The 72,089-nt window shown below is 43.2% G+C and overlaps 3 protein-coding genes across 5 annotated transcripts; all 3 read right to left on the bottom strand.

Annotated features, from left to right (window-relative positions):
• Positions 1 to 3,257: 3,257 nt before the first annotated feature.
• LOC119648531 (E3 ubiquitin-protein ligase XIAP-like) lies at positions 3,258 to 4,620 on the bottom strand. Its single transcript, XM_038050298.1, has one exon. The coding sequence runs from the start codon at positions 4,419 to 4,421 to the stop codon at positions 3,258 to 3,260; it is 1,164 nt and encodes a 387-aa protein (XP_037906226.1). The 5' UTR covers positions 4,422 to 4,620.
• Positions 4,621 to 38,907: 34,287 nt separating this feature from the next.
• LOC119649011 (death-associated inhibitor of apoptosis 1-like) lies at positions 38,908 to 50,968 on the bottom strand. Of its 2 annotated transcripts, none has more exons than XM_038050962.1 (2): positions 50,826 to 50,968; positions 38,908 to 39,970 (listed from the first exon to the last, which is right to left on the bottom strand). In XM_038050962.1, the coding sequence occupies exon 2, from the start codon at positions 39,959 to 39,961 to the stop codon at positions 38,993 to 38,995; it is 969 nt and encodes a 322-aa protein (XP_037906890.1). In that variant the 5' UTR covers positions 39,962 to 39,970; positions 50,826 to 50,968; the 3' UTR covers positions 38,908 to 38,992. The 2 variants fall into 2 exon arrangements, with proteins under 2 accessions (XP_037906890.1, XP_037906889.1); XM_038050961.1 differs by having other exon boundaries at positions 50,830 to 50,968.
• A 3,110-nt stretch (positions 50,969 to 54,078) lies between these two features.
• On the bottom strand, positions 54,079 to 70,812 carry LOC119650016 (E3 ubiquitin-protein ligase XIAP-like). 2 transcript variants are annotated; one of them, XM_038052485.1, is made up of 2 exons: positions 70,679 to 70,812; positions 54,079 to 54,711 (listed from the first exon to the last, which is right to left on the bottom strand). In XM_038052485.1, exon 2 carries the CDS (start codon positions 54,700 to 54,702, stop codon positions 54,142 to 54,144), a length of 561 nt encoding a protein of 186 aa, XP_037908413.1. In that variant the 5' UTR covers positions 54,703 to 54,711; positions 70,679 to 70,812; the 3' UTR covers positions 54,079 to 54,141. The 2 variants fall into 2 exon arrangements, with proteins under 2 accessions (XP_037908413.1, XP_037908414.1); XM_038052486.1 differs by having other exon boundaries at positions 70,675 to 70,804.
• Positions 70,813 to 72,089: the final 1,277 nt, after the last annotated feature.

Genomic DNA, 72,089 nt, shown 5'->3' with positions numbered 1-72,089 from the left:
CGGGCTACGTACAAATGGGATAGTTCTACACTCAAATATACTCAGACAAAAAGCAAACAAAACCTTTCATACCTGAAGCGCCCACCCTCCGGTTTCCCGACTTATTTTATTCATCAAATATGGTCATGTGGGGTATCAAATGAAAAGTCTCGATTAGACCTTTCCGAAGCCGGTTTAAGTTTTGACATTTGTTGGAAAGGTCGGGATATTTTGGTTGTGCAGTTTCTGAGAATGGGTCCGTTGCAGAAATGATCACTTTTGATCCCCCGCACTCCCGACTTTTCCAACAAATGTCAAAACTAAAACCGGTTTCGGAATTTATGACAGAGGGACGGAAAGATGTTTGTTGTTTGTTGTTGTTTGTTTTTTTTTTGCACAACACGCAATGGTTATCAAAAAATAATAGCATCGATTAATACCTATTGTAGCGTAGTTTTGAAAGTTTTTTCGGAAAAACGAATTAACAAGTCGGGAAACTGGAAGCTCGGCGCTTCAAGTATGAAAGGTTTTGTTTGCTTATTCTGTGCAGAACTATCCCATTTGTACTTAGCCCGTTATGTATAGGCATTGAGCATATCAGACTACTCACTTTAGTGTGATATTAATATTAAGTTGCAGTAAATTTTCACGATAAAGTAAACTTTGAGCTATTGTGACTTTGTTAGTGATAGTATGATTGTAATCAAATCTGGGGACAATATGCTTCATATTATATTCTATACTACTATTAATTTTTATAACTCTAGGATAAACTTAAGAAGGGTTTTTACTCGATTTCCCCAAAAACATGGTAATATAATATTAACAGATATTGATATGGAGACACCATATAAAGGCAGCTTCATGATTTTTTTTCAGAGTTTTTGGTTGGGTAGGTTCTGAGAATGGGTCCGTTAAAGAAATCATCATTGCTCCCCCCTCCCACTTCCCATCTTTCTAACAAATGTCAATACTAAGACCAGCATCGAAAATTACTGATCGAGACCTTTCATTCGATACCCAACACGACTATATTCGATGGAAAAATTGTACAGCCCCCTTTTGCACGTGCCCTTAATGCCAACGTAAAAGAATATCACTCATTGTATGTTTGGGCGTTCACAGTTCCCACCTTCTCACCTTCTTATAGCCGTTTCTGAGAAAAGTGCGTGTGGCAGACAGACAAAACCTTAAAATGGCGCACTCAAGGGCCCGCCAAACAGAAAGCGGGCTGTTCGCGCGAACTGTCCATGGCACAGTCCGTCGCGGACAGGTGATGTCAAACAGCACGCGGACTGTTTACAGTACACTAGTTTTATGCGAAAAGTGATTGAATGTACACCGCTGCGAAATTTGTTTCCAAGATAATACTCTACTTTTTTAGTATCCATTTTTCCTGTCCGTGGCGAACTCTGTAATTTTTCACAACGTGTAAGCAGTCCGCCGCGGACAAAACTAGTCCGCCGCAGTAAACCGTTTGTGGTTTGACTAGGATCATGCAATATTTCATAATACAAAGTTCGTGACGAATAATCCGCCCTGTTCGCGCGGTCAGTCCGCTTTCTGTTTTGCGAGCCCTTGAGTGCGCCATTTTAAGGTTTGTTTTTTTAATAAAAGTGCTTTTTAAGGTTTTGTGCGAAACAAAGAAAACAAAACAAAAAATTAGAATCAAGTCCATGTCTGTCTGTCTCGTAGAAGGTATCCTTCTCCGACTCTGCAGTCTCCTCTGTAGGGGCGTGAACATTAATGAGGCTTACATTTCTAAATGAGGATTATATTTCTAAATTTGCCTGCAAGCGCAGAGCGCATACCCGCTCGCTTATGTTTTCAAAGTCGATAACAGCAGGTTTCATTTTTTGGCTGACTTGGAAACCTACCCCCAACATATAGCTTACTGGGTGGACACTATATGGTGTATTGACTCTTCTCCAGGAAAGCGATCCCTATCCAACGCAGCTCCTGCAACACTGTTACATCAGCCCTATATTGGGACAGGGTATCGGCTAACTGCTTGGCAGCTCCATCTTTGTACAGGGAGCGCACGTTCCATGAGAAAGTGGCAAATCGTTATTTCATTGTCGTTGCCTGTTTCGTCGTTGTGTAGTCAATCCAGTCCGAAGCTCCGTTTGTGGCTTCGAAACAAATAGTTTTCTGTTTAGGGTTGTCATCCCTACCCAACCCCTAAACTGGAGGACCAGTTGGTACAATTTGTCCCATTTTTAGGCCCAGGAGACTCGCTTTCATCCTTCTCTGTCTGCAGCTTTTTGTTAATAAAGGGCTCCCAGCAATCACCACGTAGAGGTGGAGATAGGGTTTGGTGGTTGTTGGTTCACCAGGCGTGTCCCAGGTTTTATGTTCCATCATGGGTACCAATCCCCGTTTCACCCTGGAACCTATACTACCTTTTGCCCACCTGTTCTGTGTTGCAGGAAGGCATTAGATACCTAACTTGCATGTATGTACATACATATTGTCTCATCTTGTTCACTAAAACGTGATCAGGCATATGATAGGGCCAAATGGCGAGGCCAATTACGACGAGCCGACCCCGCTTTTGAACGGGACAAAGGAGAAGGTCACTAAAACGTGATAACCTCATACGAAAAATTGATCTGGCGTTGTAATCATCTTTTTTGTTTAGGTGTCGAATCCATGAATATTTAAGTTATGTACTTCATTCCATAATTAAATTTGTACACATTTTGTTCATACCACATTTCACATTAATTCTTTTTACGCAAAGACTTAAAATGATCGCTCGACGTGTACTGTACGAACCTGTCCTGTAAATACGAGTATACCTACCTACGTACATACGTACAATACTCATTTACTATATTGACAGAACAGTACATCGCATCAACACGCCACTCAATGTCGCCTCACCAATTGAGTCGACTCGAATCTCGCTGAGTCGGATGTGTAGCGTGCTTATTATGCCGTTGAGATTGTGCTGATGTGCTGTCGCATCAATTGAGGCAATTCGGTGCCATCTCTTTTGAGTGGACTCACCTCTATTGTGATGAATCGACTCACTTACATCAATGGACTGACTAGCACAATTGAGTCGACTCACTCATGAATTATCCATCTCTAATGTGAGTTTTTTTTCCTTAGAACCATAAAAGAAGGATTGCACCACTTAAAATATTTATTTTGTACCACAACTTTCTGAATGTATACAGGATAATAAATTAATAACTATGAATTAAAATAAATTAAAAACAGGATAATAAATTAACTGAACTTAAAGTATGCAGTTCGCCACGTTCGCGAATTTATTTGAAAGGAGCGGAATGTGATACTGCAGGTTCTAAAACGTTAGGGGGGTTAGTAAGCAAAATACAGGTGGCGAAAGTTATCTCGCTGTTCTCTGTCCTTATCCTCTTCACTGCTGCATGCTTTTGGAAAGTCGCAACATATGTGCAATCTGGAGAGTTTTCGAGGTGTTTCATCCAAGGGTTGTCTCCATGTGTCCGATTGGACTTATATAGCCCACAGCTGTAACATTGCACATTATCCCCTTGTCCTGTGTAGAAGAAACCAGCCATGGCGAGTTCAGCTCTTATTCTCCTTAAATTCCTAGGTGCCGACTCAAAGGATGTTAGATTTCTGAGTAAGTCTTGATTGGTTAAATCCATCAATTTGTGCTTTTGTAGAATCTCAACGTATTTGCAATGTGGAGCATTTGCAACGTGCTTTCGCCAGGAATCATCGAGTGCACTCCATCCGGAAATGGTTATACCGCAAGTATGGCACAATACTTGGTCTTCGATTCCAGTGTATCGGAAACCAGCCATGGCGTACCTTCGAGCTGCTTTCTTCAGCATTGTCGGCGCTTCGTTATATGATTCGAGATCCATAGGCAAATTTTGTTGGTGCATAGCATCCATAATTCCGTGCTTTTGGACAACACGCATGTACTCACAATCTGGATTGAGTTTAATATGTTCCCTCCAAGGGTTAGTGACTTCTGTTATTTCGGATAGTATTGAGTTACAGCTACAGCAATACACTTGATCGGAGCAGCCTGTGTAGAAAAATCCTGCTACTGCATATTGTCCCGATTTTCTCCTTAAAACATTGGGAGATTTCTCATAAGATGCAACTTTCGCTAACAAGTCTTGACTACCTGAGTTGTTAATTAATGCATATTTTTGCACTAGTTGAACATATTCACAATCTGGTTTTGAATTTAAGTGCCACTTCCAAGGATCCATATCCGGGCCGAAATTTTCGAAAATCTCTTTACAACTGCAACATTTTATTTGGTCTCCCCGTCCGGTGTAGTGAAACCCCAACGCAATTAATCTTGGTGCGATCGCCTTCAATGATTCCGGGGCCTTGTTGTAGGATTTGACAACAAGTGATAGAGACTCAGTAAGATTAGATATCTTTTCCACGTGGGTCGGTGTAGATTGACCAGGTTTGCACTTTGTCATTATTTTCAAGTAAAGACAATCCCGAGATGCGCTCTGATGAGAATCCCATGGGTCGATGTTGTCATCGGAAACGTTCACTGTTGTTTCACAAGTCTCACAATGCACTTCATTATTGTTTCCAGTATATAGAAATCCAGCGGCCACAAACCATTCCGACCTACGTTTTATGTGGTTCGGTGCATTTTTAAAACTTCCAAGAGCGTGGACCACACCTTTCGAGCTGATTGCCATAATTTCGCCCTTAAACTTGTCGATCTGATATTTGAACAAAACTGTTGCACCGTCAATCGCTACCATTCTTTTTATAGTTATTCGGAATATAGGACCTACCGCAGATCGCACCACTCACTCGTATAACAATATCAGTAGGTTATCTATAGATAAAGTATTCTGGAATTCCCCGAATATTATAGAACTGAATTGAATCTTTTCCATCATTGCTGATATTGAGTTTGTGCGCAAAAGGCGAAGTCAGCTTTTAGTCCCCAATTGCCCGTTTTTAAGGGTTAATGAGGCGCTTGAAATCTGCTCACTCGGAAAGCACATTACCCATTCGATTCGACTTTGAGTACTACTATGGATGCTCCTCAGAGTCACAATCGATTCTTCCCCCAGTTCCTCCAGCTTCAATTGCTTTTTCAATGCTGGGCCAATTTTTCCTCTGGATGTTACTTCGTCGAGATCTTTACATTGTATATATTGAAATAAGGATCTTTGCAAACTATAAACGGTTGCCCCGATCGTGGAAAAACTGTGAAAGAGGCGAATAAATCGGAGTATCCGCAGCTGGGCGCCTAAAGTGTACAGATTACGTGTTTATCTTATGAAGGAACTTTCTACATATTTTTCCACTAAAAAAGTCACAAAAAGACTCCTGACAATATATTTGTCACAAACAAACCAATAAAACAAGTCGGGAAACCGGAAGCTGGACGTTTCAGGTATGAAAGGTTTTGTGTATTTGTTTGTTCGTAGTACGTAATATATGCATATATTATGTGAGAATATCCACTTTCGGATGTTATTGACAATCCTAATCTTGAATTTGCAAAGAGGCGACAACTTTGACGTATTATAACTCTGTTAGTAATAGTACGATTTCCACCAAACTCGGTGAAATCATGCTCTATGTTATACCCTATATTGTTGCGAAATTGCTGCTATCATGAACTTAAGGCGAGTTTTGCAGCTAATTACTAAAAATTATACTAATATACTATTATTAACTTTAATTGTACAGATATCAGTATGGAAGGTATTTCGGAGCCCAGGCACCATATAGCAGTAGCCTCCTGATTTTTTTTCAGATTTTTCAGTTTGGTAGTTTCTGAGAATGGCCCCCTTAAAGGAATGATCACTTTAAAATGCCCGCACTCCCCACCTTTCCCATAAATGTCAAAACTAAGACTGGCTTTGGAAAATACTAACCAAGACCTTCAATTTGATTCCCCACATGACTATATTTGATGAAAAAAAAAGGTACACTCCCCTTTTGCATGTAGGAGGACCCCCCCTCCCCTTAAATTCGGCGTAAAAGGATGTAACTCGCTGTATGCGTGAGCGTTCACAGTTCCCAGCTTTCTACCAAATTTGGTGTCAATCGTTGTTACCGTCCCCCAGAAAAATGCGTGTGACGGACAGGCAAGCACACAGGCAGACAGACAAAAGGGGGGGTCTACCTCAATCGTAGACCTAACTTTTGTCAGTCCTGCACTGGCACATGGTATGTCTTGGTGCGTCAGCAAGCACTACACCCACAGCGATCACCAGGCAATCTTCTTTGGGCTATGGGTGGAGTCACCGGATAGAAGACCATTATGCCCGAAACCGAGAAAGATGTCAGGCTGGTCCGCTAAAGCTCTGGATGAGCAGACCTTCATGGAGGTTTGGTTAGACCAACCAAATAACGCAGGCACCTCTACGGAAAGAGCTGCCCATGTGGCCCAATGCATCGCCAAAGCGTGTGAGGAGGAGCGAGGAGGTGCTCATTCCCCAATAGAAGACAAAACTTATGGTGGAATACTGAACTAGCCAGCCTTCGATCAGCCTGTCACCGAGCCAGAAGAGCGGCTCAGAGACCGGTAGGCAAATTCGACCAAGGGCAAAAAGAGTGCGCCTATAAGGAAGCCCGCAAAACCCTTAAGCTCGCCATCCAACGGAGCAAGAGGGAATGCTTTAAGTAGCTCTGTTTAGAAGCGGACGTAAACCCGTGGAGGAGCGCCTATAGAATCGTGATGGGGCGATTCAGAGTCCGATATTCTCCGCAGATCACGTGCCTTTCACTCTTGTTAAAAATTATCTAGGGGTTATTCCCACAGCAAGAGGGGGCATAGACAGCTTCCAGCGACCTCTGAACGACACGGCAATACAGGCCAGCCACCAGTGATGAGCTGCTGGAGACCTGCGCCAGGATAGGAGATAACAAAGCTCCGGGTCTGGATGGCGTGCGGAATAAGACCCTTAAGTTTGCCATGAAATCTAGACCGGACATGTTCGCTGAGTTGTTCGAAGCGTGCAAGTCCGAGAGGATATTTCCGGCATCATGGAAACGACAGAAGTTACTGCCTAAGGCTGGCAAACCTCCAGGTGAGGCAACCTCCTACAGACCTATTTGTCTTTTGAACACTGTGGACACAGGGAGGTCTCTCTGATTGGCAGTATGGGTTCTGTAAAGCCAGATCAACCATTGATGCCATCAAAATGATTATTGGGTTGGCCGAAGATGCAATGCACGGAAAGGGCAGTACTAGCAAATATTGCATAGTAGTGACCCTGGATGTGAGAAATGCATTCAATTCGGTCAATTGGAACCTAACACGGGAATCTCTGGCGAAGATTGGTATTCCCGCTTATCTTGTAGCTATTGTCAACAGCTGTTTACATGAATGGAGGCTTGGGAATGACACCGATAATGGACCCCAGGAGTACGTTGTCTCCACGGGTGTCCCACAGGGCTTCATACTGGGCCCACTGCTGTGGAAAATCATGTACAACGATGTTCTTAATCTTCCCCTTCCGGAGGAAGCCATGGTGGTGGGCTACGCTGATGACATAGCGCTGGTTGTTGTCGCAAAGCATCTCGAAGATGCTGAGCTATACTCAAGTGAGGCAATCATTGCTGTTTGCTAGAGAGTTCTGCTCTGCCACTTGCGGAGGAAAAAACGGAAGTGGTCCTCATCACCAAGCGCCGTAAAAGAAATTTTGCCCGTATTCAAATTGGGAATCATATCATCACTTCTAAGCCTGCGATCAAATACTTGGAAGTGATGATAGACGGGAAGCTTAGCTATAAACAGCAAGTGCAGTATGTCTATAACAAAGCATCCATTGCGGGTATGGCCCTGGCAAGAATGATGCCGAACGTGGGAGGGCCACGGCATGCTTCCAGGTTGCTTATAGCTAGGGTCGTGTGTTCGCTCCTGCTCTATGCAGCTCCAGTTTGGGGGAAGGCATTGCAGGTTACATTTGACGGTAACAAACTGAGCTCAATCTACAGAAGAACAGCCCTAAGGAAGTGCTCGGCATTCAGGACTGTCTCAGATGATGCAACATTCGTCATCTCTGGAATGGTGCCCATTGACATCTTGGCAGATGAGATGACGAATATATATAATGCGAAGTCGATCTCTCCTTTATCGCAGACGAAGAACGCTGAAAGGGAGAGATCTCTAAATAGTAGGCAAGAGCATTTGGAACGCTCGGGAAAGGGTCGGTGGACACACAGGCTCATCCCTGCCATCAAGGAGTGGTTGGAGAGACGACACGGTGAGATTAATTATAATCTTACTCAGTTTCTCACGGGGCATGAAGGATATCGCCAGTACCTCTTGAGGTTTAAACTAGATACCTCACCCGATTGTCCAAACTGCGATGGAGTCCCAGAGGACCCAAAGCATGCATTCTTTCACTGTTCAAGGTTTGTGGAGAAAAGGAGGAACCTAGAGCAGACTCTAGGAGAGGTGCTCGTACCAGGGAATCTGGTGCGAAGAATGCTAGCATGTCAGGAAGACTGGGAGGCGATCAACTCCATGGTCATATCTATCCAGAGCAAACTGCGGAAGGCAGAGGAGACCAGAAAAGCGCGGTTACTACGTAGAGACGAAAGGGGACCAAGCTAAAATGAGCTGACTCCGCCCCATGATGCAGCTTGAAATTTGAAAATACGGTAAGGAATATTTTCAATTTTTAGCTAGGTTCAAATAAGTAAAGGTAATTTCTCACGAAACAAAAGCACAAAACCTGTCACACCTGAAGCGTCTAACTTTTGGTTCCGCGACTCGTTTTAAGTAAATTTGGATCAAGGCTACCGTCGGGGTACTTGCAATTAGCCGGCTTGTGGCCCATGTCGCAGGTTCGTTGGGCATTTTTTGCTGATGTGCGCTTTCAATTCGTTCTTTTCTAAGATTACAAGTAAGGAAATATATCGCAATCGCCTAGCCCAGGTTCATGGACGGGGAGTTATGAAACTGTGGCAATGCACCTGAGGCGCGAACCGGGGACACCATTGTGAATTTGCCTTCGCAGCTGTATTAATGACCGGAGCAAAATCGATAGGTGCCCTGGTAGCGACTGAAAGAAATGTCAAAAGAAGAAAAGTAGTTGGGCTCACGTCCGCCGACCCGAGGAAATAAGTCGAGATACCGAAAGCCGGGCGCTTCGGGTTTAAAGGTTTTGTGTTCATCTTATATGAAAAACTCGCACGATTTTCCTTTCGTACATAGCTAAGAACACAAAATATTCCACCATATTTTGCCAAATCCCAGGATACACATATGTACATTCAAATCAACGACATAAATACTGTGTTCCCCCTAAACAAACACTGTCTATTACCGCATGACGATGCATGCATATATATGTGCATATCTAAATTGATGAAATTGCGAAAGCCTCACCTTCTATAACTTTATTAATAATAGTCGGATTGTCTTCAAACTTTTTAAGATTATGTCCAATATTATCATCTACGCTGACGTCAAATTTTGTACTCCTGAGATGAACTTAAGAGGGCCTTTCCGGTAAATTTCGAAGATATGGTAATATTCTTTATTTGTGCAGATATCGGAATGGAATGTATTTTGAGGCCTAGATTTCATATAGTTGCATTACTGTGATTTTTTTCAGATTATTCGGTTGGGAAGGTTCTGAGAACGAGACCTCTTTCACTTTTTAGGATTCACATTTTTCGCATTGTCTCCCTTATGTTGCAGCCAATATCGGAAAAAAGGTCAGTTTCGATAAGTACTAATTAAGCTCTTTTATTTGATGATAATGTTCTGTAAAAAGAAAATTTACACCCTCCTTTCGCATTTATGGCGAGCCACCCTTAAAATTCAACACAAAATGGCGCCACTCGCTGCATGTAAAAGTGTGTTTACACAAAACCTTAAAAAGGCAAAACATATGATGTGGAAAAAATAAGAAAGTCAAAAAAATAAACTGTCGCCCGCCTACTGCACTACCACGAAATCAGTGGTGTTGATGCATGATGCAGCCCAATCGTCCTGCAGACTGTGGGTAGGAGTAAGGATCAGGAAGAGCAAGTAGATAGTATCCTCAGGGTTTGATAGAAATCCAGGAAGGGGGACATAGCATATATGCATAAGCCGTCAGAGGCAAGCGATCATGGTTTACACGAAGAGAGCCAGTTACTCAATGAACAGGGGTATTTTCTGGCTTTCTGCACAAAATTGGAAAACGACAGTCATCTCGCTGAATGTAGGTTGGTTGATGATGCCACATGCTATTCTTGTGCAGAATATGGGAGCTTCTTTATCGGGGTGGGTAAGTTTTTGCAGGTATCCAAACTGACATGTTGCACATATGGAATTCTTAATATGAAAAAGATCGATAGGAGAGATGTTAGCTGAAGGTCCCTGCTGAAACTTCATAGCTTTAGAGTGATATAATATATCAAACCGGTTCCAAGTTCCTAGAAACGTTGGAGTGGTTTTCACCTTTCTATCCAAAAAATAATCCGAATTCTGCTCTATGACTGGAACTGGTATTATTAAAAACCAAATCAACGGCGGGAACACACGCTTTGTTTCTACTTGTATTTAAATGGAATTCATAAATTTGAAATTGGTGTTTATCAGCTGATCAAACCAACCATCAAAGCCAGCTTATCTTATCCTACTATCACCATCCTTAGAAACCTACGGCTAAACTAATTTTGCTTTATAGATTGATAAAGTTTATTTTGTTTGGAGAGAGCAAATGTGGTTATTTCCCCCAAACAGTTTGGGCAAGGAAAATTATACGCAGATAAAAATCTGATAGATATTTTCTGCGTAATATGACTTGGTCAACTGGTCAATTAACGATAAAAGAAAGTAGTAGTAAACTCATACTTCATGATATGTAATGATTTATATGTGATAATAATTAATGGGTAAATGCAATTCACACAAGAAATATATTTGTTCATATGTTACATATGTTTACATGTTACATGCATGTACAATATATATTTCAATATATACAAAAGGGTAAAAGGGGCACAATAGTTCTTCAAGGACGCGGTGCGACTTTCCCTTAACAGAATAATAATAATAATATATACAATAATATCTAAAATATCCTTAATCTACGGTGGTCAAAGGGTAGTCTAGGTCCCAAGGCGAAACGTGTATTGGTACCCACGATGAAGCATAAAACCTGGGAAACGCCTGCTGAACCAACACCAACAACTCTACTACCAAACCCTATCTCCACCTCCAAGTGGTAACCGCTGGGAGCTCTTTCTTAACGAAAAGCTGCAGACGGAGAAGGATGAAGGCGAGTCTCTCGCGCCTAAAAACGGGACAAATTGTACTACTGACAACCCTACACGGAGAACAACTTGTTACGAAGCCACAACAGGAACTTCGGACTGGACCCATTACACAACGAAGAACCCGGCAACGACAAAGGAATAAAGATTTGCGCATTTTCTCATGGAATGTGCGCTAACTGTACAGAGATGAAGCTGCTGAGCAGCTAGCCGATACCCTGTCCCAATATAGGGCGTTACAGGAGATGCGTGGGACGCTACACCATATATTATAGTGGCCATCCAGTACACCATGTGCTCTGAGTAGGTTTCTTAGTCAGCCAAAGAACGGAGCCTGCTCTTATCGGCTTTGAAAACATAAGCGAACGGCTATGCACTCTGCGTTTGCGAGGCAAGTTTAGAAATATAAGCCTCATTAACGTTCACGCCCCTACAGAGGAGACTGCAGAGTCGGAGAAGGATACCTTCTACGAGGCAGTAGAATGAACCCTTGAAGCCTGCCCCAGATATGATATCAAAATTATACTTGGGGATTTTAACAGCCAAGTAGAGAAGGAGCCCATATTCAGATGATACGTTGGCTCCCATAGCTTACATCAAAAAACAAATGATAACGGACTGCGGATTATTCAATTAGCAGTGTCACACGAAATTGTTGTTGGAAGTACCTGGTTTGCGCGGAAAGCGGTTCACAAATATACGTCGGCCTCTCTAGACGGGACCACTTTCAACCAAATTGACCACGTGTTGATCGAACGCCGCCACCTCTCAGCCTTGATCAATGTTAGAACATATAGGGAGGCCAATATAGACTCGGATCACTATCTCGTTGGCATGGTGCTCCGAGCTCGAATAACAACACCATCCAGAATCCTCTCTGACAATCAGGTGAGAGTTAACATTGAAGCCATCCACAACACAACCCTCCGCGACACTTATATGAGGGAAATGGATGCCGCAATAACCGCAGTCAACAGAGGACCTGGAGATGAAGCATCAACAAATGATCTTCACAATCACCTGAAGAACGTTATCATGGATACGGCCACAAACATATTTGGCCCCAGCCCAAAAGGAGTCCGAACGGCTGGTTTGACGATGAATGTAAGCTTCTAACGGAACGGAAGAACGCCGCATACTGAGTAATGTTACATTCTCAAAGAACGCGGGCACGCCCGGAGACTTATCACGAATATCGGCGAGCGGAGAAGCGACTTCACAGATGGAAAAAGGAAGCCTGGGAGAACTAGCAGGTCTGTGAACTTGAAAAGTACAGGGATCAACCGCACCAGGCGCGCAAGTTTTACCAACAAGTCTGCTGGAGCCTTATACACCTCGATGCTCATCCTACCGAGACAAAAAGGGAAATCTGATTTCCGACAGAATGGGAATATTAGAGCAATAGGTTGAGTACTTTGATGAACTACTGAAGAACCAGAACATCGGCGAGTTGGAGGTGCCGCTAACCGAAGACAACGAACAAATACTGCCACCACCAAGTATGGAAGAAACAGTCCGTGCAATTCATCGACTTAAAAATCATAAGTCACCAGGAGCCGATGGAATTGAAGCCGAATTGGTTAAATATGGAGGCTACCAATTACACCAAGTGGTTCATCAACTTGTGCTCAAGGTGTGGGGCAGCGAATCAATGCCTGACGATTGGCAAAGAGGCATTATCTGTCTCATACATAAAAAGGGAGATATCACGCAGTGCAGCAATTATAGAGATATCACGTTGCTGAGTACCATCTATAAGATATTCTCCGCTATGTTGCTAGGTCGGATAGCCCCATATGCTCAGAACACATCATACCAAAGAGGCTTCACTCCAGATAATTCAGCAACAGATCAGATTTTCTCTCTGCGGCAAGCGGTGGAAAAACCGTTGGAATATGAACATCAATTGCAGCATCTTTTCATCGACTTTAAAGCCGCCTATAACATAGCCAGGTTAAAACTGTACACGGCCATGAGAGAATTCGGTATACCAACGAAATAAGACTAACTAGGCTGACCCTGACCAATGTGCGAGGCCAGATAAAAACAGCAGGATCACTCTCAAGACCATTCGACATCAATAACGGTCTACGACAAGGGGATGCTCTGTCATGCGTCCTCCTTAACCTGACCCTCGAGAAAGTGATCCGTGATGCCGTGGTAAATGCAAGAAGTACGATCCTCTTTAAGTCCACCCAACTACTGGCCTATGCTGATGATATCGATATCATGGGAAGAACCACCCGACACGTACAAATTGCCTTCATCTGCATCGAGCAGGCGGCCCGAGATCTTGGGCTGCATATCAATGAAGGCAAGACATGTATATGGTGGCAGTATATGGTGGCAATGTCAGCACCAACAACCAACCAACCAACAACATCAATCTACACTGGTCAAACGGGAAGAATAAAGATAGGAGAATACAACTTTGAGACCGTTAATAATTTCTCCTACCTAGGGTTGAAAATCACAACCGATAACAGCTGCGTTGATGAAATCCACGCACGGTTGTTGGTAGCCAACAGAGCCCACTTCAGCTTACAAAAACTGTTCCGGTTGAAACGTCTCACCATAGGGTCAAAGCTCTTACTGCACAAGACAATGATCTTGCTAGTCCTCATGTATTCCTCGGTTCTTAACAAGGAAAATTGCGAACTCGCAATTGCGTTTGTTGTTGATAAAATCCGGCTGAATAGGTTACGGTGGGCGGGTCACTTAATCCGTATGGATGAGGATGATCCAGCCCGGAAAGTCTATAAGGGCAATATCTATGGTAGAAAAAGAAGTCGAGGCACACCCTGCTGAGATGGAGCGATGGTGTAAGTCAGGACAGCCAGACAGCTTTTAGGGATATCAAATTAGTGAACCTTAGCGCAAAACCGGGATGTCTGGAGTTGCTTATTAGGGCTGGCCTAGACCGGAAATTGGTTGTTGCGTCGTTAATGATGATGATGATCTGAAAAAATTCCGCTGGTTCCTCGCGTACGTTGCATTCTGGACACGTCTGGAATGACTTTCACTATATCGTCGTAACCGACTGCATATGACAGAAAGTTTCTGCTTTAGTTTATCCAGAATTTCAACTACGGGTGTCTCACTGGGGATGGCATAGTTTCTGTAAACCCTCTGCACTTTATTTCTCAGAGCCAGAGCTGATTTGAATCAGCCTAGCAATGTCCTGACTTAGTGAGTCTCGCCGACGTTCCAGACGAATTTTCCAAGGTGGATCTCTTCGAAAGCGAATCTTCTGACCATACGATCTGACAGCCGCGACTGCACCACAATACACAAGTGATTGTAGTTGCAGCAGGAACATATCAGCACACAGTTGAGATGCAATCTCACCATTGATTTGAGATAGAATTCTCGGAGTTGCTGGAAGTGTATAGAGCATTATTATTATTAATATTATGTTATTTACATAGCATGCTGGTCCCAAGCCCAGAGAAAGGAGCAGGGCTTGAGGTTATGTACATAGCACAAAGTACTTAATAGAACCAAAATAAGAGATAAATAAAATATATTTGCGGTTATTCCGAAATGCAAAATCCTACTTGATTCCTATTGGTGATAGGTCCCGCGATATGCTGCCAAAAGAATGCGTGATCGAGTTGAGTCATAAGCCTCGCGAAAATTCTAGGCCGTTCACCTCAGTCGACGTAGCAGGGAGGACCCCTCTGCTGTCGACAAATGGGCAAAAGTTCTTGACACATAGATAGATAGTAAGATAGATAGTAAGTAAATTAGTCGGAGCAAATCAAATACGTATCTCCATGCTAAACATTGGTACTTCACTGGAGAGACAGAAGACAACTATACTCTAACAAAATGACTACATTTAACCACCGCCACTGATTGCAAAACCGTTCCCTATGGGACTATCGCACCTCAACATCGCCGTCTTACGAACCATGCCGCCGATAAAATCGCAAGAGGAACACACTGGGCGGTCGCGCATTGAAGGGCCACCAAGTCAGGTACACGGCTCATCAACCAAGATACTTAACTTTGGAATGATGATGTTCAAATGAAGGTCTGTGAAAAAAAACGTCTCCAGCATAAGTTTCTTGACGGCGATTGGAAATTTTACATGAATGCCAACCTGAAAACCAAAAAAAAACGATCGCTGTTACCTGAGCGTTCCATTACAAAGGACCTTATGATAAATTGGACATCCCTGATCGCATCGTTATTGAGTAGGGTAGAACACGATCTGACTGGCAAGAAAACAATACAGTTTCAATTTGGAAAAAGAAAAGAAGTCCAACAAAGTGTTCAAATTATGGTCCTATCCGGTTGATCCCTTACCATCCAGATTTGTGAATGCATTCTTGACAACTCCATTTGTGACATCGTCCAAATAACCGTGAATCAAACGGGGTTGGTAAAAAATTGTGGTACCATGGGTTAATTTACGGAACGAGTAGTACAAGCAAATATTACGTTCTGGTGACCTTCGACGTGAAGAATGCATTCCATTCGGCCATTTGGAACCTTATATCAACTTTTCTGGCAAAGATTGGTGCCCACCTATCTAGCTTCTTTTGTTGATAGCGACTTGCGAGAACAGACGCTCTAGTATGACACGGATGATGAAGCCAAAGAGTCTTCTCTGGTGTCCCACTTTGCCCACTACTGAGGAAGATCTTGTACAACAGTGATCTTAATCTCTGACTTCCGAAAATGGCCACGTGTTATGTGGCGCGAACAATATAGCACTGGTTATAGTGGCAAAGCATCGCGAAGATGCTGAGTTGCACTCAAACAGAGCCATCAGTGCTTTTAAGACTCAGGATAAATTTTAAGCAGAAAATAGAGTATAATTGCGAAAAGGTATCCACCGCTAGTATGGTTCTGGCTAGAATGAGGCCGAATGTAGAAAGTCCGCGGAATACTTGGAGGCTGCTCGTAGTCAGAGAGATGAGTTCCGTCTTGCTATATGAAATCCCAGTTTGAAGAACAGCGCTGTTTTATGTATCAGACATAAATTGAATACGGTTTACAGAAACAGATGTTCTCTGCCTTCAGGACCGTCTCAGAGGTCGCATCGTCATTTCGAGAATAATGACGATTGACAACTTTGCGGAAAAGGTAAGGAACGTATATAACGTCAGATCCATCTCTCCTATATCGCAGGTGAAAAAAACCGAGAGAGAGAAATTCGTAAGTAGATGGCAAGAGCAATGGACCACTTAGAAAAGGGTCGTTGGACACGCAGTTTGTTCCTTACCATAGGAATGTGGCTGGAGAGGAAGTATGAGGAGATGAATTATAATTTCATCCAGTTTCTTATTGCCCATGGGAATACCGTCATTACCTACATATATAGGTTAAAGCTGGACACGGAGTGCACGTGTTCTGCTAATGTTCGAGGTTTGTGACAAAAAGAAGGAACTTAAAGGAAACTTCAGGTGCAATGCTATCACCGAAAATTTGTGTCCGGAAAATTGTAGCATGCATTGATGCGATCAATTCCATGAACGCAGAAATCTAGGGGTTCGCTTCGAGATCTCGTAGTGAACGGACGTGTTGCGGAGCAATTCAAGTGTTCTAGGAACGGAAAATTAAAAAGTGACAAAAGTGACGGAAGTGTTAAGTGGAGTGCTCTGTAGAGCAATTAAACAAAGGAAGTATCGTTCTGTTAACAATATACAGTGGATCTCAATATTATTGAGACACCGTATATTAAAGTATAATTTACATGCGATTGTTTTTTTCTGCTTTCTTTTAGTGAACCGAATTCCTGACATCCACGCAGGACGGACTTGGGGACAAAATGTCCGCCAAGAGGGCAAAGACAGGGGGCCCCTCTAACGAAGAGGGGGGCCCGAGCCCCGGAGACGAGAATCGAGCAAATCTGCTCGAGATAATAAAAATGCTGAAGGAGGAGATCGCGGAGCTCCGGGCAGAGCTCAGAGCAGAACGTGAAAAACGGCAGGAGAAGGAAAACCTGCAAGCCGGACAGCCCACTGAAGTGGACGACATCGTGGGATGTGCGTCTGCTTTCGCCGGAGATGTCTCGGGAGAGCCGACCAACTTAGAAGCCAGCAACATCGTAGCCGGCAACATTGAAGCCACCAACGTTGGAGCCAACAAAACCGTAACGAGCAACATCACCGTTGCAACATCGGAGGACGAAGACCCATTCAACTTCGTCACAAGACGTAAGTCAAAAAGGAGTAAGGTTAGTGCCAAAAGTGTTAAGATTAGTGAAAGCACTCCCCAGGCAAATATTATCCCAACCCCCGCTCAGAAACCAAAGAAGCAGAAGATACCGGTGATTACCGGATATTCATTAAATGTTCCTGTTCTGCTAAAGTCCCTTAAGGCAAAAGGGATAAAAGCAACGTTCAAGAACACGAGGGCGGATAAGACCCTCATTTTCGCCGAATCCATCGAGGATCACAGCAAAATCTTCGCTCTCATCAAAGAGCAAGGCTTAAACGCCACAACTAGCACCCCTCAATCCCTGAGGACGCAGTCCCTCATTATTCGAGGATTACATCGGGAAACCGATGCTGTAGAAATTCTGGCGGAGCTCAAAGCTGAGCATCCGCAGCTTAAAATCCGGTCTGTAGCCAACTTCCTGACAAATCAGGACAAAGCTCTACATAAGGAGAATCCTTCTCTCCCAATGAAGTCTCAATCGGGACTTTTTATAGTGATCTTCGAGCCCTCTCAAGAGCTCAACGACGCCTTCAAGGTGAAATACATTACTTCCTACTTATACAAAAATAAAATAAATTTAACTCAATTTTTCTATTGATTAATAAATAAAATCTCATAGTTCCTAAATTTCTATAGACATAGAAAATTCCTAACAGCATCGGAAGAGAAGCAAGCAAAGTATAAAACAGCAAATAAATACCAGCCTGAAGTCGCTCAGGCTGATACCCCCACCATCGGAAGTAAGGAAGGTTACCTTAGAAAAAATAAGACCGTTGGGACAGATTCAATGTTTCAATTGTCAAAATTTTGGGCACGTTGCTCAAAATTGTACAATTGTACATCGGTGCGTTAAATGCACCACAAAACATCCGCGTGGCGACTGCCCACGCCCCTCAACGGAGGTGCCGCAATGCTGCAACTGCGGCAAAGTCGGACATCCCGCCAGCTTCCGCGGTTGCCCAGCATATAAAGATATGCTGGCCCGAAAAGAAGCTGCCAAAGTCCGCAAATCTAAAGAAGCACAGCAGACCAAACAGGCAGTAGCACAACTGTCGCAAAGTTTGGCCAAACCAGGCATATCTTACGCTGAAGCCATGAAACAATCACTGCCCCGCGTAGCCCCTGCACCTCCACCTCCAACAAAGTCTCTCCCAAACCAGCCGGCTGCATTCCGTGAATTGGTTGGAGCGCTCACCTCAGCCAGCACGAATGAACAACGGCAATTCGCTGCCATTAAACTTATTCTTAATTTATGGAGTTAAGTATCGTTACTTTTAACTCCGCGTCCCTTGTATCTCACGCCAAACGTGCCACTGCCCAGGTGTTGATCGACTCTCTGAAAGCACACATTTATTGCGTTTCGGAGACCCATCTTAAAAGCAGGCATAACGTGAACTTCACCGGATATAATACCATCCGGGACGATAACAACACCGGCTCGGCCCTAGTAATCAAAAAAGATTATGAATTCGAGGAAGTCGCCATAGACAACCTGCTAACCCGTTCCGCGGCGGCGGCTTTCATTAAAACGGCTGGCAATAAACGGATTCTCATTGTCTCCGTTTATATTAGGTGCCAATCTAGAAATAAGGAACTGGGCCATGACTTAAAAGTCTTGAGCGATCTCCAGTTGAAATCTAATTACCTTGTCTTTGGAGGCGACTTCAACTCCAGGCACACTCACTGGGGCGACACGGCCATTAACTGTAATGGGAAAACCCTGCTCAAATGGATCCACGACCCTTTCTCGCCTACCAATCTCGTGATGATCTTGCCGAATTCTCCGTCAAGGCCCAGTAGTCAATCTATATTAAACTACTTCCTTCTGTCTATGGAAATGAAGCAAAGCTTTCAGGTAATATCATGTGATACCTTACCAGGCATGTCCGACCATTTCGCGGTCAATCTCAAACTGTCCTCACCTTTTTCTCTGAAAAAGAGAGTAATGACCACAATTAGGTCTTTCGCCCACACTGACTGGGATAAATTCAGGGCTGAGTTAGCACCAAAACTCAACTTGAAAAAGCTCTCAAATAATCGCAATCTGTCGGACAAAGAAATCGACGAGGCTATTAACTTGGCGTCTGACGTTATTGACACTGCTACACGCAGAAACTCTAAGCTGATAAAAGTCGATGAGTTTGAATTCAATTCTCTTCCACATGAGATAATGCTCCACTTGAAAGTTAGGCAGATTTGGAGGCGTAATCTTAAGCGCAAATTTCACGAGTACGGGAATAAAATAAATGCGGAATATAAGGCATTACTCTCCCGGATTAACTGTCTCAGTACGCTAATCCGTGGTATGGTGGCGACCTTCCGTAGCAAAGAATTGACCCGCAAACTTGCAGACATTAAGCCTGGAGCTAATATGTTCCAAAATATCAACAGGCTAACCGGGAAATACAAAGCCCGCAACTTTGTTCTAACCCAAAACAAAGTGCGAGTCTGCAGTGATGCTGAGAAAGCAAAAACACTTGGGGAATTCTTCGAGCGACAGCTCAACGCAACACCTCCGAACAACAGAACGGCTCTCACTAAGACTGTTGATTCAACAGTCAGAGATTTCACTTCTAGGAACTGCTACAGAATCACGTCTTTTTCTGCCCAGAACCCTTCCAACAAGCCTACTGATTCGAGCAAATTTCTGAGTTTATCACAACTCACTGCTATTACCCATAACCTTAACGGTAAAAAGTCAGCAGGCCCAGATGGAATTACGAATTTTGTCTTAAAAAATCTTCCAGTAGCATCCATTAAGTTCCTGCTTGCGGTTTTTAATAACTGCATTAATAGTGGCTACTTCCCATCCACCTGGAAAATAGCCAAAATTATAGCCATTCGCAAAGGAGGTGTCTCTTGTGAACCTGGTAACTTCAGACCCGTTTCACTTCTATCTAACCTGGGGAAGCTTTTTGAGAGAGCATGGACCGTAGGGCTGGTCCAACACTGCAATCTTAACAACATTATTCCAGACCATCAGCTCGGTTTCCGTGCTAAACACGGAACACAGCACGCCCTGAGCTACCTCCACGATACTGTGGCCAGCAGACTTAACGTCAATAACAAACCCACGGTAGCTTGCGCTCTGGATTTAGAAAAGGCCTTTGATTCGCCTGGATAAACGGGCTAATCTATAAACTGATCAAATACGAATTCCCAATCCCGACTATCAGACTTGCCATCAGTTTCTTCGAGGATAGACATTTTTACGTCAGTGTCGGAGATGAGATTTCCGATCTCTTGCCGGTTACTTCTGGGGTGCCGCAGGGATCCATTTCTGGTCCTACTTTATGCAATATTTTCACTGCTGATGTTCCCTCCCCTGAGGTCGGTACAGAGCTTATTCAGTATGCCGACGACACACTCGTCTACTCCTCTAATTTTCGCCCAGACAAGGCAGTTAGCGATATAGAGGATTACTTGGTTGACCTCTGCTACTACTACCAGAGCTGGGGTATTAAAATTAACTCAACCAAGACACAAGTCTGTATCTCCAGGAGGAAATCTACATACTCGGGATCTAGATCTATCCACAGGAAGGCTAAACGCCTGAAACTGGAAATCGGGAATACAATAGTAAGAGGGTCGAAATCGATCAAATATCTAGGAATCAATTTCAACGAATTCCTAAGATTTAACGACCATGTTAAACTCGCCATTGGAAAAGCAAATGGTGCATTGCGCAAGATCTACTTTCTTCTTCGCAAAAAAGTGGGTCTAAGCACCAAAACTAAGCTGATCCTATATAAGACTCTCATCAGGCCCATCATATGCTACGGAGCCCCTTCGTGGATCACTTGCTCTTCGAAAGCCATGGATAAATGCATGTCTTTCGAACGCCGTATATTAAGACATTGCACTGGATTGTCTTACAATTGGAAGACTAAGAAGTGCGGCAGGAACGCCATAGTATACCGGCGAGCAAATATAGACCCCATTAGAGAATATATTCTCAACATTACGGAGCGGTTTTTCAATAAACTTGAAAACCATCCAAACCCAAAAATTAGAAGACTGCATGAGCAGGGCAAAACAATCCCACTAGCGACTTTCCTTAGGCCGTGCCAGATACTGAACCCTGACCTAAAATCATTAATCCTGTCCCTCTTCGATACACCTTGCCTGGTAGGAGTGCAAAGAGGCTAAGCACTATATGAATATTAAGTGCTATTGTATATAGTAGAATTAAGTATTTATGTAAGTAAATGTAAGTAGTAATAAGGTAGATGTAAGTAAGTAAAACAAAACCTTCTCGCGTCATTAGTGCGGGCGCAGTTTTGAAAATAGGTTAAGTAATGTTTTAATTAAATACAAAGCCAAGGAACGTTGCAAATTACAGTTTGTTTTTACACAATAAAGTTAATTACAGAGAAGGTCGGGTAGGCCAAACAATGTATAGCCACCCATTGTAATAATTCTAAGCTAGCTAAGCTAATTCTAAGCTACTTTTAAGCAAAATGTATCAGATGTAAGACACTAATTAGAAATAAATAAAATGAAAAATGAAAAGAAATCTAGGATAAACTGCGAAAAGCGGTAGCAGTCAAGGAGGTGTGAATACGAATGCCGCGAATAGAAAATGGGAACCTAGCCAAAGTGACGTAACACCTAATGGTTATTCCACGGGCAAGGAAGGGAGGGAGGATGGTTTTATTGGAGAAAAATCTCATGCTTCAGCTTGTCAAAGTTAAAGAGGTTTTTTAAAGATTTCGACGTTCTTAAAATAAAAAAAAGTCGGTAAATCTGAAACAAGACGCTTCAGGATAAAAGGTTTTATGTTTTCCAATGTGAGAAATGATGAGTGTATGACAGTTCCGTGTATACATAGTTATAAATTCAGTCGCATTCAATTCAAGAGCTCTTTACTCAAATAATTTGATCTGGAAAGCACGGTATTGGCAATAGTCAAACTCATATGCTTCACAATAGGAGTTCAATATTATTAGCAAATGTGAAGAAGTTAATCTACAGCAGACATAAACAAGTCGCGATACCGGAAACTGGGCGCTGCAGGTATAAAGGTTCTGTGTTCATCTTATGTGAGAAACTCTCTAGGCACGATTTTCTATTCGTACATAGCTAAGAATACAAAATGTTCCGTCATATTTACCAAACTCCATGAAATACAGCTCATCCTAAATGAACAAACATATATGTGTGCGCATCTAAATTGATCTAACGCATCTTCACGCTTTGCTTCGAACACAAAAGCATAGATATATATGCTATGTATGCAAATTGAAAACCACTGGTAACTAGGTACACACATATTATTATATATTGGTAAACACCCACACGCTTTATGAGCACAAACATATACATGCACATGCCTGCCTCGAGTAATTAACAGATATGCAAATAAAAAAGCCCTGTCATTTGATAATCTTCATGACCATATTCTGTGAAAAATTAATTTGCACCTCCTTTCGCATGTATGGCGAGTCCCCCATTTAAACTCAACATGAAATGGCGCCACTCTCTGCATGTAAAGGGACATACAGCCTACATGTTTTCACCAAATCCCGTGACAGTCGGTGCAGCTGTTTCCGAGTAAATCGGGTGTGACAGACAGATGGAAAGACGAACATGGAATCGATTTAAATGAGGTTTTGTTTCAGTATCTCATTTGCATAGCTTAGGATGCAATAAATTCGCGCGAAATTGATAAGTTTGAACTACTATAAATTTAAGTCTAATAGCCAAGGTTCCATAAAACCTATTATGGGTATGCGCGATATTGTCGTCTTTGTCGGTGCAAAATTTCGTTCTCCTAGAATGGACTTAAGGGGGTTTTCAAGTCCAATTGCTCATAGTTGGTAATATGCTATTAGTAAGTTTATTTGAGCAGATATCGGAATGGGGCATATTTTGAGACTAAGATTTCATATAAGCGGCATCCCGTTTTTCAGATTTTCGGGTTGGGTAGTTTCCGAAAATGAGTCCCAGTTTGAACATTCTGACTCCTTACTCACGAAATTCATAATTCGCCCAAATATCAGTTTCGGTAATAATGCAAACCTTTCATTTGATGCCCCACATGACTATATAGGGCAGAAAAAAATTTACATCCCTTTTGCATTTCTGGGGAGCCCTTCTTTAAACTCCACGTACATTTTTGTCACTCCCTTGGATTTTTTAGCCGATTTAGCCGTTTTAGAGAAAAGTGCGTGTGAAAGACAGACAAACACTGAATTGACTTTAATAAGGGTCTGTTTTATACAAAGCCTTAAAAACGTTTAGTTCCGCCATTGGAGACAAAGGCTGACTTTGCCTTTTGCGCATCAACTTAATATTAGCAATGATGGAGAGATTTAATTCGATTCTATAATATTAGGGGAATTCCATAAAACTTTATCGATAGATAACCTACTGATATTGTTATATGAGTGAGTGATGTCACCTGCAATATGATTTTCTACATTCCGAATACCCCTAGAAGGAATACTTGCGATTGGTTGGTTTGTACCCGCTGGATTTCTATATACTGGAAACACCAATGAAGTGCATTGTGAGACTTGCGAAACAACAGTGAACGTTTCCCACGGCAACATCGATCCATGGTATTTTCATCAGAGCGCATCTCGGGATTGTCTTGACTTGAAAATAATGACGAAGTGCAAACCTGGTCAATCTACACCGACCCACGTGGAAAAGATATCTAATCTTACTGAGTCTCTAGCACTTCTTTCAAAGTCCTACGATAAGTCCCCAAAGCCATTGAAGGCGATAACACCAAGGCACACTCTGTCGGGGTTGTACTATACCGGGCACGGTGAACAAATAAAATGTAGCTCTGAAGAGAACTATGAAAATATCCCTCAGGTTGTGAATCCTTGGGAGTAGCACTTAACATCAAAACCAGATTATGAATATGTTCAACCAGCACAAAAATATGCGTTAATTACGCAGGTGTGAAGATTTCTCAACGAAAGTTGCATCTTATGTGGAATCTCCTGAAGTTTTAAAGAAAAAATCGGGACAATATGCAATGGCAGGGGTTTTCAGGCTGTTCCGATCAAGTGAATTGCCGTAGCTGTAAATCAACACCATCCAAAATAGCAGAAGGCACTGACCTTTGGAGAGAACATATTAAACTGAGTACATAGGTGTTGTCCAACAACAGAATTTGCAAGCGAACATTGAATCATATAAGAAGGCGTTCGCAGTGCTGAAGAATGTAGCTCGGAGGTGTGTTATGCCGTACTTGCGGCACCGAGTGGAGTGAACTCGATGATCCCTGGCGAACACATGTTACAAATGAGCCAAATTCTAAATACGTTGAGATTCTAAAACAAGTCGGGAAACCGGAAGCTTGACGCTTCAGGTATAAAAGGTTTTGTATTTCCTTATGTGAGGAGCATAACGTAGTTCTCCATTGGTTTATAGCATTGACCCGAGATATTGAAATCGTTCAGTTCTGGGCAGGTTACTGCCATTGCCAGAACTGAGCGATTTAAACATCTCGAAGGGCAGGTTACTGCCGTTGCCAGACTCAGCGATTTAAATATCTCGAGTCAATGCTATCTGTCAATAGAGAACTGCGTAATGAAATTATTTCACACATTAACGCAACCTGGATGAAGTGGCATTTCCCAACTGGTGTTCTTTGTGATCGACGTATCAGCGCACATCCCAAATCTAAAATTTACTGCAATGTCGTCCGTCTGCCGCTGTCTATAGTTCTGAGTATTGGCCGACTATAAAGGTCAATGAACGGCGTCTTGCGGTAATGGGGACGAAGATGTTGCATTGCACTGGTGGCGTGACACGTTTTGATTACGTCTGAAATGAGAATATCCGCGATCGAACGGGTTTGCACCGATCGTAGAAAAACTGCAAGAGAGGCGTTTTCGATGGTGTGGTCATGTAATTCACACTAACGAGAATTCAACAACCAGTATTGGTCAGAACATCGAAAGCAATGGTAAGCAACCAAAAAGCCGGCCAAAACAATGGTGGCTTGATATGCTGGATGGGGATTTAAAGGTCTCAAGATTACATCCTGATCAGGCATTTGGTAAAATAAAATGACGAAACCGATCACCACAGGCCGACCCCGCTTGTGAACTGATGGCTGAACAAAAAGAAAAAGATGTGAGGGGCGACGAGTGCACGACAGCTCCGTGTAATATAGCTAAAAATTCCATTGCCCTCTATTTTCTAGAAAGCGATTTAAATAAATCATTTGATGGAAAGCCCTGTGTTGATAATGGTCAACCTCATACGCTTCACGCTCTGAGTTTAATATTATTAGTGAATGAAAACAATTTAACCAACATCAAATATAAACAAGTCGGAATACCGGAAGCTCGCGCTTCGGGTATAAAGGTTTTGTGTTCATCTTATGTAAGAGACGCACATTTTTCTGTCCGTATATAGTTACAAATCCAACATAATCCTTCATATTTTTCCAAACTTCCAGACATACGTACATATTAGAGCCATAGATATCACGCTCACCCTAAACAAACAAACTGCCTATTACCTACTGTACACATATATGCACGTATCTAAATTTATCGTACCCATATTTCCGATTTACGTCTTATATCTAACTGAATTAGGCACTACCCGCAAAGTTCATTAGCACGCATATATTATATACCTACATACACACATGTCTGGTTGACAAATAACTAAAAAACTAAAACAAAATAATTGTCTGCGACCCAATTCATAAGAATTCATTTCATTTGGTATTGACGAATTGATATGTGATGATGACGTCATGCGGGTTGTAGAGTGCACGAAATTCACAAAAAATTGTAAAGTTTGACCCCCTATAACTTTGTTAATAATAGTTGGATTTTATTCAAACTTGACCAAACTGTGCACTATATTCTTCGCTACACACATGCCAAATTTTGTACTTCTGGGATGAACATAAGGGGGGGTGCCGGGTAAATTTCTAAAATGTGGAAATATACCATTATTAACTTTATTTGTGCAGATATCGGAACCTGATATATTTTGAGGCCTAGATTTCGTAGAGATGCACCACTGTGATTTTTTTCATATTTTTCGGTTGGATAGGTTCTGAGAACGAGACCTGTTACACTTTTTGGGGGTCATATTTTGAACCCTCACTCCCCTATGTTTCATCTAGTATCAAATATTGAACCAGATTCGAAAAGTACTAATTGAGACCTTTCATTTGATACCCTACATGGCTACATTCTGTGAAAAAAAATTTTGCACCCTCCATTCACATGTACGGGGAGCCCCCCTTAAACTTAACACAAGATGGCGCCACTTACTGCATGTAAAGGGATCACCAGATTACATACTTTCACCAATTTTCGTGACAATCGGTCTAGTCGTTTCCGAATAAATTGGGTGTGACAGACAAACAGACAGACGGACAGACGGACAGACAGACACCGTCTCGATTCTAATAAGGTTTTGTTTCACACAAAACCTTAAAAAGGGCTAGGGAGAATTAGATTCTTCTTGAATGGAATTTTAATATTTCACTGGAATTTCAATTATTGTCGTTAATTATGACGTCATCATCTTATTTGTATGGCTTAGGATGCTGTTAATTAGCACGAAATTGATAAGTTTGAACTGCTATAACTTTCCCACTAATAGTTGGATTTTCATGAAACCTAGCATGTGTATGCACGAGGCTGTCCTCTATGTCGGTGCAAAATTTAGTACACTTAGGATGAACTTAAGGAGAGTTTTTTAGTCTATTTCTAAAAGTTGATAATATACTATTAGTAAATTTTTTGAGCAGATACCGGAATGGGACATCTCTCGAAGATTAGATTTCACATAAGTGTTTTACATAAAGCCTTAAAAAGGGCTGCAGATAAATAGATTCTTCATAAATGTGACTTTAATATTCCACGCGAATGTCAATTATTCCGGGTAATTATGACGTCAGCATCTGATTTGCATGGCTTTGGAAGCAGTAAACTCGCGCGAAATTGCTAAGTTTGAACTGCTATAACTTTGGTGTTAGTTGCCTGATTTCCATGAAATTTAGCACATATATACGAAATATTGTCCCCTATGCTGGTACAAAATTCGGAAGTCCTAGGATGAATTTAAGGGAGGTTTTTCAGTAAATTTCTAAAAAGTAGTTATATACTATTAGTAAGTTTATTTGAACAGATATCGGAATGGGACATATTTTGAGGCCTAGATTTCATCTAGGCGCACCACCCTGATTTTTAGGTTGGGTAGTTTCCAAAAATGAGTCCTGTCTCACTTCAAATGCGTACATTTTGACTCCTTACTCACGCACTTTGCAATTCATGCCAAAACTAATGTCAGTTTCGGAAAGTACAAATCGAGGCCTTTCATTTGATACGCAACTATATCCGGTGAAAAAATTTTTTGAATCCCCCCTTTGCATGTATGGGGAGCCCCCCTTTAAACTCCACCTAAATTTATGCCACTCGCTGTATGCGTGGGATTTCATAGTTCCCATCTGTGCACCAAATTTCGTTTGGATCGGTTTAGCCGTTTTGGAGAAAAATGCGTGTGACAGACAGACAGACAGACAGACATTGAATCGAGTTTAATAAGGTGTAAAAACACAAAACCTTAAAAAACATAAATTAATGGATTTAACTAATCAAGACTTATAAAAATAACACCCTCTGAATAGGCCCCTAGGAACTTGAAGAGGATAAGAGTCCAAGACGGCATAGCTAGTTTCTGGTTTCTTCTACACAGGAAAAGGTGGTAGTGTGCAATGTTACAGCTATGGGCTAGATCGTTCCAATCGAACACATAAAGAAAACCCCTGAAGACTCCGGATTGCACATACGTTAAGACGTTCCAAAAGCATGCGGCAGTGGAAAGGGTAAGGATACAGAACAGGGAGATAATTTATGTTATGCTATGCTTCTATTTTACTTACCAAACTTTAAGTCGGGCGAATTTATTCTCTTATCTTGAATACATTAAGAAATCTGTGATACAAAAATAAGTATTTTGTGTGAAATAATTAGAATCGAGTCGATATCTGTCTGTCCGTCTGCCTATCACACCCAATTTATTCGGAAACGGCTGGAGCGGTTGTGAGGAAAATTGGTGAGAGCGTGTGGTCTATTGCTCCCTTTACATACACCAAGTGGCGATATTTTGTGTTAAGTTTAAGGGAGTGCTCCCCATACATGTGAATGGAGGGTACAAATTTCTTTTTCACAGGATGTGGACATGTTGAGTATCAAATCAAAGGGCGCAATTAGAACTTCGAAAGTGGTCCCACATTTGATATCGCGTATAGCAGTGAGGGTTCAAAATATGAGCACCAAAAAGTCTAACAGGTTTCGTTCTCAGAACCTATCCAACCGAAAAATCAGAGAAAAATCACAGTGGTGTATGTAGGCCTAAATCTAGGCCTCTAAATATATGCCGTTCCGATATCTACATAAATCCATATTTTAAAAATTTAGCCGCAACCTCCCTCAGGTTCATGCTAGAGATAATATAAGGCATAACTTTGGTAAGTTTGAAGGAAATACAACTGTTATTAACAATGTGCTAAACCTGTTACATTTTATGTGAATTTTTAAGGTTTTGTGTGAAACAAAACCTTATTAAAATCGAGACGGTGTCTGTCTGTCCGTCTGTCTGTCTGTCTGTCTGTCACACCCGATTTATTCGGAAACGATTTGACCGATTGTCACGAAAATTGGTGAGAGTATGTTATCTGGTGTTCCCTTTACATGCAGTAAGTGGCGCCATCTTTTGTTAAGTTTAAGGGGGGGCTCCCCATACATGTGAATGAAAGGTTCACAATTTTTTTTCACAGAATATAGCCATGTGGGGTATCGAATGAAAGGTGTCAATTAGTACTTTTCGAAACTGGTTCAATATTTGATATTAGGTGAAACATAGGGGAGTGAAGGCTCAAAATATGACCCACAAAAAGTGCAACAGGTCCCATTCTCAGAACCTATCCAACCGAAAAATATGAAAAAAATCACAGTGGTGCATCTCTACGAAATCTAGGCCTCAAAATATATCCGGTTCCGATATCTGCACAAATAGAGTTAATAATAGCATATTTCCGCATTTTAGAAATTTACCCGGCACCCCCCTTATGTTCATCCCAGAAGTACAAAATTTGGCGTGCGTGTAATGAAGAACGTACACAATTTGGTCAAGTTTGAAGAAAATCCAACTATTATTAACAAAGTTATAGATGGTGAAACTTTACAATTTTTTGTGAATTTCGTGCACTCTACAACCTGGATGACGTCATCATCACATATCAATTCGTCAATACCACAACGAAATGAGTTCTTATGAATTGGGTCCCAAAGAATTATTTTGTCTTAGTTTTTTAGTTTTTTGTCAGCCAGACATGTGTGTATGTAGGTATATAATACGAGTATATGCGTGCTAATGAACTTTGCGGGTAGTGCCTAACTCAAATAGATATAAGAAGTAAATTGGAAATATGTGTACAATCAATTTATATTCGTGCATATATGTGTACAGTATTCGGAAATAGGCAGTTTGTTTGTTTAGGGTGAGCGTAATATCTATGGCTGTAATATGTACGTATGTCTCGCCATCGCTCCATCTTAGGCAGGGTCTGCCTCGTCTTCTTGTTCTACCATAGATATTGCCCTTATAGACTTTCCGGGTGGGATCATCTTCATCCATACGGATTAAGTGACCCGCCCACCGTAACCTATTGAGCCGGATTTTATCCACAACCGGACGGTCATTGTATCGCTCATAGATTTCGTCATTGTGTAGGCTACGGAATGGTCCATCCTCATGTAGGGGGCCAAAAATTCTTCGAAGCATTCTTCTCTCGACCGCGGCCAAGAATTCGCCATTTTTCTTGGTAAGAACCCAAGTTTCCGAGGAATACATGAGGACTGGCAAGATCATAGTCTTGTACAGTAAGAGCTTTGACCCTATGGTGAGACGTTTCGAGCGGAACAGTCTTTGTAAGCTGAAATAGGCTCTGTTGGCTGACAACAACCGTGCGCGGATTTCATCATCGTAGTTGTTATCGGTTGTGATTTTCGACCCTAGATAGGAGAAAAACATAAGATAAACACAAAACCTTTATACCCGAAGCGCGAGCTTCAGGTATTCCGACTTGTTTGTATTCTAAAAGGGGTATGATGTTCTCATAACATATCAAATTGTCAATACCACAACAAAGTGAGTTCACATAAATGAGAGGTCGCAGGGGAACATCTCGTTTTAGTTTTTTAATCATATATATATCAACATCAATTACTCGAGACGGACATATGTATTTCTATGTATATATATACGATGTATGCGATCAATTTATCTACATACATATACTTATATGCTCAGATGGCTTAAGTGGTTAGAGAGCTAGGCTGCCGTAGTGGAAGGTTGCGGTTCGAATCTCACTGGTGGCAGGGGGATTTGCTATCGTGACTGGATGTCGGATACCAGTCGGCTAACTTGTGAATGAATACCTGAGTGAAATCAAGGAAATAATCTCGGGCCAGCGCAATGCTAACCACGTTGCCGCTTATAGGATATTGTAATCTAAAGTGTACTGTTACGGTCTTGAATGAAGTGCTCTAACACACTTCAAGGCCCGGATCCAATTGGATTGTTGCGCCGACGATTATTATTATTATATATAATACAGTATTCAGCAATAGGCAATGTTTGTTTGTCAGTAGTTTGAAAAAAATAAGAACGAATATTTTGGGTTCTTAGCCATATACAGATGGAAAAATGTGCATTGAAAGTTCCTCACATAAGATGAACACAAAAAACCTTTACACCCGAAGCGCCAGCTTCCGGTATTCCGACTTGTTTTTAAGGTTTTGTTTGTAAAACAAAACCTTATTAAAATCGGTTTACTGTCTGTCTGTCTGTCCGTCTGTCTGTCTGTCTGTCTGTCTGTCTGTCCGTCACACGCATTTATCTCGGAGACGGTTATAGCGATTGACACCAAATTTGGTAGAAAGGTAGGAACTGTGAACGCTCACGCATATAGTGAGTTACATCCTTTTACAATGAATTTAAGGGGGGATCCCCATACATGCAAAAGGGGGGTGAAAATTTTTTTTTCATCAAATATAGTCATGTGGGGTAGACTAGCGGCGGCCATGCTCAATTCTCATCGAACCCCTATGCAGAATGGTACACTTCAGCATGGTTTGATCCAGACTGTGTGAGAGTTCCAGGACATCAAGAGAAGCTGTGAGGGATTTAAGTGCAATTCCGGTAGCTGACAATATTACGGGGAATACACGCACTCGAGACGCCAAATTTCTTTGACTTTTCGAGTGAGTCGCTTATAGTTCACCTTCTTCTCCACGTATTTCCGTTCAATGTTGCTGTTATGGCGGATGGCAACATGAATAATATACGCGGAGCGAACCGTCTTGTCAACTAACAGCATGTCAGGCTTGTTGTGTAGAATACGTCAATCAGTTAGAACTTGCCGGTCCCAATACATGTTCTAAGCAGAACTCTCAAGTACTGTTTGCGGCTCGTATCGGTAAGACGGACACGTTCCGGTGACCAGCCCACGCTTGTGTGCAAAGTTATGATGGTGCACCTTACATACAGCATTATGCCTGGTGGTGTATTGCATTGATATGTATTGATTTAAGTTATTTTTGTTAGTTTAAAAGATTGTTTTTTTTGATCATTTTTCCAATTATATATTATGGTTACCTATTTCTTAAAAATGAAAATGATTTTAAAAACGAAAAACTAAGCTTAATGTCTTTTTGCGATTCGTTGTATAATATTTTGATGGGAGCAATTTGTTTTTGGTTTTTACTCGTAAGAAAACATTGATGTGAATTCCATTACTATTAGCAAAACTATAACACCAAATTTGTCTTCTTCGTTTGAATTCACTGCATTCTAAAACATCAGGAAATATCAGCACCATAATGAAGCCAATAATACGGAATACGCTACAGCCGAACCACCTGTAAACTATTGGAACATTTCTTTCAAACGCTTTCAGCTGAAAACTATTTACTAAATGCATTAATTCGCAATTACGAGCTAATTCTAATAAGATTATCAAATAATCAAACCACTGAGGATTAGTTTGGTGGCTAGTGAATGGTGGGTGGGTGAATTTCGTGAGATCACAATGGTTAAACGTTAAACGGACAAGATAAGAATTCCGAGGTAAGAGTTGTTTGTTCATTTTTACTTTTTTGATTTTTTATTAAGGTTTTGTGTGAAGCAAAACAAAATGGGAAGTTTGAAGGAAATTCAACTACTATTAACAAAATTGTAGAGCGAAAAGGTTTTTTATTTTATATGAAGTGATTGCACTCTAAGGCGTATTGACATCATCTTCATACAAAGTGGGCTCATCTGAACGGCAGAAAGCATGTGAATATATTATTGTTGCGTTTTAAGGTTTCGTATAAACACAAAACCTTATTAAAATCGGTTTACTGTCTGTCTGTCTGTCTGACTTTTTTTTGAAGAGGTGGAAATCTTCAAAAGACACTGGCCTGTACACGCCAGCGTGTGAGATTGTTACCCCTAAAACCACCATCTATTTAGAGATCTCTCCCTTTCTGTGTTTTTAGTTTGCGATAAAGGAGAGATAGACTTCGCATTATATATATTCGTCATCTCATCTACCAAGATGTCAATGGGCATCATTCCAGAGATGACGAATGTTGCATCATCTGAGACAGTTGAATGCCAAGCACACGCTTAGGGTTGTTGTTCTGTAGACTGAACTCCGTTTTTTCGCGTTATATGCAACCTGCAATGCCTTCCCCCAAACTGGAACTGCATAGAGCAGGATCGAACACACGACCCTAGCTATAAGCAACCTGGAAACATGCCGTGGCCCTCCCACGTTCGGCATCATCCTTGCCAAGGCCACACTTCCAGTGGATGCTTTATCATAAGCATACTGCACGTATTGCTTATAGCTAAGCTTCCCGTCTATCATCACTCCCAAGTATTTGATCGCAGGCTTAGAAGTGATGATATGATTCCCAATTTGAATACGGGCAAAATTTCTTTTACGGCGCTTGGTGATGAGGACTACCTCCGTTTTTTCTAGCCAACCCTTAACAGCACTGATCGCTTCGCATGAGTATAACTCAGCACATTCGAGGTGCTTTGCGACCACAACCAGCGCTATATCGTCGGCGTAGCCCACCACCGTGGCTTCTTCCGGAAGGGGAAGATTAAGTACATCGTTGTACATGATGCTCCACAGCAGTGGGCCAGTACGGAGCCCTGTGGGTCACCCGCTGTCTGTCTGTCCGTCATACGCATTTTTCTCGAAGACAGTTGCAGCGATTGACACCAAATTTGGTAGAAAGCTGGGAACTGTGAACGGTCACGCATACAGTGAGCAACATCCTTTTACGATGAATTTAAGGAGGTCTCCATACATGCAAAAGGAGCGTGCAAATTTTTTTTCATCAAATATAGTCATGTGGGGTATCAAATTAAAGGTCTCGATCAATCCGGTCTTAGTTTTGACATCTGTTGGAAAGGTGGGGAGTGCGCGGGATTGAAAGTGATCATTCCTTTAAGGGGCAGTTCTCAGAAACTACCAAACCGAAAAATCTGAAAAAAATCAGGAGGCTACCACTATATGGTGCCTGGGCTCCGAAACACCTTCCATACTGATATCTGTTCAAATAAAGTTAATGATAGTATAACCCCCCTTAATTTCATGCTAGCACCACGAAATTTCGCAACAATATAGGGTATAACATAGAGCATAGAGCATCAATTAGTCGAGGCAGATGTGGATATGCTAACGGAGAGGTAGTACCCAATCAAATAGATATACATACATATGTATACTACTAGCGGTATTCAATTCAGTTTGCACGCGAAGTGCGCATATATATGCATATGTATGCATCGTTATGCGGTAGCAGAATATGCTTGTTTGTCTAGGATGGGCTATATTTATGGCTTTAATATTGAAGGACTATTTTGAATCTTTAGCTATGTACGAATTGAATAACCTGCATAGTTTCTGACAGAGATGAACACAATACCTTTATCCTCAAGCGTCGAGCTTCCGTCATTCCGACTTGCTTGTATCTGTTGTTACTTCTTCAAATTTGCTAATAAAATTGAACTTCTAGTGTAAAGCGTATGAGGTTGACTATTAGCAATGTAGTGCCCTTAACATCAAATTATTTGTGGCTTTTAAAAAAACCCTAGGCATAAGCAAAGTAAAATGTTGGGGCCTTGGAGGGAATTCCTTTCCACCTTGCCGCGAAGTGCTTTTATTCTCTGGAAAGCCAAACGGTTTCAGACACGAATCCGTTGACCTAGGAGATTCCGGTCCAGGTTAAGGAGCATCACAATTGTACGATGTTATGCATCAAGCAGAGAAAGATGCTTTCTTAGAGTAATTAGACGTAGTTCAAGGGAGGCTTCATAAAGGTAATATTGTGACGTGATGGGTGATCTGAATACCAAAGTGGGATCTAACAACAACTTGCTCGGCATTTGATGGGGAAACACGGTCTTGGCGACCGCAACAGTAATGGTTGGAGGTTCATGGGTTTCTGCAACTTCCATCACCTCGTCATTGGTGGCTCACTATTCGAGCGCAAAGCCTGCCATAAAATCTATTAGATTCCAACTGACCGATGCCGTTAGAGCAATCAAACCGACCAGTTCGCAATCAACAGCAGATTTAGCGGTTACCTCCTCGATGTGCACAACAAAGGAAGCGCCGACGTCGGCCTCGAAAGGGATCAATATCTGATGATCGAAAACATTCGCTTTCGGATTGCGTGCGCCACATCTCGCAAGGTTGAAGAGCTGCGATCCCCTAAGTTCAATATTTACCGCTTGTGTGACCCAGCTGTCGTTCGACAGTAGGAGAGCCATCTTGCGGATGGCGGCAACGGTATCTTGGTGGTACACAGATCGTCGACCATAAGTTCTGGCTAACTGCGAAGTTATGGAAGAGGATCGACTAACGGAAGGAGTTGAAGGCTCTACTAACCGGTGTGAGTGCTCGAACTCTGATATCGTGCGAAATCCTGAGAATTTTCAATTGCGCTGGTGAGGAAAGCGAAATATGCTGCAGAACGCACCGATTTCAAAAGTGTATAGAACATCACCGAAAAGGTCGCATGTGGTCGCAAATCTTTCGATGATTCTGGGAAGAACGTTAAAAGTTCACTTGCCACCCGCCATGACGAACAACTGAAGAGGTGGAAAGAAGACTTGACCATGGTTTTTGACCGTATCACATCCGGTGTAGTTCCGCCTTTTGTGGATGAAATGGCTATTCCTTCAAGTAGAAGAGAAACCATTTCGGTCATCAACTATTTATCAGCTACTGCAGATCTGCTACTCTTACTCTGGCCTATTTATTCTATTATTCGTGTGAAAATCTTAGGTATCTTAGATCTTTCCCAGAGAGTGGAAGAAGGGGATGATCAGGTTCAGATTCCACAACAGGGCACCCGTTTTGAGTGAGACAACTGGAGGGTTATCTGCGTGTTCTCTGCCGTCACAAAGATAGCAGCTAAAATAATCCTGCAACATATCAAAGAACATCTCGAAAATTTTATAAAAAGAAAGCAGGCTGGTTTCCGCTCCGAGTCCTCCTGCATTAACCACATCAACACCCTACGGATCGTTTTGGTTTGGATCTTCGCTGTAGCTGCTTTTCACCATTGAGCAAGAGTTCGAGCAAATGCTACAGATGGTCAATAAGTGTAAAGTTTATCGATTGGAAATTCATATAGCGTCGGCATAAGGCATTATACATTAACCACTTTCGAGCCGAGAAGGAAGTGTACCTAGGTTTATTTTGGTGGCGTTTGTAACAAATTGAAACACAGCATATCAAAACACACATCGCTTTTGTGTTCTGGTCAATAAATACCAATCTATTCATTCTGGTCCTAAGTTAACTAATTCCCGATTCCATGCGTGACGATTGCTTTATGAACCTTTAACTGCGTATTGGTTTACCTATGGGCATACTGCTTTTCATTGAACTCCACTTTCAAGCGAACTTTTCTGTGAATTCAGAATGACGTCGCGTTGTTTTCGAATGACCAGCTTCCGCAGGCGGTCGTTCTATTTTACGTTCTACTTAGTGGGTTATTTTATAATTTTTATGTGCCGTGATGAACTGCATTCATTAATACCGCAACTTTGTTTTTGTAATTTTAGCAAGATTTTGGCATATTTCACAAAGTAACGGCAAACAGCGTATTCTAACCAGTTTCGCCTTTCCATAATTTTGAATTCCCAAAACGTGATAGTGCGAAATATTAACTATGCTTCGGTTTCTGATGAAGAGTATCTATTTAAGTAACAAGTCCGGAAACCGGAAACTCGGTGCTTCAGGTATGAAAGGTTTGTTTCTTTTGTAAGTATATTCGAGTGCAGAACTGTCCCATTTGTACATATCCCGCTATACATATGTATTTAGCATGTCAAATATTGATATTTAGTACTTTGGGTTGCAGTAAATTTAGACAGGAAAGACAACTTTAAGCTACTGTAATTTTGTTATCAATAGTATCATTTTGATCGAACTTGGAGATAGCATGCTGCATGCTATGATCTATATTAATACTAGGATAAACTTAAAAGAGGTTTTTATTCAATTTCCCCACAAATCTAGGAATATACTACTATTAACTTAATTTGAGCAGATAACGATATGGAGAGTATTTTGAGCGTGGGCACCGTATAGAGGCTGCTTCATGATTTTTTTCAGATTTTTCGGCTACGCAGTTTCTGAGAATGGATCCGTTAGACAAATCATCAGTTTCGGCTCCTCCTACTCCCCGCTTTTCTAACAAATATGAATACTAAAACAGGTTTCGAAGAGTACTAATCAAGGCCTTTTATCTGATACCCAACATGACTATATTCGGTGGGAAAAAATTTTACACTCCTCTTTTGCATGTATGAGGTCCCCCTCATTATTTCAACGTAGCATAATGTTACTCACTGCATGTCTGGGCGTTCAACAATACAACACTCAAGGAGATCCTGCGCAGGAAAGGGAAGCGATTCCACTACATCAACGGTTACAAGGCTTGTTCGCGAGTGTCGGGGTGAAACTTAATGTTCTCTATATTAGAAATTCACAATTTTTACAAAAATTTAACATAGTAGTATCCCACAGACAAGTGTGTGTTAGATTTGGGAACGGTACAAAGATAAATTTTCATCACCCTCCTTATTTTTCAGCCAAGGCAGCATTAAGATCACAAAACGGAAAACTATCGGGAAAAGTATATTATAGAACTTTGGACTTCAAATTCCTCAGAGATTAAACCTTAATACAGGGAGTGTCACTTTGGGCGGTTATATCTCACTAGGATGATGACTATCAATTTCTCTAGATAGATTAGATGCCCCTCCTCCGTATACGATACCGAACACAATGCCTATTGATTCTTGCGAAGTTGATGAAGAGCAAGTGGAGCGGAGTGTTGGAGTTCAACCCCCGTTAGACTAGTAAAATAATAATGATATCCTGTCCTATCGCCCAATAAATAAGCGTTAATAACTCCCCTGTATCCTGACAACTACTGCCTTCCCTTTCCTGCTTTCGCTTCTAATTTTGTTGTCTTCCGTTAATCTTTTTTCTGTCACCAGTTCTATCCATTTTGTCTTTTTATTTCCTCTTTCCTACCTATTATTGTTGACTTTTGTCTTTTTGTTTCTGCGGTTTATCGGAAGTTCTTTTGGCAATTCAAATTCCGCAAAAAATTCTCACCCTTCTTAGCGAATGATCAATTCAATACCACATCCGTCATCTAGTCAACACTTCCACAAATATCTGCCAGCCCATGCAGTTATCCGTTTCAAAACGTGCCAACCAAACAACATTTCCAAAACTAATGTCAATAAAGGCTTGGAACCCCCGAATAATGGGAGCGGTTTTGCCAGCCGTTCCAATATAGAAGTTAAGGGAAAATACATCGGTGGGGAGCAGTTCCACCTTGGCATTGGTCATTGAACATACAGTGTCGTGTCAAGTAGATAGCATTAGCGGGATCGAGAAGGGTTTGGTAGGGAATTATAATCGTTGGCGCATATCCACCGCTATACCTTGAAATGTGTGAAAACACTTCACTCAAGACCATAACCGTACACTACAGAATTTCAGTATAGGATGCAATGTGATCAGCATTCCACTCGCCCGAGATTATTACCCTAATTTGACTCATTCAGAGCTGAGTCTACTGATATCCGACGCCAAATCACAATACAAATCCCACTATCACCAGTGAGATTTGAACCGCGACTTCGGTACGATAGCCTCGTGCTCTAACCACTCAACTACCCGGACACGGACATCCTCTGGAGAAAGCAGCATGAAATACATCACTGAATACAAGAAGCATGGAGCATGGAACTTTGTCGGAGTTTACAATAAATGTCGGACGATATCGGACTTTGCGATAAATCGTTTCGAGATTTGACCCTGGTTTGCTCGCGAAATTTAGCGCCATCAGATGTCACTTTGATAATAGCTATTAACTTGTCTGAAATGCTACTCCTCATCAAAGCATTTCAGACTCAATCAAAAAGAAGCAGACACAAATATGTCACCGATCGGTATAAAGACAACGATTTATTGGATACAATTAATTCTGGATCTACAGCATTAAATTAAACTAGGACTATATAACCTAAATAGCTATGAATAATATAATTTATGTCTTCGTTCTATCCTAGCCCGACATATCGGACAAGATTCGCATCGCTCGGCACATTCAGAGCAAGCCACAACATGCCCACATGGTAAAAATACGACATTCCTGTTTTCCCCCGAGCAAATTTTGCATTCGTTTTTATCTTCGGTTTTACCATTTACCAAGGACTCAAACAAAAATTTTGACATGGTTATAGAATCGTCATTGATTTCATGGACGCAAGACTGTTTCTGCACGTGCACATGTTCAGTTGGTAATGGCACAGCTCCTTCTGCAGCTACTTCAAATTCATTATCATTTTCGAGCTCTCGCTGTAGGACGCTTTCACGTGTTGCAATTGGCATTTCTTCTTGTAGGTCCAATTCTTCCAAGAAATGGTTAATATCATCGTCCTCATTATGACTTATTCCTCTCATAAGTCTCAAATATCTGCAATGATTATAAAGAATGCCGTGCAGCAGCCAGGGATCTTCCTCAGGGAGGAAACCGTCTAAAGTACCACCGCAACAAAAACACATCAGAGAACCATCAGTTAAAAAGAAAAAGCCCGCTTCTGCCAGTTCATTTGCCTTTGTCGATAAAACACCTTGGGATTTCGAAAAAGTGTCCAATCTGTCAGATTCCAAAAGAAATTCTTCACATGCTATACAGTCTAATTCGCCCGGAAGCAGGAGATAAAGTGATAAAAAATCCAAAGGTACGTTTGAAGTGAACTCGCATTCTAATAAAGGACAACCACCCGAATAAGCCATATGCGCTTCTACCAGACACTCGTCTTCTTCAAAACGATCAATGCGTACATTACAGAACTGGCATTGTACTGTTTCACCAACTCCTGTGTAATACATCCCCATACGGGCTAAAAGTTGACAATCGTACTTTTCCATGCGCCTACCAATTCGGAACGACTCAAGTCGTTGTAGTTCACTGTTATACTTTTCCAGCGGAGGCATGATGGAGAACTGAAAGAGAATATAAATGATAACATAAATAAAAGGGGTGTTAGATTTGCAAGCCAAAAATGAGCAAAAATTAAAAGTGTGCTTCCGCAAAGCAGGGGGCTCCGCAACAGGATCGGGAGATGAACCTTCAAAAGGATGGGGAGACGGTAACATCCAAAGGCTCGCATCACAGCGGTGACATATAATTCAAAACTGCAAGACAAATGGATCGTATAAAATTCTTCACATTATAGCACAAGTTGCAAAAGTGCGCGCTATATGTAAGTCTGAAGGGACTAATTCCTCTGCTGAAAGGAAAAGTGCGGCTATTACCATTTTCCGAAGACAGCATATGACCCATGTTTTCCGCCAGAGGCGAGCTGGATCATTTTCTCTTGCTGCACTGATAGAACGGTCTAAATCCCTCATAATCTGACTTCTTAGCATTTTGCACACAGATGGTCTCCTTTAGCTGGGAAACGCCTAAGAAGCACGAATTGACATTGCGCTCTGTTCGAGATGTGGCAACGTCTCCGATAATTGTGACTTTAATACAATATACGTTATGTGATCCCCACCACGAAAAATGGTAATCTCACAAATGACGATGAAACATAGACTGCCTTGATGCCATTAGCTGTGTGACGCTGTGCTTTCAGTCAATTTCTCTAAATGAAAGAATTCGAAATTTGCATAAAATATCCTTGCATCGAAAACTTATTGAATTCAAAAATGGCTATATCACCACCACATCGGATTCCATCACAGATCAACGAGCTCCTGGCAAAAGGGGCTACCTCCCCTAACCCCGTCTTATGCCTCAGCACCACATGGCTTTTACTACAGAAGTTATTCCCCCCTCATTGGACTTCGAACGTCTCGCTTCTTACATACTCTTCAACAAGCATCTATCAGGCTGACAAATAAATAAAAAGAACAACGAAATGACAATATTCGCAGTTTATTGCCCGCAAAATTTAAAATTAATACGGAACAGTTCGATCATTTTTCCGGTACATTAAACAGAAGGTTTTCCCTGGTGTGGACCACAACGCAAAATACACCCACGGGATCACGCCTTGTTTCCCGGGAAGGAGAATAGCTGTAGAGAGCATTGAGTGAAGATAATGCTCTGGACTTCGTTTCAAGCGTTTAACCGGTATACTGATGAACTGACCAGCAAAATGTCACACTTGATCGACTTCGGTATTAAGCTAAAAGTAAGCAATGAACTGCTAATTGGTTAATACCCTGCGATCATTCCTCGGACTTCTGATCATAATATGTGGTTGCCATTTACCACTGAATGGGTCATAGCGTGTCAACCATGCCTACATGTATTTTATGTGCGACCAACTCAACATTGTCAAAAGTGAAGCTGTTGCCCTCCTTTGTGTGTGACCTATCCACTGCCTCTTCCGCCTTCTAATCAACGGTTCCTTAGGTATTTGATCCCAGCGGCAACGAAGTTCTTCGTTCGAAATTGAAACCAGCAATATCAGAAATAAGATTTTCGAAAAATACTAATTGAGCTTGTGAAAAAAATCGCCCCTCCCTTTCGCATATATGGGGAGCCCCCTTTAATGCCATCACGAAATATTGCAGCTCGCTACAACTAATTTAGTGATGATAGCCGGACAGACCGACATTGAAGCGATTTTAATAAGATTTTGTTTCACATAAAACCTTCAATAATAACAGAAAACCCTGTGCTCTCAAACTGGCCTGTGAGATTAAGGATGAGTTGGATTAATTTTGTATGCAGAATCCATTTGCCGACTCCTCCGGAAGCATGACTTTAATGATAAAGTACCAATGAAAAAAAAACCCTTCATAAGTAAGGAAAACCAGCAATGTCGATCGTTGTTTGCAAAAGAACACATTAATAAAGGCACTCGCTTTTGGACCCAAGTCATATTCACTGAAAAATCCAAATTTTATATTTTCAGCCCCGACGGTCAGTCGTATGTTGTCTGGCACAAACCCAATAGATATCATCATCAGCAACGGCGCAACAACCGGTATCTGGTCTAGGCCTGCCTTAATAAGGAACTCCAACAGTTCGATAACCCTGAAAGCTGTCTGACGTCGTGACCTTCGCCATCGCTCCATCTCAGGGAGGGTCGTCTTCTTTTTCTACCATAGATATCGTCCTTATAGTCTTTCGGGGCTGGATCATCCTCATCCATACGGATTAAGTGACCCGCCCACCGTAGCCTGTTGAGCCGGATTTTATCCACAACCTGACGATCATGGCATCGCTCATAGATTTCGTCGTCATGTAGGCTACGGAATCGTTCATCCTCATGTAGGGGACCAAAAATTCTTCGGAGGATTCTTCTCTCGAACGCGGCGAAGGTTCGCAAATTTTTCTTGCTAAAAGTCTCCGAGGAATACATGAGGGCTGGCAAGATCATTGTCTTGAACAATAAGAGCTTTGACCCTACGGTGAGACGTTTCGAGTGGAACAGTTTTTGTAAGCTGAAATAGGCTCTGTTGGCTGACAACAATCGTGCGCGGATTTCATCATCGTAGCTGTTATCGGTTGTGATTTTCGATCCAACATAGGAGAAATTATCAACGGTCTCCAAGTTGCATTCTCCTATCTTTATCCTTCCCGTGTGACCAGGTTGTTGGTTATTTGGTTTTCGGTGCTGACGTTGCCACCATATATTTTGTCTTGCCTCCATCGATCTGGATGAAGGCAGTTTGGACATCTCGGGTCGTTCTTCTCATGATGTAGATACCGTCAGCATAGGCCAGTAGTTGGGTGGACTTAAAGAGGATCGTACCTCTTGCATTTAGCTCAGCATCACGATATCGACAAAATAAAAATGTAAAATAAATAGTTAAGCATGGCGGTTTGGGATTGCAGTAGACTTCGACAATATAGGATTTATTGAAAGTACTATGTACAAAGCTTCATACGGTGATACTATAGCTGAGGAACGAAAAGAATGCGTAAAAGACCCTCAGGCTGTAAAGTACAACTTAAAATCAATACGGTGGCTGTAAAGTGGACTGTCTACTAAAAACGAAATATCTCGAAAGCCTACATCGCTTATAAATCAGTCTTTAACTCGACATTACATTCGTGGTTACTACAAGTGTTACGCTTGAACAAAATCAACCAGAATCTCGTTCTCGGCTTGGGACCAGTGATGGAGAATTGGAGCATGAAACATCAGGAGGGATTTGATTCAGGTACTCATTCACAGCTGAATCGACTAGTATCCGACGTCAAATCGCGATACAAACCCCATTGCCACCAGTGAGATTTGAACCGCGACGTCTACATATACCTCGCCATATTACAACATTAAAGCTAAGTTGCTGGGGGAATTTGAATGGCGTCTGGATCTTGTCCTGAAAACTGAGCTGTTCGGGAAAAGTAAAATCATGGGATTGTCATTCCCATCCTTCTATATACGCTCGGTGTGATCCAGTGGTGTAATGGGGCTAGGTAGGTATTAGCGGCTGCGCCAAGGAACCCGCTTAGCGGTGCGCCGTTTTGATGCCACAAACTTCTAAAACCATGACACGATGAGACCAAGGACGCTGAGACCAACCGGTTCAGAGCCAGCCCGTAGCATTGGCGCAGGAATGCAGCTCTCTCCTCTCTGTCAAACCGTGTGAGTCGGATACACTGTGTGTATTCCCGACTCCCCCCCCCACGCGGGTCTTTGAATACTATTAAGCGTCTTTGTGTTATACTTTTTCTTCAAAGCCTGCACCGTACAATAGAACCGTACGTTAAAATGGGCCACAAGGGTTCTCTTGTAGGCATAGGAAGCTATACAGGCCTTCTTAACCTACACGTCTATTTTTAATTTCCAATTTAACTTCGGATCCAGGATTACACTCTGAACATTTTCATTGGAGGAAAGAACAAGGCTTTGTTCACTCAGCGAGCGAGGTGAAATTCGGGTACTCCTGTCTTGACGGTGAATAGCATCAGTTCCGTTTTGGTTGCCGAGCCCGCGTCTTGCGGCCCACAGGCCATGTTGTCACTCATAGTGGAGTGAAATATCCCTGACACCGTGCGAGATAGTAACTCCAATACCCTGTAGTGTCCCTATTCCAAAAAAGCCCAGTCAGGATCGCTAGTCCTGAACAGGTGGATTCGGACACGAAGCGAGTGCAAGTGCTCATCAGGAAATGCGCGGCAGTGGTGAAGTGTATGCGGTCGGCAATGTTCCTCCAGAGGAAGGTCAGTAAAGGCGTCAAAAACGGAGGAACTATTAGATCGCATCTCCTTCTATAGGGGAACGTGAAGAGCAGCGGAAGACGAGTGGAAAGTAGAAATAGCCGCACTTCCCGCAGAGATCACTGTTTGCACCAAACGGACCGCAGATAGCTCTCTGCAAATCCAACTGGGGAAAAAGCGGAAAGAGGACGACGTGCCTAAAAGAGACTTTGTCAAATTAGTTTCCAGGACCCCAACAAAGCAGGCGAAGAAGGATAAAAGGAGACAACCGCCAGAGACCCGTCTGTCCAAAGTGGAAATCCTTAGTGAAATTTAGGGCGGAACTGGAAATGGCTAGAGCGCGAATGACATGATCCGAATTTACGAATTACCATGCACCGGAGTGCAGCCGCACACCAGTTGCAAGTGCAGTTCGCTGCGGAGGTAAACGCTGATCTAGTGCTAATCGGCGAGCAATACCGAAACAGGGACCCAACTTCATGGCATCTCGACTTATCGGGCTCCGCTGCCATCTGGGTTCGGCACGACGTTCGACTACGTGTTCTTGCCGAAGGCCAAGGGTTTGCCTAGATTCGGTGTTTAGGGATAACATTTTTTAGCGTTTACCTGACACCGAATGAGACGATGCCGGACTTTCGGCGTCGACTTGATGCTCTGAAGGACGCCGTTTTGAGTACGGGGGGGTGAATCTTGGTAGGCGGTGATTTTAATGCTAGGGCCCTTGAATGGGGCTTGCCCCAGCGAGACGAAACGGATTCAGGAAACGGCGGCGAGAACCGGGCTCGTAGTTTTAAACACCGGATCCGCGCCAACGGTGCCCAAGCTGTGAAGGAAGCATTCCTGACATCACTTTTGCATCGGAATCTCTGATACCATCCGTGGACGGGTGGCGAGTTCTGAAAGACTTCTCGACAAGTGATCACCAGTACATCGCGTTCGAAGTGGTTGACGCTACTTGCCGACGAGCACCAACCCCACGCTCCCCCTGCGTGTGGAATGTTGCGAGGGTGAACATTGCAAAGTTTGTCGAAGCTCTTGGGGCAAGAAGAGCTGCGCTATAGAGCACTCTGGGGGTGGTACCGTCGTAGCTGACACCGTCTTAAATTCAATGATTAACCCGATAGCGGCAGCGTGTGAGACTTCCATGCTCCGGAGGAGCCCCAGCCACGACAAGCCTTCTATGTACTGATAGACGGCAGAAATTGCCGACCTACGGAGGGACTGTCATAACCTCCGCGCCAACGAGGAGGCTTGCGCGATAAAGGCACAAGATAGATCAGCACAAAGAGACTCCTCAGCGCGATAAATAAAAGCAAAGTTCGTGGTTAGCAGAACTTGGCCAACGAAGTGAATGAGAACCTGTGGGGACTAGGCTATAAGCATGTCACGCGGAAAATCGGGGCTCTGCGGAAGCCCTGCATACTAAGTTGGAAGGTGCCCATACACGCACTGATCAGGGAGGGAAAAGGAGATCCAGAGCTCCCATTTGCACACAGACCGCTGTGGTTGCTTGACATGGCGGGGAAAGTGCTCGAGAAGCTCATCATCTGCCGGCGACTCATCCTTAAGGCAGTTCGGGTTCAGAACAGGGAAATCCACAATGGATACTGTTATGGAAGTCGTGGGTGCGGTTCATCGAACCGAGGCACACAGTCCTACTATCGACGGATAGTACTCATCATAACGCTTGATGTCAGAAATTCCTTCAATTCAGTACGATGGACAGATATGCTAGGCACATTGAAAAGCTCATTTCATGTGCCAAGCTATCTCTTACGGATATTGAGGGATTATCTGGAAGACCGCTCCCTGCTCTATGAGACGCTAGAGGGCCAGATGAGAATGGAAATCAAGTCGGGAGTAGCACAGGGATCTATCCTAGGGCCGGATCTCTGGAACGCTTTCTACGATAGTGTGCGGAGACTCGATATGCCAGAAGAGTCGCGCCTGGTCGGTTATGCAGACGACGTTGCGGCACTTGTTGCCGGACCCACTGCCGAACAGGCGCAAAGCAGACTTGACATATTGATGGATGACATATGGATGGATGACTGTTCACGATTTCAGCCTTGCGCTGGAAAAAACCGAGGTAGTCATCTTGACCAGAAAGGGAATCCCTACCCCGCGTTCCATGCCGATCAGCGAGTTGACTATAGACTCAAAACCAGCGGTTAAATACCTTAAAGAAAACTTAAGAGAAGTGGTTGCCTTGGAGAACGTCAATGCACCCTTAACGAGTGACAACTCTCGTAACAAAGTGAGCCAAGGGGCAGATGGACTGCGTGGTTCACCGATAATTTAGACCGATGACTGAACCGAGTCCATGGTGGGATTGATCCTTTCCTTACCAAACTTCTAAACGGGCATGCAGGTTTTCAGTCTTACCTACACAGAATTGGAAAGGCGCGATCTCCTGATTGTGTGTTCTGCTATGGAGTTAGCGGACGACGCTGAACATACCTTTTTCTCTTGCGAAAGGTGGGACGGTTTTCTTTAGTGGTTTTATGTAGACACAGGGACGCTCTCTCCAGACAACATTGTCAGAGAGATGTTGAAGAGCGCTGGCAGCTGAAGTCATGTTGCGCGTTAAGTTTGGGCTCCTCTTATTGCGAAGAAGATTGAACTCGTCCGGCGGAGGGAGCGGATGGCAAGGGGTTCCCTGAACTAACAACTCCCTTCCTCCCCTCCCCTTCCGTTGCTGAAAGAATTCCCTGACTTGAAGGCTCCCAAAGCCGGGAGACCAGGAGGGCTAGCCAGAAGTAATGTGTCAAACGGTTCCGAGCTTCTTCTCTGATGAGAGGGAAGTGTTCGGTTAGTAGTTTGAAAGCGTACTGTTGCGCGAGTCCAACCCTTTGTGCATAAACGCATTAACCTACCCTACTCCAAAAGAAAACTAAGAATCCCATTGTCGGTTAGTAGTGTGATGTCAAGGACCTCCTCCCATCCGTCACAGTTCTCGAGGCTGGGAAAAAGGAAAGTTGGTGTGAAGCCAATTACGCTCCTTCGTTAATTTACGAGCTGCACCAAAGCGTATGGCTTACGCCGGCGTCGCAGCAGTCGATAGTGGACGCTAAATGTTGCAATTCTTCTGGCGCAGCTAATCGGCTAAGAGTCATGGAGGACAAGGAAATATACACGTTCCCTGTCTCCGTCTGTCTGTCCCAATCAGCGTCTCTTGTACTACTCCATAGTTATAATGTTTGATTTGGAGACCTTTGACGGTTTGTTCGTCTACGATCTAGGGCTGCTGTAGTAGTGCGACGTCGATGTCTTCTTCTAGGAGGAAGACAAGTAAATTAGCCGAGGCGCGCTTTGAATGCTGCAAATTGATCCGTGCTACCATCAGCAGGATCTGCTTGCTCCCGCCGCACCGTTGATCCTCAACTCCTCCAAAAGCTCGTTGTCAGCGTCGATTGGATTCAGGTCATCCACCTTTGCGCTCCTGGCTCCGAACTACACTTTCTAGCCTGTCTTTTCCAATGCCTCCAAGCACTCTCCGTTTATACGGAGCGGGAAAGGTTGGCTGTTCACTTGGGGTTCCTCCTCCTTGATAAGCACCTAGTCCTTCTTCTTATCCATGAGAAAGTCCGTGGAGAATTGGTCCTCACATTCTATAACGTGGAATTCATGGACCACCTGAGATGAATCGATGCAGGGTATGAATTACGTGTGCGTTTGTGGTCCAGGGGATGCTCAATGACCATCTCGGACAGCGTGGCCTCAGCACTGGTCTACACCTCCGGAATAATTTGCCGTTAGTGGAATTGCCATCCGCCAGCGCCACACGTAAGTGACTCCTGGCTACGTCGCTGAAAGGTTCGCAGTTCATTACTGGTCGACTGGCTGTTGCTGCTTACCTGTTTATAGAGGTTGCTTAGCATCTGAAACTTTTTACATTCTGGTCCGCTTGTGTTTTTCTTCAACCTAGTCATAAGATCGTTTTCGTTTGAGAGCGATGGGTTTCGCCTTCTGTCCGTCTACTAGGCTGTTATATTCAACGAAAATTCCCCAGTATTTACCGAGATTCCAAGCTAGAAACCACTTGTCAGTTTATCGCCTCGCCCCAGGATATCCCTGCGGTTTCAGCAGAGTGGTGCTACGGCTGGCACCGACTATACTGCCCTCGACGGCTTCTGTCTCCTGGTTACCAGCAGCTTGTTCTCCGATGACACGCCTAGCATCACCACCTCTTTTCCTATCGGCTGTTTTTTAGCTTTTTATGTGAGTTCGTGTCTTGGTCCGGAAAGAATGTCCATCGTGGCTAGCCCGGCCACGGGGGTAAGGGTTTTATTTAAAACTGAAGGTGCCCAAAATATTCAAAGTCTGCATAGCAAAGACTGAGCCAAGACCCATTGCCCACACATCCCTTGGCGTATGCTGATCCACCTTGGTTTGGGGCCATATTCGCACATTCTCCAGTGCAGGCAGGGCGATCTTCGGGCTGTTGCTTCGGCTTATCCGACAGCCAGATCCACTTGCCATTATATTATGACCAGCAGTCAAACACACACTCTCGGCCAGACAATTTCCAGCGGTTACCGTGAGGATTTCGTGCGAGGACTTGCCGAATTAATCAGACCAGGCCAGCAGAATAATACTGATGTCTAAATCAGTCGAGTAACACCGGTTCAAAATCTGTCAATAGGCGAGTAAGGGTAGTTCTTGCAAACAATAACATAGGCAATAGGGCTCCCGAAAAATTGAGGATCACGATTCTATATCACCAAGGGCATGGGGTACTTGACATTGCACTAAAATCATGTGCATTCTCTTCTTAAAATTTCCTTTGAGAAACAATTCACTAGTTAATTACAGCAGACTACCGTCATGAAAGATAACAAATTCCCTCCTTTGAACTTGAGAAGATTGACATGTGGAAAGAGAAACCCATTCACCGGGGTCGTATCAAAAAGCCTCCAACGAATAGTTGACTAACGGTGTACTAATCTGTGAGACCGAAGCATTTCTAACTTCAACTTTGGACGCATTGGTACATTCTTCATGACTTCTCAATCACCAACTCTAGTTGTAGGTTATGCAACTGTGAAGAGGAAACTATGCAGCACATAACATCTGCTTGCAGGATGTCGTCATAACTCCGTCTGCAAGATTCTCCATCAAAACTTTGCGTTTAAATATAACTTAGTGGCAACTTACTATCCTTATTAAAGTATACTCCGCAGAGGATCTTGGAAAATTATCGGGTCAAAGAACGAAGTACGAGCGTGCTTCATAATCGACGTAGTCATACTGCTGGACCGTAATACTGTTGAAAAATGGTAAGAAACAAGTCGGAATACTAGAAGCTTGTCGGTTTGGGTATAAAGGTTTTGCGTTTATCTTATGTGCGAAATTTCGTATGCACATTTTACCAGTAGTACTTCACTAATAATTCAAAGTATTCCTTGATATACGTTCATATGTTCTTCCAAACTTGACCTCAATCGTTTATATAATAATAATAATCGTTGGCGCAACAATCCGTATTGGATCATCACGGCCTTGAAATGTGTTAGAGGACTTCATTCAAGACAGCAACGGTACACTACAGTGCACTGTAGGAGGTAATGTCGTCAGCATTGCGCTCGCCCGAGATTGTTACCCTGATTTCACACAGGTACCACTCATAGCTGAGTCGACTGGTATCTGACGTCAAATCACGATACAAATCTCATCGCCACCAGTGAGATTTGAACCGCGACCTTCCGTACGACAGCCTTGTGCTCTAACCACTCAGCTATCCGGACACACAGTCATTCATATAAGTTCACTTTATATGATGGGGGCCGACATAGGCGACGAGTACGATGAATCCATGTGAAATGCAAAAATTTGACATCCCATTACTTTGTTAATAATGGTTGAATTTCCTTCAAGCTTTCCAAAAATGTATATCATATTATTCTTATGACATCCGCATTTTGTACTTCCAGGTTGAACTTAAATTTTCAAGATACAATGTCATAATATGCTATTGTGAATTTTATTTGATAAGTTATCGGAATGCGATATAGTGTATTTTAAGGCATAGATTTTATATAGATGCATCATTTTGAACTTTTTGGTTTTTCGGTTCTGAGAACGAAACCTGTTGCGCTTTTTGCGTCTCACCCTTCCTTAAACTTATTACAAAATGATGCCACTTGTTGGATGTAAAGAAACTCAATGACCACATATTCTCACCAAATTTCGTGTTCGTCGTGAAAATCCGGAACTATCGCCCCTTAGCAGACAATATGAGGTAGAGTTGGAGATTACAAAAGATCGAAGTAATCCCAGCCGTGATTTCAACGACACGATTAGTCCCGCAAAATCTATATAAAGTGCTGAAAACGCTCGATCCAAGGGCCAGGGAATACATGGAGACGTTAAAAGCTGTCATCCTTGCAACGTGTGCTATAGTCCGAAGAGTTCTGTCCGATAACAATCTGATCTAGTGGGCTTCAGTCTTGATTCGTACTGTCTTCCATTTAAGACCATTTAAGATCTATGCTCTGTAGTTTAGAACCACCGCGTTAATCGGGACGTAGCAATAAATTTTCGCGTAGTTAAAACACGCCATCGCTGTGATGCGTGCCTTTGGCTGTCGCGTTCAACTCATCCTTAGGTTAGTCGCCCCTCGGTCTAGTTGGGCGAAAAGAGAGTTTGTGGGCTTTCTTAACTATGTACCTACATGTATGTGGACAGTTGAATATTGCAAAATATCACTCTTTTGTGTACAACTGTAACCGAAGACACTACTTCTGTAAACTTTCACAACTCCCAACTAACACCTCACCCGCAGAAACCTTGCTCGAACCTCGATAGCTCAACTTCGAATGCTCCTCAGAATGGAACCAGATAGGTCGTCAATGCTTTCTATGTGTATGTATTATACATTTGATTAACCACCGAATAAAAGCTTCGGCTGATAAGATTAATTCAGGGATAAATAGAAAATTCCCAATAACCAAAGTTAATGAATTCCCATGAAAACGTTACGTTACGTTAAAACGCATGAACAATGTTACCATTCAAGAAATTTCTCTTATTCTGTGACAATGACGTTCACGTTCGGTACAATGGGGTTGAAATCGGCTTAAAAATTGGCAGTTGTCTATTAACGTCGAAATCGCCAGTTTTCGGTTCCTTAATAAAATATAGAGCAGGCTGCCATCCAGTTTTCTTCTGTGATGCTCGATATTTCGACCTTTTTATATTTTTTTTTTGTGGAACAAAACTTAAAATCGATTCAATGTCTATCTGTCTGTCTGAATCTTTTGTTACGAAATTCGGGGAGAACGTGTGGTCTTAGAATCCCTTCATGTAATAAATGAAGGCATTTTCTATTGAAAAGCGGGTGCTCAATTAGTACTTTTCCATACTGATCCTATTTCTGACATTGGGAAAGACATAGAGGAGTGTGGGGTCAAAATGTGAGCCCCAAAGAGTGAAACAGATCTCTTTTTCAGAAACTTTCGAACCGAAAAACTGAAAAAAAATCAAAATGGAGCATCTGGACGAAACCTATGTCTGAAAATGCATCCGGTTCCGATATCTCCCAAATAAAGTTAATAATGGTGTATTATCATTTTCAGGAAATTTGTTCGACTGCCCTGACTGATGAAGAGTATCTATTTAAGAAACAAGTCCGGAAACCGGAAACTCGCTGCTTCAGGTATGAAAGGTTTGTTTCTTTTGTAAGTATATTCGAGTGCAGAACTATCCCATTTGTACATATCCCGCTATGCATATGTATTTAGCATGTCAGATATTGATATTTAGTACTTTGGGTTGCAGTAAATTTAGACAGGAAAGACAACTTTAAGCTCCTGTAATTTTGTTATCAATAGTATCATTTTGATCGAACTTGGAGATAGCATGCTGCATGCTATGATCTATATTAATACTAGGATAAACTTAAAAGAGGTTTTTATTCAATTTCCCCACAAATCTAGGAATATACTATTATTAACTTAATTTGAGCAGATATCGATATGGAGAGTATTTTGAGGCCTGGCCATCATATAGAAGCAGCTTCATGATTTTTTTCAGATTTTTCGGCTGCGTAGTTTCTGAAAATGGGTCCCTTAGACAAATCATCAGTTTCGGCTCCTCCTACTCTCCGTCTTTCTAACAAATATGAAAACTAAGACAGGTTCCGGAGAGTACTAATCAAGGCCTTTTATCTGATACCCAAAATGACTATATTCGGTGAGAAACAATTTTACACTCCCCTTTTGCATGTATGAGGTCCTCCTCTTAATTTCAACGTAGAATAATGATGCTCATTGCATGTCAAATTTCGTGTCAATCGGTATAGCCCTGTCTGAGAAAAGTGCGTGTGACCGACACACATTGAACCGATTTTAATAAGGTTTTGTTTGGAAAACGAAAATGTACTGAAAAGTTAAAAATTGGACTAAAGTACTGATGAGCTTGAATATGTACTAAATTTGGTATCTTTCCTGCGCAGGAAACGGAAGGGATTCCACTACATCAACGGTTACAAGGTTTGTTTGCGAACATCAGGGTGAAACTTAATGTTCTCTATATTAGAAATTCACAATTTTTACAAAAAATTAACCTGGTAAAATCCCACAGACGAGTTTGTCTTAGATTGGAGAACGGTACAAAGATAAATTTTCATCACCCCCCTTATTTTTCAGCCAAGGCAATATTAAGATGTCACCGATAATAAAACGGAAAAGTATGGGAAAAAGTATATTATAGAACTTTGGACTTCAAATTCCTCATAGATTAAACCTTAATGCACAAAGTGACACTTTGGGCTCACTAGGATCATGACTAGCAATTTCTCTAGATAGATTAGATGCTCCTCCTCCATATGCTACACCGAACACAATGCCTATTAATTCTTCCGAAGTTGATGAAGAGCAAGTGAAGCAGAGGGCCCAATAAATAAGCGTTAATAACTCCCCTGTATCCTGATAACTACTGCCTTCCCTTTCCTGCTTTCGCTTCTAATTTTGTTGTCTTCCGTTCATCTTTTTTCTATCACCAGTTCTATCCATTTTGTCTTTTTATTTCCTCTTTCCTACCTATTATTGTTGACATTTGTCTTTTTGTTTCTGCGGTTTATCGGAAGTTCTTTTGGCAGTTCAAATTCCGCAAAAAATTCTCACCCTTTCTTAGTGAATGATCAATTCAATACGACATCCGTCATCTAGTCAACACTTCCACAAATATCTGCCAGCTTCGTCCATGCAGTTACCTGTTTCAAAACGTGACAGCCAAACAACATTTCCAAAACTAATGTTAATAAAGGCTTGGAACCCCCGAATAATGGGAGCAGTTTTGCCAGCCGTTCCAATATAGAAGTTAAGGGAAAATACATCGGTGGGAAGCAGTTCCACCTTGGCATTGGTCATTGAACATACAGTGTCGTGTCAAGTAGATATCATTAGCGGGATCGAGAAGGATTTGACAGGGAATAAAATTCCTCCATGTCCTCTGAGAAATAATAATTATAATCGTCGACGTATATCTACCGCTATACCTCGAAATGTGTTAAAGCACTTCATTCAAGACCATAACGGTGCACTACAGAATTACAGTACCCTATAGGATGCAATGTGGTCAGCTTTGCGGTCACACGACATTATTACCCTAATTTGACTCATTCAGAGCAGAGTCTACTGATATCCGACGTCAAATCACAATACAAATCCCACTATCACCAGTGAGATTTGAACCGCGACTTTGGTACGACAGCCTCGTGCTCTAACCACTCAACTATCCGGACACGGACATCGTTTGGAGATTTGACCCTGGTTTTCTCGCGACATTTTGCGCTTTGAGAATAGCTATTAACTTCTCTGAAATGTCACTCCTCATCAAAGCATTTCAGCCTCACTCTCAGTTGACTCTGTCTACCATTCACCAAATCAAAAAGATCGATCGGTATAAAGACAACGATTTATTGGATACAATTAATTCTGGATCTACAGCATTAAATTAAACTAGGACTATATAACCGAAATAGCTATGAATAATATAATTTATGTCTTTGCTCTATCCTAGCCCGACATATCGGACAAGATTCGCATCGCTCGGCACATTCAGAGCAAGCCACAACATGCCCACATGGTAAAAATACGACATTCCTGTTTTCCCCCGAGCAAATTTTGCATTCGTTTTTATCTTCGTTTTTTCCATTTACCAAGGACTCAAACAAACATTTTGACATGGTAATAGAATCGTCATTGATTTCATTGACGAAAGACTGTTTCTGCACGTGCACATGTTCAGTTGGTAATGCCACAGCTCCTTCTGCAGCTACTTCAAATTCATTATCATTTTCGAGCTCTCGCTGTAGGACGCTTTCAAGTGTTGCATTCCTCCAAGAAATGTTGCATTGTTCCAAGAAATGGTTGACATCATCGTCCTCATTATGACTTATTCCTCTCATAAGTCTCAAATAACTACAATGATTGTAAAGAATGGCGTGCAGCAGCCACGGATCTTCTTCAGGGAGGAAACCGTCTAAAGTACCACCGCAACGAAAACACATCAGAGAACCGTCAGTCAAATAGAAAAGAGGCATGATGGCGAACTGAAAGAGAATATAAATGATAACATAAATAAAAACGGTGTTAGATTTGTAGCCAAAAATGAGCAAAAATTGAAAGTTTGCTTCCGCAAAGCCCCCTCTCCGCAACAGGATCGGGAGATGAACCTTCAAAAGGATGGGGAGACGGTAATATCCAAAGGCTCGCTTCACAGCGGTGACATATAATTCAAAACTGCAAGACAAATGGATCGTATAGAATTTTCCACATTATAGCACAAGTTGCAAAAGTGCACGCTATATGTAAGTCTGAAGGGACTAATTGCTCCGCTGAAAGGAAAAGTGCGGCTATTAGCATTTTCCGAAGACACATCGCTCTATCTCAGGCAGGGTCTGCCTCGTCTTCTTTTTCTACTATAGATATTGTCCTTATAGTCTTTCGGGACTGGATCATCTTCATCCATACGGATTAAGTGACCCGCCCACCATAACCTATTGAGCCGGATTTTATCCACAACCTGACGGTCATGGTGTGGCTCATAGATTTCGTCGGTATGTAGGCTACGGAATTGTCCATCCTCATGTAGGGAGCCAAAAATTCTTTGGAGGATTCTTCTCTCGAACGCGGCGAAGGCTTCGCAATTTTTCTTGCTAAGAACCCAAGTTTCCGAGGAATAGATAAGGACTGGCAAGATCATTGTCTTGTACAGTAAGAGCTTTGACCCTATGGTGAGACATTTCAAGCGGAAGAGTTTTTGGAAGCTGAAATAGGCTCTGTTGGCTGACAGCAACCATGTGCCCTCTTTTCACAATAAGAGAGCTTGGAGTAGCGGTTCTCACTATGAAAAACAAGAAGGCGCCAGGTCCTAATGTCATCCCGGCGGAAGTTTACAAACTAGTGTTCCATCAACGACTTGCTACTTGGGGCTTGCTTGAAGTAAGGCATTTTTCCTTCTCGTTGGAAGGTGCCCATACACGCGCTGATCAGGGAGGGAAAAGGAGACCCAGAGCTCCCATCTGCACACAAACCGCTGTGGTTGCTTGACATGGCGGGGAAAGTGCTCGAGAAGCTCATCATCTGCAGGGGACTTATCCCTAAGACAGTTCGGGTTCAAAACAGGGAGATCCACAATGGATGCTGTTATGGAAGTAGTGGGTGCGGTTCATCGAACCGAGGCACACAGCCTCACTATCGACGGATAGTACTCATCATAACGCTTAATGTCCGAAATGCCTTCAATTCAGTACGATGGACAGATATGCTAGGCACATTGAAAAACTCATTCCATGTGCCAAGCTATCTTTTACGGATATTGAGGGATCATCTGGAAGACCGCTCCCTGCTCTATGATACGCTAGAGGGCCAGAGGAGGATGGAAATCAAGTCGGGAGTAGCACATGGATCTATCCTAGGGCCGGATCTCTGGAACGCTTTCTACGATAGTGTGCTGAGACTCGATATGCCAGAAGAGTCGCGCCTGGTCGGTTATGCAGACGACGTTGCGGCACTTGTTGCTGGGCCCACTGTTGAACAGGCGCAAAGCAGACTTGACATATTGATGGATGACATATCGATGGATGACTGTTCACGATTTCAGCCTTGCACTGGAAAAAACCGAGGTAGTCATCTTGACCAGAAAGGGAATCCCGACCCTGCGTCCCATGTCGATCAGCGAGTTGACTATAGACTCAAAACCAGCGGTTAAACACCTTGGTTTAATGCTCGACTCGAAGATGAGCTTTTTCGAACAAATTAGAGCAGCAGCGGACAAGGCTGCAGCTGGAGTCGCGGCCTTGAGTCGGCTAATGGCGAATGTCGGGGGTCCTACATCTACTAGGAAGCGTCTCCTTATGGGAGCAATGCAGTCGGTTCTGTTCTATGATGCGAAGGTATGGACTAATGTCCTTGACAAGGAGGTGCATCGTAAACGCCTTGCTGAAGTGTAGAGACGGGAGACTTTGCGGGTGGTGCCTATTTATCGCACTCTATCAGAACCGGCGTTGATGTGACCACGGGAGTGATTCCCGTTGTCCTCCTTGCAAAGGAGCGTAAAGCTATCTTCCGCTGTAAGGGCGAAAACTTAAAAGAGGTGGTTGCCCCTGGAGAACGTCAACGCACCCTTACCGAGTGACAAATCTCTTGACAAAATGAGCCAAGGGCAGATGGACTACGCGGCTCATCGATAATTTAGACCGATGGCTGAACCGAGCCTATGGTGGGATTGATACCTTCCTTACTAAACTTCTAAACGGGCATGCAAGTTTTCAGTTTTACCTGCACAGAATTGGAAAAGTGCGATCTCCTGATTGTGTGTTCTGCTATGGAGTTACCGGACGACGCTGAACATACCTTTTTCTCTTGCGAAAGGTGGGACGGTTTTCTTTAGTGGTTTTATGTAGACACAGGGACGCTCTCTCCAGACAACATTCTCAGAGAGATGCTGAAGAGCGCTGGCAGCTGGGGTCGTGTTGCGCATAATGTTCGGGCTCCTCTTATTGCGAAGAAGAACGAACTTGTCCGGCGGAGGGAGCGGATGGCAAGGGGTTCCCTGAACTAACAACTCCCTTCCTCCCCTCCCCTTCCGTTGCTGAAAGAACTCCCGGACTTGAAGGCTCCCAAAGCCGGGAGAGCAAGAGGACTAGCCAGAAGTGATGTGTCAAACGGTTCCGAGCTTGTTCTCTGATTAGAGGGAAGTGTTCGGTTAGTAGTTCGAAAGCGTACTGTTGCGGGAGTCCAACTCTTTGTGCATAAACGCATGAACCTACCCTACTCCAAAAAAAAACTGAGTAGTGTGATGTCAAGGACCTCCTCCCAACCGTCACAGTTCTCGAGGCTGGGAAAAAAGAAAGTTGGTGTGAAGCCCATTTACGCTCCTTCGTTAATTTACGAGCTGCACCAAAGCGTATGGCTTGCGCCGGCGTCGCAGCAGTCGATAGTGGACGCTAAATGTTGCAATTCTTCTGGCGCAGCTAATCGGCTAAGAGTCATGGAGGACAAGGAAATATACACGTTCCCTGCCTCCGTCTGTCTGTCCCAATCAGCGTCTCTTGTACTACTCCATAGTTATGTGGTACGTAGAGTATAATTAGAGCGACGCTCATTAAGTATGGGGAACCCCCTGACAATCACATCTGGTCATTGCATTAAGTATGGGGAACCCCCAGACAATCACATCTGGAAACCATGAGTAAGTGGGTCACGCAAGTACAGCATGTACCTAGCAGTAGATGTGAGCGCGTGGGGGTAATTAGATTTAGGATATAAATAGAATGCATTGTAATAAATCATCAGTAGCTTTCACATCATCATCCTGTACGTACGTAATAATTTAAGCGCGTTAAATCAATAAAATACTTTTAGTTTAACCAAACTATCATTCTTTTAATACTATCTCCTGGACCCATAAACCCTATATGGGGGCTCGTCCTAAGGTAGTAAATTAGAAGTTTGATTAATATTCGCGTTGATTGGTGCACAAATCTTCGCGAATACCGTAATCTCTCCTTGGTGGAGCATTTCTCCTAAGTGGAGCCGTCATATCTCCTTAGTGGAGCAATAAATCTCCTTGACGTGGAGACCTCCTTCGTGGAGCAGCAAGTGAATACTCGCGAGTTATAATATATAAAAGTTAAATAATAGTGTTTGTTTAATAGCCAATATACGTGAAAATAGATGTGATTATCGTGCTAGAAGTGGTTTCTGTGAGTGCGAAAAAACTAAAAATCACGATTGAAAATCAAAAGAAATCGATAATCGCCCCGTCGCGCTTCCAGCCTCCAAGAAGCACCAAGACAACAACAATGACACATCAACAGCTTCTTCAGCAGGAACAACAGCGTCGTGAAGAAGCCGAGCGACAAGCTAACGAGCTCTCATCCGCCTTAGCCGAACTTAGACAGCAATTTCAAGCGATGCAGGCAGAACGCAGCAACGAGGCTCAAAGCAATCGAGAATTTTTGGCTCGAGTGCAGCATGAACGCGAATCATGGATAAACGAGCGGCGTCTGCTGTTGGATAAACTCGCGGCAGAGCAGGCTACAGCGGCAGCAGCAGAACGAGCAGCGGCGGCAGCAGCCGCAGCAGCAGCGTCGACTGTGACAGAGCAGGCGGCGGCAGCAACAGCAGCAGCAGCGACGGCCGGAACAGAGCAAGGGACGGGCGCAGCCTCAACTCCAACACAGGATCAATCGAATTCTATGGTCACAGCTGAAACTACTCATAGAAATTCTATTGGCATCCTCACGGCGAACAACAATCAGGAAAATCGCCATGATTCCAACGGTTCTGGATTTTCACCGGTCGCAGACAACCGGGCGATGTATTCGCAGCTTAATCGAACACCAACAGGCAGCATGTCTGACGCAGGAACAATATTATCCGATTTGCAGCAAGTCCTTAGGCGCGTACCACTGTCAGTCTCTATGGAACAACTGCAGAAATACAGTGCTGATTCTCCAACCCAGTCAGTTCGGGCGTGGATCGTTAGAGTCGACGAAGATGCTACAATTCATGCTTGGTCTCCCGTAGAGAAGTTCATAGCGGCAAAAAGAGCACTAATAGGTACCGCTCGGAAATGGCTCGATGGTCAAAAAGGCATAATATCATGGGAAGAGTTGAAAACACGTATGACAGAATCCTTTGGAAAACGTGTCAAATCTTCAGACATACATGAAGCTCTAAGCAAGCGGAAGAGAAGAAGAGATGAGACTATTTTGGCTTACGTTCAAGAAATGGAACTACTAGCATCTCAGGCTAACTTGGACGAAGACGAGATAAGGCAATACATCGTCAATGGCGTAACGGATGACCAATCTATTAAATTGACACTTATTGGTGCTTCATCTCGCCTGCGATTCATGGAACTATTATACTTGAGTCTCATGAAAAAATGAAAGCTCGGGAGTCGGAGGAGCATAATCAACGTCGGCACCACCATAGACAAGGTACAAAGCGTTGTTATAACTGCAACAAGTACGGGCACCTCCGAAAAGACTGTACCGAGGCAACTTTAGAAGCAACCCGACCAGGTCTAGGACAATCAGGAGTCCAGGAACGACCTTCTAATTTCAAGGAGGGCCTAAAGGCCAGTTCTCGAAACTTCGTCCAGTGCAAAGGAAAAACACAAAACAATTCTGCACCTAAAATCAACCACGTGCAATACAAAAGTGGTAATCGCAGTCGGATTACAGCATACATTGGTGGAATTATCGAGAATTGCCAAGTCGACAGTGGCGCAGATCGCAATGTAATGAGAGAGGATTTTTACAAGCGCATCGAAGATCGTTTCCCGTTGAACAGCGAACAAGGAACACTCAGCGGAGCTGGTGGCCTTATTCGGACATTGGGAAGTGTAAGGATACCAACGGTGATCAATGGCACAGAGTACATACTAAAATATACCGTAGTGCCAGAAGAAAATTTACCATCAAGAATCCTCTTAGGTGATCCTATACTCGACGTTGCCAGGGTTTTTCTCAGTAAGGAAGGACCACAAATAGAACCAATCATCGGCAACGACTTCGTACAACTTATTGAGGAAGAGTTAAGCGAAGCTAAAGATGGGGTCCGTCAAGCAATTATCAAGGTACCAGAGGCAAGGAGGGAGCAAATTAGGCAGTTATTAGAAAATTATTCTGCAAATATGCCTCCTCAAACCTCGGTTAAAATGTCAATTAGGCTAAAGAACACCCAGCCTATTGCATGTCGACCGAGGCGCCTATCTCCAGCCGATGAAGTCGATGTCAAAAAACAACTTGAGGAATGGACAAAAAAAGGCGTAGTAGTTCCTGGAATTTCCGAATATGCGAGTGCTATTGTCGTTGCTCATAGAAAAGACGGACGCGCTAGGATATGCATCGATTATAAGCCTCTCAACAAAGTCGTCGAACGTGAACAACAACCAATGCGACTTATAGAAGATGCCGTAGACTCAGTTGCGAACTCCATGGTGCACTCCACGCTGGACCTCCAAGACGGCTTCTTTCATGTAGAAGTATCTGAGGAGAGTCAGAAGTACTTGTCCTTCGTCACTCCATGGGGACAATACATCCCGAAAAGAGCTCCTTTCGGCTTCTGCAATTCACCAGCTGCATTTCAAAGGTTCATACTGAATGTTTTTCAAGAACTCATCAATGAAGGCATAATGGAAATCTACCTGGTTGACGCCTTTGTGAAAGCTGAAGACGAGGATCAAGCAGTGGAAAGATTGGCGCATGTGTTAGAGGTAGCGCAAAAGAATGGAATTCAATTCAATTGGAAAAAATCTCAGCTTCTACAGCGGAAAGTAGAGTTTCTCGGATACATAGTAGAGAAAGGAACGATCACGCCAGGACCAGCTAAAATGGAAGCCTTGCTAAACTATCCTCAGCCAAGAACAACCAAACAGTTACAACGCCTGCTCGGGCTTACGGGATATTTTAGAAAATTTGTTAAGGGGTATGCAACCATCGCAAAGCCTCTTAGCAATTTGTTACGCAAGGATGCCACCTTCAAATGGGGACCAGAACAGGAGAAAGCCTTCTTGCAATTGAAGCACGTTCTGACGAGCGAACCCCTCCTCCAACTATACAGGCCAAATCGTGAAACGGAGCTGCATACCGACGCTTCAAAGGATGGCTATGGTGCGATTCTACTCCAGAAGTGTCCTGAGGACAATGCTTTCCATCCAGTCTACTACATGAGTAGAAAAACTACCCCGACGGAACGCAATTACCATAGTTACGAGCTAGAAACCTTAGCAATAGTGAGAGCATTGGAAAAGTTCCGCATAAACCTGCAAGGAATTATGATAAATTCAAGATAGTAACGGACTGTTCCGCTCTACAAATGACACTGAACAACAAGGAGCTGAAAACGAAATTAGCAAGGTGGATCATGTTCCTTGAGCTATTTGATTTTAGGATAGAACATCGATCAGCTCAAAGGATGCAACACGTCGACGCTCTGAGCAGACAGGATTCAATACTTCTCATACATGATCCCCTGTTGGATAGGATCAAACGAGCACAGCAACACGACGAAAAATTGCAAGTAATTCGCAAACTTCTTAACGTAGGGCCATACAAAAATTATACCCTGGACAACGACCTGCTCTACGAAAAGAAAACCGAAAAATTGCTGTTAGTTGTGCCAAAAGGAATGCGATATAACATCATTCGGCAAGCTCACGACATCGGTCATTTTGGCACAAAAAAGACAATGGAAAAATTGCAAGAAGAATTCGCATTTGAAAATATGAAAAAGCATGTAGATCATTATATTAACAACTGTGTCACCTGCATTTTAGCTTCAAGAAAGAAAGGCAAACAAGAGGAGCTGCTCAAACCAATCCCTAAGGAAGAGGCTCCCTTTCACACTTGGCACATAGATCATGTAGGTCCACTACCATCCACGAACAAGAACTACAAATACCTATTTGTGATTGTGGATGCGTTCACAAAATATACATGGATTTTTGCCACAAAAACCAAAGGAACCAAAGAAGCCCTTGGAAAACTTTCCATATTGCAACAACATTTCTGCACTCCGACACGCATCATCGCCGACAGAGCAAAAGGTTTCGATTCCAAGGATTTCGACGAGTTTTGCAAAGAAAACAAGATTGATCTACATCTGTCTCAAGGAAATAGCCAAGTTGAACGCGTTATTCAGGTAGCAAACGCCGTATTCTCCAAAGTTTCTCTCGGCCAACCTAACAAATGGTACAAGTTCATAAGGAGAGTTCAACACGCCATAAATAGGACACATCATCGTTCAATAAACGCCACCCCATTTGAGCTTATGTTTGGTGCCAAATTAAGAATGCCTGAAGATATGGAGATCATAAAGTATATAGAAGAGGCCAAACAAGAAAGGTTCATAGATACAAGATCAGAACTCAGAAAAAGGGCAGTAGAGCAAATTAAGAAAACACAGGCTGAAAATAGCAAAAACTTCAACAAAAACCGCCGACCACCTACCAAGTATTCAGTCGGAGACGTCGTAGCCATCAGAAGAACCCAACGAGGACCAGGTCTAAAAATAGCCATCAAGTTCTTAGGACCATACAAAGTGGTAAGAGTAAAGGACAGCGATAGGTATGAAGTTGAAAGGATCGGTGAAGTCGAAGGACCAATATTAACAACAACCGGAGCAGACTACATGAAGCCGTGGCGTGGGTTTGCTGATGACCTCGAACCCGATGACGACGAAGAAGATGAAGGCGAACACAGTATCTCAGTAGATCGAGAAATCGCGTGAAATAATTAAAATGTCCTTATAATATCCCTATTATACGACATGTTTATAATATGTAACTTCCTTTGATACTATAATTCTTGTTTTGATTACTGTATTTTATTTATGAGATGTATTCATGTTTTGCATATCATGTATTTTAATCTCTAATTAACATCTTATTAATCTTGATGGATTCACAGAATTATGTGTATACGTATGTAATCGTTGTAATATGTGTCTGTCGTATGATATGAATGTTTATTGTATTACATCACCAGGGACTGGCGATATGTCAGGAATGGCCGTGTGGTACGTAGAGTATAATTAGAGCGACGCTCATTAAGTATGGGGAACCCCCAGACAATCACATCTGGTCATTGCATTAAGTATGGGGAACCCCCAGACAATCACATCTGGAAACCATGAGTAAGTGGGTCACGCAAGTACAGCATGTACCTAGCAGTAGATGTGAGCGCGTGGGGGTAATTAGATTTAGGATATAAATAGAATGCATTGTAATAAATCATCAGTAGCTTTCACATCATCATCCTGTACGTACGTAATAATTTAAGCGCGTTAAATCAATAAAATACTTTTAGTTTAACCAAACTATCATTCTTTTAATACTATCTCCTGGACCCATAAATTCGAAGATCGGCGACGACCTGATCAAGTCGCTCTGGCTGCGCCGGCTCCCGGAGGGCACCCAGGCGATCCTAGCCTGCGTCTCCGGTTCCTTGGAGGAACTGGCAGCAACGGCCGATCAGGTACAGGAGGTGTACGTTCGCCCAACCATAGCGGCCGTTCAACCACCGTCGGATGAGGTCAGCGACTTACGGCGCGAGATCGCGGCCTTAACTGCCAGCGTGGCCGAGATGCGGGCGACGTTGGACGCTCAGCGTTCGAGTGCCAGGCCGCGAGCTCGCTCACGGTCTGCCACACGAAAAGGGCGTTCGGGTAGCAGGTCGTCAAGACAGCCTGCGGACCAGGGTATTTGCTGGTATCATCGTAACTTCGGAGATAAAGCGACAAGATGTACGCTACCTTGCAAATTCGCGCCTACCGCAAAAAACTAGGTCCGCGGGGGGTCTTGGCGACGGCCACCCAGAGCGCAGCGCCTCGTCGTCTAACTATTTTCGACCCCCTCAGCAGGCGCAACTACCTCGTCGACACGGGTGCGGAGGTTTCGGTTCTTCCCGTACCCCAGCATCATCGACTATACCCACAACCCATCAAACTGGCGGCAGCAAATTCCTCCCGCATCAATACATACGGGTACAGGCAAGTGGACGTGAGTCTTGGCTTGCGTAGGACGTTTCCGTGGCGTTTCATCCTGGCGGATGTCAGCTTCCCCATATTAGGCGCAGACTTCTTGTGTCACTATGGGTTGCTGGTGGACTTGCAAAATAAGTCCCTTATAGACCCCACAACCAAACTAAATTCGTCGGGCCAAATGGTATCTCACGCTGACAATAACCTTTCCGTTCTTTTGGAAGACATCTCCGACTCTCGTGTTCGGACACTCCTCCAAAAGTTCAGCCAGATAACTACCGAGTGTAGTCTCTCGAAACCAGTAAAGCACAATGTGCAGCACCACATAAATACTACTGGTTCCCCGATTTTCTCAAAGGTGCGTCCTCTACCACCCCAGAAACTGGCTATCGCGCGGAAAGAATTTGAACAACTTGTTCAACAGGGTATCTGCAGGCCCTCAAACAGCTGTTGGTCTTCCCCTTTACATATGGTCCCTAAGCCAAATGGCGAATGGCGTCCCTGTGGGGATTACAGAAGGCTAAACGCACAGACTGTTCCTGACCGATATCCGATTCCACTCATCCACGACTTTGCGCATCACCTCGCGAATTGCCGCATCTTTTCGACCTTGGACTTAGCCAAGGCATACCACCAAATCCCAGTAACTCCTGAAGACATTCCAAAGACGGCAATATGCACACCCTTTGGACTCTTCGAGTTCACCCGAATGACTTTCGGATTGTGCAATGCGGCGCAAACCTTTCAAAGGTTCATTCACTCAGTCCTGCGAAACCTCGATTTCTGTTTCGTCTATTTGGATGATGTTTTGGTCGCTTCTTCCACTGAGTCTGAGCACTTAGCCCATCTCGAGTGCATTTTTCAACGTCTCCTTGAGGCCGGTTTAGTCTTAAACGTTGAGAAGTGCAAATTCCTTCAAAAACAGGTGAGATTCCTCGGCCACTCCATTTCCTCTGAAGGAATACAGCCCGACCCAGACAAGGTGCAAGCAATCACAAGCTTCCCGCGTCCAAAAACAGTGAGGGAGTTGAGGAGGTTCTTGGGCATGCTAAACTTTTACCGTCGTTTCCTGCCCAAGGCCGCCCATCACCAGTCCGTTTTGAACGCGTACTTGTCTGGCCCCAAAACAAAAGACACACGAGAGATTGTGTGGTCTGAAGAGGCTGTCTGCGCGTTCAATAAATCCAGACAGCAACTGGCTGATGCTACACTTTTGGCATTTCCTCATCAAGATGCACCCCTAGCCGTTTTTGTTGATGCCTCTGACATCGCAGTAGGTGCTGCCCTTCACCAAAAGGTGGACCAAGTTTGGCAGCCGTTGAGCTTCTTCTCGAAGCAGTTGAATCCCGCTCAACGGAACTACAGCACCTACGATCGCGAACTGCTCGCCGCATACCTGTCCATCAAATACTTCCGTTTCTCCCTAGAAGGCAGGCCGTTCACAGTGTTCACGGACCATAAGCCTCTCACGTTCGCTTTGAAACAGAAGCCCGACAAAGCGTCCCCTCGTCAGCTTCGACACCTGAGCTTCATAAGCCAGTTCACGTCAGACATCCAGCACGTGTCCGGGAAGGACAACATTGTTGCTGACGCTTTGTCTCGTGTCTCCGAAGTTAACATCCCCGCCTCACTCGATTTCTCGGCTATTGCCAAGGCGCAAGTGGATGACGCAGCACTTCAGAGCCTCAAGTCCAACCCCAAATACAAATTTCGGGAGTTGCCCATCTTCGGCTCAAACCTCTCGCTCTGCTGCGAAGACTCGGAAAAGGGACCTCGGCCATACATTCCGGCCACATTTCGCAAGGAAGTGTTCCATGCAGTTCACGACTTGGCGCACCCCGGCATCAGGACAACAAACCGGTTAGTCACCGGAAAATACTTCTGGCCCTCCATGAACAAGGATATCAATTCCTGGGCCAGAGAGTGCAGCGCATGCCAGAAGTGTAAAGTCTCCAGGCATGTAAGGAAAGAAGTGGGCTCATTCCCCCGCACTACCAAGCGTTTCCACACCATACACCTCGACATAATAGGGCCTTTGCGAGACTCGCACGGTTACAAGTATTGCCTCACAATCATCGACAGGTTCACGCGGTGGCCTGAGGCAATACCTCTGAAGGACATTACGGCGCAATCTTGTGCCGAAGCCCTCTGCCGAGAGTGGATACCTCGCTTTGGCGTCCCTGCAGTGATCATCACTGACCAGGGAATGCAATTTGAGTCCACCCTTTTCTCCGAGTTAGGCAAACTCCTGGGTTTTAAACGCCAGCGGACTACTGCATACCACCCGCAGTCCAATGGGATGCTAGAACGTTGGCACCGGACGCTGAAAGCCGCCATTATGGCACGCGACGACCCGTCCTGGACTCAAGTCTTGCCTCTCGTCCTACTCGGCCTTCGAACAACCCGCCGAGAGGAATTTGCTGCCAGCCCCGCGGAGCTGGTTTACGGGGAGAACCCAAGACTCCCAAGCGATCCGGTCTTCGACAAGAGATCGGGTCTCACGGAGTCGGGGTTGGTGCGTCTGCTGAGGGACAATCTCCGACGCATCAAAGCGCCACCACCCACTCGACACTCGTCCATACCTGCTTGTTCGCCCAAGGAACTGGACACGTGCACGCACGTGCTGATCAGGACGGATGCCGTCCGGAAGCCGCTGCAGCCTCCATATGAGGGCCCGTACCGCGTTCTCGAGAGGGGAGAACATTTCTTCCAGCTCGAGATCGGTGGTCACAAAAAGGCGGTCTCTTTGTCCAGGCTGAAACCCGTGTGCGCCCCGAAGCAACGTCGTGTCCGCTTTGTGGATTAACGGCGAACGAAGTTCGGGGATCCGTCGCCGAAACCCCCTAGGTTTCGTCTGGGGGCGGAGTGATGTGGCGCGGCAGGATCTGCAGCATTCGAAATTTATTTCGGATGTTGCGGATGCGGACGGGTAGATGGCGCTGAACGCGGAAACTCTCTCACTCACTCGTTTTCAGAACGCACCGGGGGAGTGGAGAGCCAGCGGTAAAAAAATGCCGTTGGTTGGGACAGTAAGGACCGCATGGAAATAAGTCGGTCTCTTCTGTATCCAACCGCGGCGCGGAACACTTCGGCTCGATCATAAAAAATAAGAAAACGGGTTATAATTTATTTTAAATTAATTTAAAAGACTCAAGACACAGTGAAGATTAGTTAAACCCTATAGTTATAATGTTTGATTTGGAGACCTTTGACGGTTTGTTCGTCTACGATCTAGGGCTGCTGTAGTAGTGCGACGTCGATGACTTCTTCTAGGAGGAAGACAAGTAAATTAGCCGAGGCGCGCTTTGAATGCTGCAAATTGATCCGTGCTACCATCAGCAGGATCTGCTTGCTCCCGCCGCACCGTTGATCCTCAACTCCTCCAAAAGCTCGTTGTCAGCGTCGATTGGATTCAGGTCATCCACCTTTGCGCTCCTGGCTCCGAACTACACTTTCTAGCCTGTCTTTTCCAATGCCTCCAAGCACTCTCCGTTTATACGGAGCGGGAAAGGTTGGCTGTTCGCTTGGGGTTCCTCCTCCTTGATAAGCACCTAGTCCTTCTTCTTATCCATGAGAAAGTCCGTGGAGAATTGGTCCTCACATTCTATAACGTGGAATTCATGGACCACCTGAGAGGAATTGATGCAGGGTATGAATTACGTGTGCGTTTGTGGTCCAGGGGATGCTCAATGACCATCTCGGACAGCGTGGCCTCAGCACTGGGCTACACCTCCGGGCTAATTTGCCGTTAGTGGAATTGCCATCCGCCAGCGCCACACGTAAGTGACTCCTGGCTACATGGCTGAAAGGTTCGCAGTTCATTACTGGTCGACTGGCTGTTGCTGCTTACCTGTTTATAGAGGTTGCTTAGCATCTGAAACTTTTTACATTCCGCCCCGCTTGTGTTTTTCTTCAACCTAGTCATAAGATCGTTTTCGTTTGAGAGCGATGGGCTTCGCCTTCTGTTCGTCTACTAGACTCTTATAATCATCGAAAATTCCCCAGTATTTACCGCGATTCCAAGCTAGAAACCATTAGTCAGTTTACTGCCTCGCCCCAAGATATCCTTACGGTTTCAGCAGAGTGGTGCTACGGCTGGCACCGACTTTACTGCCCTCGACGGCTTCTGTCTCCTGGTTACCAGCAGCTTGTTCTCCGATGACACGCCTAGCATCACCACCTCTTTTCCTATCGGCTGTTTTTTAGCTTTTTATGTGAGTTCGTGTCTTGGTCCGGAAAGAATGTCCATCATGGCTAGCCAAGCCACTGGGATTAGGGTTTTATTTAAAACTAAAGGTGCCCAAAATATTCAAAGTTTGCATAGCAAAGACTGAGCCAAGACCCATTGCCCACACATCCCTTGGCGTATGCTGATCCACCTTGGTTTGGGGCCCTATTCGCACATTCTCCAGTGCAGGGAGGGCGATCTTCGGGCTGTTGCTTCGGCTCATCCGACAGCCAGATCCACTTGCCATTATACACATGACCAGCAGTCAAACACATCCTCATCAGCTGAATGATCCTACTCCCAGCCGGTCTTACACACTCCTGGCCAGACAATTTCCAGCGGTCACCGTGAGGAGTTCGTGCGAGGACTTGCCGAATTATGTAACCCTAATCTGAAGGATAATCAGACCAGGCCAGCAGAATAATACTGATTTCTAAATCAGTCGAGTAACACCGGTTCAAAATCTGTCAATAGGCGAGTAAGGGTAGTTCTTGCAAACAATAACATAGGCAATAGGGCTCCCGAAAAATTGAGGATCACTATTCTATATCACCAAGAGCATGGAGTACTTGACATTGCACTTAAATCATGTGCATTCTCTTCTTAAGATTTCCTTTGAGAAACAATTCACTAGTTAATTACAGCAGACTACCGTCATGAAAGATAACAAATTCCCTCCTTTGAACTTGAGAAGATTGACATGTGGAAAGAGAAACCCATTCACCGGGGTCGTATCAAAAAGCCTCCAACGAATAGTTGACTAACGGTGTACTAATCTGTGAGACCGAAGAATTTCAAACTTCAACTTTGGATGCTTTGGTACATTCTTCATGACTTCTCAATCACCAACTCCAGTTGTAGGTTATGCAAAGAGGAGGAGGATGTGAGGAGGAAACTATCCAGCACATAACATCTGCTTGCAGGATGTTGAATCGTACCGAGTACAATAGTCTCCATCTGCAAGATTTTCCTTCAAAACCTTGCATTTAAATATAACTTAGTGGCAACTTACCATCATTATTAAAGTGTACTCCGCAGAGAATCTTGGAAAATGATCAGGTCAAAATACTGTGGATTGACACTTTTACCGACCGGGATACTGTTAAAAAATGGCTAGAAACAAGTCGGAATACTGGAAGCTTCTCGTTTTGGGTATAAAGGTTTTGCGTTCATCCTATATACGAAATTTCCTATGCACGCTAATAATTCAAAGTATTCATTGATATATGTTCATATGTATTTCCAAAATTGACCTCAGTCGTTCATTTGAGCTCACTTTATGTGATTATGACGGCATACGTGACTTAGAGTACGATAAATCGATGTGAAATGCAAAACTTTGACCGTCCATTAATAATGGTTGAATCTCCTTTAAGCTTTCTAAAACTGCATTTCATATTATTCGTATGACGTCCGTAATTTGTAATTTTAGGTTGAACTTACGGGGTTGGGTTGGGTAAATTTCCGAGATACAGTATCATAATATGCTACGGTTAACTTTATTTGATAAGTTATCGGAATGCGATATATTTTGAGGCATAGATTTGATAGATCGTGGTGCATCTACACTTTAAACTTTTTGGTTTTTCGGTTGGATAGGTTCTTAGAAGGAAACCTGTTGCGCTTTTTCGGTCTTACCCTCCCTTAAACTTATTCCAAAATGATGCCACTTGTTGGATGTAAAGGAATTCAATGACCACATATTCTCACCAAATTTCATGTCAATAGCTTCAGCCGCTTCTGAGTAAATCGGATGTTGCACACAAAGGGGGAGACAGACAGACAGACATTGAATCGATTATAGTAAGGCACAAAACCTGAAAATCCGGAACTATCGCCCCTTGGCGGACAATATGAGGTAGACTTGGAGATTACAAAAGATCGAAGTAATCCCAGCCGTGATTTCAACGCCGCAATTAGTCCCGCAAAATCTATATAAAGTGCTGAAAACGTGCGATCCAAGGGCCAGGCTATACATGGAGATGCTGTCATCCTTGCAACCTGTGCTATAGTCCGAAGAGTTATATTCGGTAACAATCTTATCTAGTGGGCTTCAGTCTTGATTCGTACTGTCTTCCATTTAAGACCATTTAAGATCTCTGTAGTTTAGAACCACCGCTTGAAGTGTTTTTGTCGACAATCGGGATGTAGCAATAAATTTTCGCGTAGTTAAAACACGTCATCGCTGTGATGGATACCTTTGGCTGTCGCGTTCAACTCATCCTTAGGTTAGTCGCCCCTCGGTCTAGTTGGGCGCAAAGAGAGTTTCTGGGCTTTTTTAACTATGTACCTACATGTATGTGGACAGTTAAATATTGCAAAATATCACTCTTTTGTGTACAACTGTAACCGAAGACATACTACTTGTGTAAACTTTCACAACTCCCAACTCACACCTTACCCGCAGAGACCTTGCACGAACCTCGATAGCTCAACTTCGAATGCTCCTCAGAATGGAACCAGATAGGTCGACAATGCTTTCTATGTGTATGTATTATACATTTGATTAACCACCGAATAAAAGCTTCGGCTGATAAGATTAATTCAGGGATAAATAGAAAATTCCCAATAACCAAAGTTAATGAATTCGCATGAAAACGTTACCTTACGTTAAAACGCATGAACAATGTTACCATTCAAGAAATTTCTCTTATTCTATGACAATGACGTTCACGTTCGGTACAATAGGGTTGAAATCGGCTTGAAAATCGGCAGTTGTCTATTAACGTCGAAATCGCCAGTTTTCGGTCCCTTAAGGGGGTCATCCCGTGTGAAGGCCGTTTTTTTGCCTTACTTTGAAAAATTATTTTGGAGGAATGGATAAAGATAGAAATGTGATTTTTTCACCATATATTTATCGATATCTCTAATATATGCGATAAATTTTTCAGCTTAATGTCGTAATTAGTTTTTGGGAATACGTTTGCAGATGCACCCATTTCCAAAAAAAAGGTGTTTTTCTGCTGCCACGCTGGAGGGCGCTGTGTTCATCTGACGAAAAAAAACTAAACGGCATTTTAATGTGGACAATATTCCACGGTCCGCTAACTAGGATAATTAGAAAATATTAAAAGGTAAATTTTTGGTGGGCTTTTAAACTTAACTTTTTGAATTTTTTTGTTTTTTTATGAATAAAAAAAACTACTTGTCCGATTGCAATTATCCTAGTTTGCGGACCGTAGAAATATGTATTAAAGAGGTCATGAACATTTCAAAGTATTTGGTTGGTTAGATTTTGAGCTATGGTGGCTGCCGATTTTCAAGATGCAGTTTCGAGAAAAACTCATTTGAAAATTTGAATGTGATTATCAACAGAAAAATTTTAACTCATCATTAATCTGCTATACCTAGTCCATAGAGAGCTCCCTACGCTACTTCAAAAAGTCTTGTAAAGCCGATTGTTGCTCTCTGATTTCAATTCTGGCTCTGTTAGCCAGGTCAGTCGATCGTCGTTCGGACCGCCAAATTCGCGCTTCATTACGGCGGCCGACATGAACCTGACATATGTGACCAACTTGACATCCCATTGTCACTAGGATTTTGAGAATGCCATTGAATCCTTCATTGAAAATAATTACAGCCAGAAAAGTGGCTATTTCTACTACTTGACCCCAGAATGAATGTGTTTAGGAACGAAAGTCCAGATCAATGCATTTAACGACTCATTGTTATTCTGGGTCTCTGCTCCTAAACATCTGTTCAAGA

Source organism: Hermetia illucens, chromosome 2, assembly GCF_905115235.1.
Source record: "Hermetia illucens chromosome 2, iHerIll2.2.curated.20191125, whole genome shotgun sequence".
NCBI classification, from domain to species: Eukaryota; Metazoa; Arthropoda; class Insecta; order Diptera; family Stratiomyidae; genus Hermetia; species Hermetia illucens.
This window is presented reverse-complemented; position numbering and strand designations above follow the sequence as displayed.

Excerpts from the sequence above, each read along its gene's own strand:
- LOC119649011 (XM_038050962.1), bottom strand. The coding sequence starts at position 39,961 with ATGCCTCCGCTGGAAAAGTATAACAGTGAACTACAACGACTTGAGTCG.
- LOC119650016 (XM_038052485.1), bottom strand. The coding sequence starts at position 54,702 with ATGCCTCTTTTCTATTTGACTGACGGTTCTCTGATGTGTTTTCGTTGC.
- LOC119648531 (XM_038050298.1), bottom strand. The coding sequence starts at position 4,421 with ATGACAAAGTGCAAACCTGGTCAATCTACACCGACCCACGTGGAAAAG.